Below are 72089 nucleotides of genomic sequence, written 5' to 3' on the forward strand. Positions count from 1 at the left end.
TGGGATTAAAGCCGTGTACCACTAACAGCTGAAATCATGGCTTCTTAAAAGCCACTTTTTTTTTTTTAAACCTTCTCTTTCTTCTTCTTAGTGCCTTCTCTCTTCGGTATCTTCTTCCAGGAACTTCTTCCAGTTTGTCCACATGAGGGGGCAACAGAGATGGCTGTGAAAGGAGATTTGCAGTAAACGCTGCTCTTACAACTGAAGCACATCTTACATTTGACTTGTGGCTTCTTACTCTGAAAAAAGCTAGGGCTCTCAGGATATTGTAAGGAAAAAAATGGAATTGGTAGATGACCTCCCACGGATCATATGAATGGTGTTTTCATCTGTGGAATGGCGGGATCAGATACCTCTGCTTTTGTTCTTCTGTATCAGGATGCCTATAATTCTTCTGTATCTCTGTCATCCCCACAGCTCAGCAGCTGTATTGTGAGCATGCAGCCTGCTTCATATTCAGCTCACTTTATATTTAAAGCCTGAAACATACTGAATATCTATCTAGTCAACATCCGCTCATCAGGAACCAAATAAAGTTCCATGCATATGCAGGCAGGCAAGGTCTCAGTTTTAGATAACTTTTCTCTTAATCCACTTAATAACTGAACTTTATCTCTGAACTGTCTCCCAGCTTTCAAATTCTATGATTCTTCTATAGTTTGGGAAGAGCATTTAGCTACCTGAGTTTAAAATAGATGCAGTGATGAATGGAAAAAAGAACTATATAGTCCTGTGAGTTTCAGTTTCTTTAAAAACCTAGTTATGTGAACATGTTTTTGTTTTCATCTCAGGTATGGGATATGGGGCTGCTTCAGTTTGTCCACAGCTATTAACTATGATTGTCTCCAGCACTAGCAGAGGCGTGATCTTTGCCAGATGCAGATAGTTTAATTCTGAGGACTCTGCTGGAGCCCAGAGAGAGACTGGGATGATCCAAAGAAGAAGGAGGAGGAAGAGGAGGAGGAGATTGGCCTTGCCCCCAAGGAACCTGATGACCCTAATCAACACAAAGTAGTCTAAAGAGAATTGTGGCCCCTTTCCCCTCTAACCTCGTCTCTCCTACCTAGTGTTTGAGGTTGGAAGGGAGGTAGATGTATAGGAACCCAAATAAAGTATATAGAACAAAACAAAAAACAAGCCACCAACAAGTGGGGCCCAGAAGTAGCGCAAGGCAAAATGGGAAACTTCGTTTCTTTTTTTGTTTGTTTTGGTTTTCAAGACAGTGTTTTTCTCTGTAGCCTTGGCTGTGCTGGAACTCACTCTGTAGATCAGGCTGGCCTCTAACTCACACAGATCCACCTGCCTCTGCCTCCTGCGTGCTGGGACTAAAAGCATGCGCCACCACTGGCCAGCTCATAGTTTTGCTCCTTACAGTATATTTGGAGGAAGATTTTTCTTTTCTATCCTTTCCTTATTAAATTTAACTCCCTATGTAGATGGCCTTAAACATTTGACTCTCCTATGTCCACCTTCCAAGTTCTGGGATTATAGAGCTCTATACGAAGCACAGCCTAACTTCAAAATCATGGCAATCCCCCAGCCTCACTCTACCCAGTAATGGGATATAAACCTGTGCCACCCAGGGCGGCTTGAAAGGCTCCTTTTCTAGGCTTCAGTTTCTGTATATGTAAAGCGTAATTCCTGAAACTATAGAGTTGGCAGAGTCAAGAAAACCTGAAAAGAACGAGGAATTGTGTCCATAATATTAAAAATGATCCTACATTTGTCTGAAATCAGACTTAACGGAGCACTACTGTTTTGTCCAGCAACACTGTACCCTAAAGGCAATACATGTAACAATATATGCGAAGTCCTTATCACTATCCAAAGCAATTCGTGGGGGCTCTGCAAATTGTTTTGCTTTTAATCAGTTGTTTTTAATCCGCGAGACAGCCTCCATACAGAGCGATATTTGGATCCAAAGTCCATCCCCCCGAAACAAAAACCCCCGCTGCAAGAATGCCCAGCGCACTTCAGTCAGACAAGGGTAGCGCTAGTTTCCACAAAGCTGTAAGGTCCCCACACCACTTCCAAAGCCTGACATCGGTGGAAAGCCTTAGGGGCTGCTCGGGCCGTCGCAGCAGCCCCAGCACACGCGTCGCGGGCTGCCACTCCCGCGCGTCCCGTGCCAGCCCGTCCACTCAGCAGCCGCGCCGCGCCTCTGCCGCCCTCCCATAGGTCCTTCCGGGGACAGGCGAGGTCTTTTCATTTTCCCGCCCGCTCTGTCCCTCGGCGTCCCCGCCCTGCCTTCCGAGCCCGGCCCGCCCTTCCGGACGCCAGCTTCCCCCACCCGCCTTCAGGGCGGCCCGGAGGGGCAGCCGCCGCCCTGGTAGGAGGCGGGAGGGCGGCTCGGGCGGGCCGGGGAGGCGGGACGGAAGGAGGGGCGGGCCAAGAGCCTTGGCGCCGCGTTGCCATGGCAGCGGGGCGGGGAGGAGGGGAGGAAGCGAGCGAGCGCCGGGAGGGGGATGTGGTGCTGCGGCGGCCGCCACCGCAGCTGCCGCTGCCTGCTCGCGGCTGGGTGTCCCGGAGGCGGCTGCTGGGGGCCGCGGGAGCAGCCGCGGTGCTCTGCCATATTGTGTGCGGCCCGGCCCTCGCCCTCCCTCAGCGGCGGTGGAGCTGACGGTGAGTCCCGGGGCCGGGCGGCGCGGAGGCAGCGCGTGCGGCCGGCGCTGGGCGTGGGGCGCGGAGGCGGCCGTCCCGTGACGCGCCGGGACATTTTTGTCCCGTGAAGAATTGGCGCCGGGCGCGCGGCCCGGGCGGAGCGTGGGCTCCCGGGGGTGTGGAACTGAGGCGAGCGCGGCCCCGGGAAGAGTTAGGAGTTTCTCCGGAGGTAATGACCGTCCGGAGGGGGCGTCGCGCGGCCCGAGCCACCGTGGGCAAGCCCACGGGACGGCCGGGCGGGCTCGGCGGAGAGCTGCGGCCGGGGAGTTGCTCCGAGCGCCCGGGGAGCCCGCGCCACGTCGCCGTCCCGGCTCGGCTCGGCGCGGGACGCGCGCGGCGTGGAGCCCCGGTCCGGCCCGGGCGGGATGGCCGAGCCCGGAGAAGTAGCGCCCAGGAGGCGCCGCGCGCGCCCCGCGTGAACTTCGGGCGCGGGGCCCGGATGTGCGGCGGCCGACCCGGCTCGCCCTCGCGGCTCCTCCGGCCGGCGCCCCCGAGGCCGGCCAGCTGGCTGCCCGGCTTGGGACCTGGACTGTTGGAGCGTTGCAATGTGGGCACTTCCTGTTCGCCATCTCCTCGGGGCTGAGGTCACCCCTGTCCCCCGGCCCTCGCCCCGTCGGGAGAGGGGCGCGCTGGCCGGCGGCCTTGGGCTCGGGAGCCGGCCAGCGCCGTGGCCCGCGGCCGGTGGAAGTACGGGGAGGTAGTCCATGTGCGAGGTGCTCGGGCTCACTCCAGACTCCGCCCCCGGTCGCCGTCTTGCAAAATGCCTCTGCTCCCACCGCAGCTCACGCGTGCTGGGGCAGCAATTTCCTCGGGAAACCGTAGTCCTGAGGTCTTCTGCACTTGGTTTCTGCTTTAAAGCCCTCCTTTTCAAACCTTACGGGTGGTGCGCGCGGCGTGTGTGTCTGTGTGGGGAAGCGTAAGAGCAGAGAGATGACAGAGTTGTTTTGTTTTTCTACTCGCAACTCTGATGTGAGCGGTTAATTTATTTCCAGGTTAGTTGGTGCTCTTTCTCCTGTCTTCTGATTGTGACAGCCACGTGGCCGGCTGGGTGCAATAGAGTGCTCTAGTGGCCAGAGAGCTTGAGGCTTCTCTCGGAGCAGGGGCTTTGTAATTGCATAGTCTTGGGTTCTGCTACAGACTTGTGCGCTGATATGGGGAAGTGGAAAAAGCTGAAGCGATCGTGTGTAGCTGTTTCGCCTTTCTCGTCTGATGGCTTTCCTTTGCATTTCTGGTAAGGTGTGTGTTGCCATGTTTGCCGTTCTCTGCAACTTTGATGATTCCTCTGAAAATTGCAGCAGTGTTAGGTGTCATCGAAGAGTGATCAGGATTCTGTAGAACGGTGTCTTAAAAAAATCGTTGAATTTCAAAACCATTAACGAGCGCTTCTGATGAATCTGAAATGATCACATTCTTCTGTTGTTTGGGGTTTATATAAAAATCATTTTTTCCCCTTTGCAGAAATTAGCAATGAAAATATTTTTTTTAGGGATAAATAGTATTCTGATTTGTATGCTGTCAAATTTGAATAGAATTAGTCTTAAGTGGACAATCACTATACTATATAAAAGTGAACGGGAAAATTATTAAAGTTAAAAAATAAACCTTTCAAGAGTAAAGTTTTAGAGTGTACGCTCCTAGATTACCAGTGTATCATTTTTTGATTGCTTTGTAAAATTTGATTTGTTTCTGTAGTATATTTTTGCTATCCATAGTTTTAGTTGGTTGGTAAGCCATAGGGAGGAAACACCCTGGGTTTGTAAAGAATTGTGGAGAGAAATCACTCCTGAACTCTGTTTACTAGAATTATGGTTATTCAGTTATGATTTCGAAGTGAAGTTAGTGAAGGTATTTTCTGTAGAAAGAGAATAGAATTGAAAACTGACTGTACTGACCACTGAGCAGTGCTTAGTTGAGAAAGAAAAGTAAATGAACTGGAGAAGAGAGGAGACATTATGTAAAGCCAGAACACTGAAGACAAAGCGTGATGAGATCTAATAGCAAAATGAAACTTAAAAGTGCTACTCAAACTGGAAGTGGTCCGGTGTCGGGGTGTGTGTGTGTGTGTGTGTGTGTGTGTGTGTGTGTGTTTTGAGAAGCCTCTCACTTATATAGTCCTGGCTGGTTTTGAAGGAGTGGCGGTCCTGAGACAAGATCTCACTATGTAGCCCTGGCTGGCGTGGAACTTGCTGTGTAGATCAGGCTGGAATTGTAGTGTGCACCACCATAGGTGGCTTGCAGGTGGTACTGCTTGGATTGTTGAAGACGGAATCTTATATAGCCAGTGCTAGCCTTGGGTGTAGATAAGGAAGACTTTAAATTCCTGATCCATCTCCTTCTGTCTCCCAAGAGGTGTATACCACCACAGTTTGGCTTGTTTATGTTTTGTTGCTGTTTGTTTCAACAACTCAAAAGAATGGTTATTTTTAAAATAGCATTTATTCTTTAAGAATTTTATACAGTGAATCCTCCAGATCCACCCACATCTCACTACCTGCCCACGTTCATGTCCTCTCTCATTCTCCTTTTTAAAACCAAGAATGGTATTTTTTTATTGTTTGTTTTTTGTTGTTCTTGATTTAGATTGTGTAATTTAATTTAATGACTGGGTTTTATGTAAATGCAAAATGGCCTTCCAAAAATAGATTTAAGGGCTCAGGGCTTTAGGTTGTGTTCAGGTTAAACACAAGTGAGGTATGTTAAACTGTGATGAAGGGAGGAGTTATGTGAGGGTGAATGGAAAGGGAAGCTGGAAGGCTGGGGAAGGTAGAAGAGGCGTCTTGGGAATAGATACTTATTGCTTTCTAAAGGAACATTCCATGCTTCTTCCACACTCTTCCTGTAGGTAATGTCACTCAAATGTGTCCCCTTTTGCTTTCTTCTTATTCTTTTTTGGTTTTGTTTTGTTTTATTTTTGAGACAGGGTCTCTGTATGTAGAACTGGCTGTCCTGGAACTCTCCCTGAAGACCAGGCTGGCCTCGCAGATCAGAGATCCACCTGACTCTGCCACCTGAGTGCTGGGATTAAAGGGATTAAAGTCATTTGTCACTACTGTCTGACCTATTTTTTTTTTAAATCAAGGAAACATGAGACTTTTTTCCTCCTTAACTTTCACACTTTGGTTCCAGTCTTCTTCTGTCTTAATCTTCCACTGTCCTACAGAAACTGTTAATTATTTACACTTCAGCAGGGTACTATAATTATATTTATGTTGACAATAATTGTTTATCTGTTGGAAATACATCTGGACACTCTAGCTTAAGACCTGGCTGAAATACTGATTGTTCTGTGTGCCTTGGAATCATAGACCCATCTTTACTTTCAAATCTTTTCCTTCTATAGCAGCATATAATTCTTTCAGGCTGTAGCATTCTCTATTGCCTTTTGGATTTAACACTAAATTAAAAAATACTGAATACTTACTTATGTGCTAAGCTATTATAAGAAAAGTGAATGGTGAACAAGAGGAATTCCTTCATATTTTATGATCTTTTAGGTTTTATGACCCTAATTAGAATTTATGTCTCTAACCCTTAGTAGAGCCTTATTTTATTTTGTCTTTTTTTTTTTTCCAAGAGCTGAGGACCGAACCCAGGGCCTTGCGCTTGCCTACCCCTAAGCTAAATCCCCAACCCCAAGCCTTATTTTAGATATATGCTCTCTGCCTAGTCTGAATAAAGAAAAAAGTAGGGTTTGTGGTATGAGGTATGAAGTTGAATAGAAGGATTTGTTTTTATAAGTAAAGGGGGGAAAAGAAGAACTACTTTCTGGATTTAAATATGGTCTCATTTCCTGCAGAATTGAGTTGGAGAATGATATGAAATCCTCTTTTGGGGAAGAGTCATTTGACTTCAGTGTGGTCCAGCACTCAGAGGAAATTCGAGGAACTGGAAAGAGCACTCTTGAAGAAAAAAAAAATGATGGAATGAAGTTAGGGAGGGTATTTATTGTCAGGAAGCTGGTCAAGTTAGTCAGCTGAATGTAGGTGAGTGGGTGATGTCAGGGTGTGCATGGCCTGTAGGAATGGCCCCTAGAGGTGGGGGTCGTGCAGAGGTGACAGTGGCATGAATTTTCATGAGGTTGAAGTGTTGAGAACTAAGAGTGTTGCTGGGGAAACTAGAATGCAGTGTCATTTGTTGGGTGACACGGAGGGGAGGGTTGTAATAAATACTGTAGACTTGTATCATGCCTTTGATACTACTTTACTGATACTTTTAGTTCTACTACAGCAGGATACTGTTTCTGACTTGCCACCGCTACCAAAGGAACATTTATGCTCTTTTAGTTTTTATTTACGCAAACTGTTTTAGAGTAGTTTTGCATTTGCAGAAAACATGCAAAACCTCTCCCAGTTTCTCTGATTAACTTCTTTCTTACTCTGGTACCTTTTCACAATTAAGAAAACAAGATTCCCATATTACTGTTAATTAGACATGTCATTCAGATTTCCCTGATTTTTCTCTAATGTCCCCTTTTATTCTGTAACTACAATGTTTCAGACTTCTCTTTGATGTGAGAGGTTTAAAACTTAATCAGAAATCGTATAGACTCCCTCATTTGAGACTTACAGAGACTTGGCTTGCAGATTTAGGGAGGAAGATAACGGTAAAGTACCTTCCTAGCATATTAAGGGTACCTGCCAGCATACCATATACCAGATAGCCATCTTTGGTCATGATCTTTGCTTGCCAGATTTTACATATCTTACCCACCTCTTCATACCAGATCTACTTTGGAAGCAAAGTACTAAGTATAGCCCATGCTCACAGGCTTTGACCCAATTTTGGTGTTTTTTTTTTTTTTTTTTTTTTTTTCCCTCAGCCTAATTTTCTGTTACATAAAACAACAAACAAACAAACCTGGACAAATACTTTTTTTTTTTTAATTTTATTTTTCTTTTTAGTGACAAATACTTTTGAGCAACTACTGTACTTAGCTGCTAAGACTTGAGTTGTTAGCAAGAGATATATTTTTATACCCTAGGCGGTATGCCTGCTTTAATCATAAAGTAGGATTTATTGCCTTAATGTGGGTTTTGATTTCATTAGCATTTATAACTACAAAGTTACCAAAGCCCTAAAAGTCTAAGTAAAGCTTTTTATTTGTAAGCTGCTGTCATACAAGTTTAGTGTATGTGCCAAACAAAACAAAACAAAAAAACTGTCCTTTTGCTATCAACATAGATTTTCGTTCTTCCCAGGGAGTTATATTCTGATAAGTTGCCAGAATAATTTAATTGTTGTTGTCAACTATCTTCATAGCTTAGTATGTATACGTCTGGGTGTCTGTGTGTATCTGTGTCTGTGATACACAGGCTTTTGTGTAGCTGAGGCTGGCTTTGAGCTCCTGATCCTCCTGCCTCTATATCCTGAGTCCTGGGATTACAGGTGTGTGCCACCATGCCAGATGAGAGTTTTCAGGTGTTAAGAAAACAAGAATTTTCTTTAAAATTTTTTTATATGTATGTGTGTGCCTGAATGTATGTATGCAGAACATGTGTGTCCAAATGTCTGAGGAGGCCAGAAGAGGGTGTTGGAACACCTGCAGCTGGAGTTCAAGGTACTTGTGAGCTGCTAAGTGGGGATTCTGAAAATTGACCCCTGTTCCTCTGCAGGATTAACAGTTGCTCTTAACCACTGAACCATCTCTCCAGTTCTTTGCCTTTCTGATAGTTATTTTCTGATAATGTCCATTTAGTTTATTTGGCACTTAGAAGCCTGTTTTATTTGTTTGAAATTGTTGTGTGAAAATATATGTGTAGTAAAACACATTAGGGAAAGAACAGGGGCACATGCACAGGTAAAGGTGAAGATGCCTTGTGGAAGTTGGTTTTCAAGAATCAGGAAATGGTAGGTGCTTTCCCTTGATGAGCCATCTTGATGGCCCTTTTATTGTTTTAGACAAGATCTTGCTGTATATCCAGATTGGCCTCATTTATATTTAGCCCAGACTGGTTATCAAATCACTGATTCTCCTGCTTCAGCCTTCTGAATCTTGGGATCCCAGGTATATAGCATCACATCCAGCATTGAAATTTTTTCTAAAGAATATAAATACTCTTTAAGTTGTGGATTCACTGAACAGAATTTAATAGTAGATTTTGCAGTGGTATGATGCTAATAGAGATTTTTGTTGTTTTGTTTTTGAGACCAAGAATCTTATTATGTAGCCCCAGCTACATGGAACTCACAGAGATCCATCTGCCTTTGCTCCTAAGTGCTAGGATTAAAGGTGTGTATTACCATGAGTGGCTAATATAGTTATTTTGAATTTTATACATAAACTTAGAGGTAAGCAACTTAGGAAACTGATAAAAACATACCTCTGTGATTTATCTTAAAAGAAGAATTACAAAGAAAAATAGGAAGAGATTTCTTTTAAATTAAGATTTTGCAATATTGTGGCTTTGCCCAACATCTTCATCTTTAAAAGTTAAACTAAATGATTAAGGCCTCTCCTCCTCCCCCATCAGAGTACAGATTCTCTGGATCTGGATTTACAAGGTGTCTCATAGCCACCTAACATGGGTGTTGGGAATTGAACATATTCTCTGGAAGAGTAATAAGAGCTTTTTACTGCTGAGCTATCTTTCCAGTATGAAATTCTCCTTTCTTTTGTGCTGATTGAACATTAATAGTCATATCAATAATTGCTACCTCTTATTTTCTATTGTGTCCTATCATGGTATTATGCTACTAGACACATGAGCATAATTCTCAGCAATGACCCTGCAGGGAATATTGTATTTTTGTATATATAAAAATAAATAATGAGAAATTAGGTAAATATAGTTCTGGCTGGGTATTTGAACACAAGTCTGTCATAGTTAAAAATCCATGTTCTCTGTATTACAGTCTAAATGAGTTGTTTGTATATTGATCTGTTTCAAGCAGGAGCAGTAAGGGATGCTTGATAGAGAAACTGTTATTCAGATGCCTACACTGGCAGAAATACTACTACTTCCTTTGTTACTGTGAGTTAAATAATGGGTGCTGTTGCCTGGGACCCGGGCAGGTTCAGTCATCTGTCAGACTGTGTAGGTGAGTTGGTGGCTGGTAGATTTGCTTGACTCCAAATCTTACTGTTATTTTGCCTGGCATGATATCCTGCTATAATTATTTTTTTAAATGTTTGTTCACTAAATACTGTGCTTTTTCTAGAACATAAAAATGAATACATTTTATCCTGGCTACAGTGATTTATATCCTAATGTTTGTCTGCTTACCCACACTTCTCCTTTCCGGACTCAGTATTTTTTGAGGCAGGGTGCCACATAGCTCAGACTGGCCATGCACTAGCTATTCGGGGAAGGATGACCTTAAAATTCTGTTCTTCAAGTGCTGTTATTACAGGTAGACATACCTGTAATAGATATGTGTGCGCGCTAGAATCAACGTACATAATTGTCTGCCATGTCTGTGATAGTGTTGGTGTCAGTGTAATAACTGACAAAAAGAAAGCAGCTGCTCTCATTTTAAACGGGCAAGCCCCATCTTTACTCACTTATTGCTTACTTGGCCATGGAGTCATTTCAGTAACCTTCTTGGCATTGTACTGTGGGGAATGTTGAGGTAAGCCTTTTGGAGGCCTATAGGGAATGGCGAGTGAGAAGCATCAGTGCCTCCTGAGACTTCTGGAAAGGTCCTGATCCACTGCTCACCGTGTTGATCTACTAGGAGCTCCGATCATGCCAGTGAAGTCTCAGATTGATCTGAGGCTGGGGCAGGCGGTGACTGCTTCCCCCTTCTTTATGAAAGTCTCCTAAGGTGACCTTGCTCCCCCCACATTTCCCACATTTCCTTATAGTTGCACCAACCTGATTGAGTGATACTATCGGGATAGTCTAATTGAGGCTATCAGGGGATGGTCTAATTGGCCTTTCAGTCATTTAAAGGCTGTTACACTGGAAAATAAAGTTAGATTTGGATCTTTGAGTCTGGTCTCTGGAGTCTGATTCCCTGGATTCTGTGTGGGCTCCATCGCCACTCACCCCTTTCCCCTCAGTTTCTGATCCCCACAATTTTACTTTTGTGAAGTGTGTTTAAAGTGGGCCCTGGGTCTTTCAAAGATGGTTTCTGTCAGTACTGGTGAGAATGGACTGGAGAAATCTGAGAAATGCTAATACAGTAGAGCAGGTGACTTACCCTTCTGAACCCATACTGCTTTGTGCCTTTCTCAGAGCACTCACTAAATATGTTGTTCTGTTACAGTGATCTGTGTGTTCCTTCAACTAAATTGAAGTATCTCAATGTAACAGTCACTTGGTATATGGTTGTTGAATTATTGGTTTTTGAGATTATACTGTTTATGTCTTAAAAATAAATGTACTTGCCAGTTCTAGAATATCTCTTAACTAAAAAGATACATTTTACATATTGTAAGTATTTGTACTTTGTCTAAGAATAAAGGTCAGATACTTTTAAAATGGGTTATATTTGGGGAACAACAGCAAGTCAATACTAAAGACTTAACTCATCACAGTGTATGCCAAACATGATTAAATACTGTGGGACAGTCAGTCTTTTTGTTTACCTTCTCATTTAGTTAAACTATTTGAAAGATTATTCAAAAGCATGTTGTTATTTGTATTGTAAAGTGAAACAATGAATTGTTTTAAGTCCAGCACCCATATAACCTCCTTCCAAGTAGGGACTAGAATTTGCCAGCAAGAAATCTTCCAGTCTTAGCCAATCAGTGTCCTTCTTTTTCAAGTGGCTGGGGATGTCGCTGGCCTAGCATGTACAAGGACCTAGATCCCATCTCTAGCACATCCTGGCTTTGGGGATTTTGCTTAAGTCAGAACCTGGCTATGTGGCTTAGTTTAGGTTTACACTTGGAACCCTTCTGTTTTGGCCTCCCTAGTTGCTGGGATTACATGTCTGTTTTAAAAAAAGAATCAGGTTTTGGAAAAGCTATATACATATGTATCCCTAGCAGCAGTTAAGCCTGATTTCTTTTTGGTGTCATCTGATCTTCCCCTTTTATCTTCCTCATTTTCCACCCCAACCTGGATTTTAACTTCCTTTTTTTAAGTGTCTCCTAAGGTTGTATCTAATGTGTCCATTTCTTTTCTTTATAATGTCTCAACATGAACTTTCAGTTTTTGAATTTTTTCCCCTTTTCCTTTTATTTAGTATTCTTGAACTCTATCACTTCATTTTTAAGCTCTTCTGGTCTCTCTGATTCCTTTCTTCTATTTTTCGTTTATGGCTTGTATGAATTTTTTTTTTTTAAAGCTAATTTTGAAATTGCTTATTTACTTGGTGTATATTGCCCCATGAAGCCAGAAGAGGGCATTGAGTCCCTGAGACTGGAGTTTCAGATGGTTAACCACCAATGGGTCCTGGGAATTGAACCCAGTTCTCTGTAGGAACAGCCAGCACTCTTAACTACCAAGCCTTCTCTCTGGTGTTTTTGTTTGTTTAAGAATTTATTTTCTTTTATGTGCATTGTTGTTTAGCCTGTATGTGTGTGTGTGTGAGGGTGTCAGCTTTTGGAGCTACAGACAGTTGTGACCTTCCATGTGGGTGCTGGGAATTGAACCTGGGTCCTCTGGAAGAGCAGTCAGTGCTCTTACCTACTGAGCCATCTCTCCAGCCCCCTCTTTGTGTTTTCCTAACCGGACTTCCCTCTTGCCATAGCTGCTGCAGAACTCTGAGCCAGCCTTCTGTCATTGCCTCCCTAGTACTGGGACTTAAGGGGTGCTGCACCACAGCAGCTTTCAGAGTGTTTTTTCAAGTATGTTTTATTATCTAAGAGGATATCATTTTACTCTTTTTAATTGTAAATGTATGTAGATTTATATCAATATTTTAGCCATTTTTTTTAATATGAAGCTTTTCTAAATTTCTAGGACGTTCCTTTACTTCGTTCATGGAGTTCTTCTCTGCTTTGTTTATGTATTATTGAAAGTTACATGTGTAGGCTTCTAAGATTTCCATGTACTTATTTTTTTTTTTAACAGGGTTTCACTGTGTAGCCCTGGCTGGCCTGAAAATCCCCAAGTAGACCAGGCTGTAATTAAACCCTCAGAGATCTGTCTGCCTCTGCCTCCCACATGCTGGCAACTCAGTCTTTTCTCTTCTTTTTTATATTTTAATATAGCATCTTGACTTTGTAGCCCATGCTAGCCTGGAACTCACAGTTTTTTTGCCTCTTTAGTGGTGGGATTATAGGTGTGTACCACCATGTGCAGCTTATTCCTGTCATTAATTACTCTCTGTACTATTTCTTTGCTTAACCTTCTGCTCAGCTTTATTTCCATTTCCAATACTATATACTAAGTATAGGCCCTGTCCTGGAAGAGCGCTCCAAGGATCGGTAAGAATCTGGCCCGTGGCAGCCTAGAGAAAGGCATCCAGGTGTCCACTTCACCCTGCTGGCCCAGGAAGGCCTGAAAACCCTCAAGCATTCAATAGGCAAATGTGTGATGGAGAGATGGGAAAGATGGAACATGCTTCTGGTGGGCTGACCAACTCAGCCAACCACCCAGGCCCAGATCCAGGCTGTGAGTTGGCCCACCCCAACGTCTACCCCATGTGAACTGATGGAGCTTGTGAAGTAGCAGGCCCTGTAGATCCAAAGCTGCAGGGCCTCCATGACACAGGGCAACAACAGGATATCTAAGACAAATCCCTGTGAGGACCCAGTATTAATAGTGTAGCAGAAGCCAGTGGCCTCGAACCAGACCAGTGACTCATTGCAGTGAATGTTTGCATATAAGGATGTCTGAACTAAAGGATACACTGTGGGACACGCCATGACACAATACATCCTCACAGCAGGACTTTCAGTCTTATATTCTTTTGGTGGGGGAGTTTCGAGGGCAGAAGGGTGGATATGAAAGAACGGGAAGATGAATGGCAACGGAGTGCATGATGTAAAAAATTCACAAAGGATCAATAAAAAATTAACACTAGAGCAACCCATAGTCCTTACTGTGGGTGTATGGCATTTATGTACTATTGGAGCCTTTTCAGCTTCTTTTAACAAATTGTTCCAAGGAACACCTGCTGGTTAGTCTGTTTCTGTTCACCGCCCCCTGGGTAACTTTGTTGTTTCTCTTACCCCTTCCTCACTTAGACGTGTGGAAAGTAAGGCTGTGGCCACTGTTTCTTGGATTTTGTTGAGTCTGTGAATGAGTTTGGTGGTCTGCTTTCTAGCTGCTTTTGTTGTATTTTTGTTGCTGAGTGTTGAAACAAGTGTATTGCACAGAGCCACACGACTAACCCTCAGTCTTAGTTGCTGTTTTTTTTTTTTTTTTATGATTATGAAGAATCAAGTTTGTTATACTGTGCTGCTATCTTACTATAATCCATTTTAATTATAATTATATCCAGGGCCATTTTAACTTTTAGAATGATCACATCATTTTGTTCTAAATTCTTGGTGAATCCTTTTTTTCCCCCTAAAGTTATTACCACTAATTTTTTTTTTACAGTAATTTATATATCAGAAAGCCTAAATGTGTTTTTCTGTTTCTTCTGAGTTAAGCTAGCATTTAAGGAAGGTTCTTTGGAAGCAAGAGGTGACCCTGGGATCATTTTTTGTTGGAGATATTTCCTTGATTACCCTAATTTTTATTACTACTGAATAGCTAGCCCTCATTGTGTAGAGTTAGGTGCATTCTAAACTTACAGAGAAATAATTGGATTTAAGTAGCTCAATGTTGTTGGGTTAGTATTTAGGGAACTTTTGGTTTATTTATTTAGAGATGATTTGATTTAGATGTTTGCACATACGCCTAGATATTTGAAATGCTGAGGCTACTTAAGGAAGACTACTTAAGTCTAAGAGTTGGAGGCCAGTCAGCTAGAACAATATAGTAAGATGCTCTCTTAAAGTAAATAACTGAGGGCTGAGAGATGGCTTGGTGATGAAGAAGACTTACTGCTCTTGACGAGAACCCAAATTTGATTCCCAGCACCTAGCTCAGGTGTACTTGCAACTTTTTTGAGCTACATACTGCCTATAACCTTTCATCCAGAGATCTGATGCCTATGACCTCTATTGACATCAGTATATATACTCACACACAGACATAATTAGAAATGAGATAAATCCTTAAGGATAAATAAAAGATAGTTTGGAAATTTAAATGATCAGAAAACCATGCCAGCATGGTGACACATGCCTGTAATCCCAGCACTTGGGGAGGCAGAGACAGGTGGATCTCTGTGAGTTTGAGGCCAGCATGGTTTACAAAATTGAGTCCAGGGCAGCCAAGGCTACACAGAAAAGCCCTGTCTCAAAAAACCAAGGGGTGGGAGGGAGATCAGAAAGCTAATGGAGAATTCTTTTGGTTTTGTTTTGTTGTTGTTTGTATTCGGGTTTTTTGTTTTTCATTGTTCTTTTTTCTTTGAGACAGGATTTCTCTGTGTAGTCCTGGCTATCCTAAAAGTATGTATACCAGGCTCTTTAAACTCAGAGATCTGCCTGTCACTGCTTTCTGAGTGATGGAATTAAAGGTACGTGCCACCACTGCCTGGCTTTAGAATTCTTCTAATTAAAAAATATATGTGTATGTATGTTTGTGCATGTGTATGTGTGTGCATGTCTGTGGGTTCCTGCAGAGGCTGGAAGAGGTAGGTCAAATGTCCTGGAGCTGGAGTCATGGGTATTTGTGAGCCACTTGACATGGGTTTGGGAACCAATGGGAAGAGCAGCATGTACTCTCAAGTACTTCGTTTTCAGTCCAATGGAGAGTTCTTTTTAAATTCAGAAGAACAAAGAGGTTAAATTGTATAAAGTGAAGATTACTTAACAAGTCAGATGATATACACACTCATATATTCCTTGTTTAATTGAAATAAAACTTAGAGTGACATAATTTGGGTATGCTTTTCCCTTTGTGCTTCTCATCTAGCTTGATAGCAAGTTAAAGGCAGGTTATACTTGAGGAATTATGCTTAGGGATGTAGAGTCTATTTTCAGTTTTCTTTCTCTGATTAGCAATTTGTTTGACTTTCTCTGAATTATGTGCCTTATGGGGTATAGAACTTTAATGTTTATAAAATAATCCAGTGTCTTTTTTAAAAACTACTTATACACTAACAACTACTAGAGAAATACATGAGGAGAGATTAAAAGTCTCTAATAGAAGTTGGGATAGGGGTCAGGCAGTGGTGGCGTACATCTTTAATCCCAGCATTTGGGAGGCAGATGCAGGCAGATCTCCGAGTTCGAGACAAGCCTGGTCTACAGAGGGAGTTCCAGGGCAGTCAGGACTACACAAAGAAAGCCTGTCTTGAAAAACAGAAAAAGAAGTTGGGGTAGGAATTAAAAGGAGGAGTTGTCATTGTTGGGCTTCTGTGATACATGAGCACAAGTGTAGTGGTCTCTACATGCCAAGAGAGAGTTCAGGTTATCTTGTACTGTCACTTTCTGCCTTACTAGGATGATTTTGAATCATGCTGGGACTAGGCTGGTAGCCTGAGAATCTTATTGATTCTCCTGCCCCACACAGTTATGAGGTTACAGTCATGTGTGGCCATACCAGTCTTTTTTTACATGAAAGCTAGAGATTTGAACTCAGGTCAGTGTGCTTGCAGTCATCACTCTTTCCTGCTGAGCCATCTCATCTGCACAGCACTGTTTCTCATGTAGCTCAGGCTGGCCTTTAACCACTATCTTGCCTCTACTTGAGTGCTGAAGGTATGTGCCACCATGGTCAACTATTAGGCTGGGGTTTGAAAGATGCCAAGTGTTTTAGTTAAGGTTTTACTGCTTTGAAAAGACACTTTGACCATGGCATACATTTAATCGGGGCTGGCTTACAGTAGCAGAGGTTTATTAGACCATTATCGTCATGGTGGGAAGCATGGTGCATACAGGCAGCCATGTTGCTGGAGAAGGAATTGAGAGTTCTACATCTTGATCTGAAGGCAGCAGATGAAATTTGTTTTATGCTGTTCACACTGGGAATAGCTTGAGCATTTAAAACTTCAAATCCCTGCTTCCACAGTGACACACTTCCTCGAAAACAAGGCCACACCCCCTAATAGTGCCCCTCCCTTTGGCCAAGCATTCAAATACATAAATGTATGGGGGTCAACCTATTTAAACCACCACATTCCACTCCCTGTCCCCCATAGGCTTGTAGCTATAACATAATGCAAAATGTATGTAATCCAACTTCAAAAGTCCCCATAGTCACAGTCAACAGTGCTTAGAAGTTCAAAGTCAAAATTAAAAAGCAGATCACACACTTCCAACATATCATGACATGGGTTATACTTTAGCGTTCCAGAATGAGGGGAGGGAGCACACTGAGGGACTGTTGGATGAAAGCAAGACTGAAAACCAGCTGGGCAAACTCCAAACTCTGCATCTCCATGTCTGATGTCAAAATACTCTTCAGATCTCCAACTCCTTTCAGCCGTATTGACTGAAACACACTTCTTTTGGGCTGGTTCCACTCCTTGTTAGTAGCTTTTCTTGGCAGGTATCCCACTGCTCTGGCATCTCTAACTTCTTGAGGTCTCCAAGGCAATCCAGGCTTCACCTTTACAGCTTCACACAATAGTCTCTCAGCCTCCATGCAGGGACACCCCAGGTAGATTCCTGTCCTCAGCTGCTTTCTTCAGTTGTGGAGGGAAATTCCATCCTTGATTCTAAAGCCAGAACCACATAGTTTGAGCGGGAATATGCCCCCTTGTTCCCTAACATCTTTACCAACTCTCTGTTTTCAGTGTTTTCCTTCATTGCCTAACCTTGGCTGTCCTGGAACTTGCTTTGTAGACCAGGCTGGCCTTGAACTCAGAGATCTGCATGATTCTGTCTCCTAAATGCTAGGATTAAAGGTGTATACCATCTTGCCTGGAGCATACTATAGAACTTTATTAGTGTGGCCACTTGCTTCAAGATCTGAATCGGGTGTGCTGCCATTTCTGGACTCTAGTTCATTCCAGATATAGTCAAGTTGACAACTGAGAATAGCCATCACAACCTACTCCTTGTCAACTTTGCAGTCATATCTCCATATGTCCAAATGAAAATAATAACTAGGTCATAATAGCACCTAACATGATGTAACTATCTGTCATAGAACTGCAAACACATTGTAAATTTAAAACAGGTGGCAGTGTCCCTTAGGGAACATCCTTTTCACAAGACAGAAGCTTAGCTGGGTGGGATCTTGTCCTTAGGTTACCATTCCCTTAATTCCACTTAATATCTTTAATCTGTTTATCTCTTGGAACACAGGATTTAGTTCCATTCTATTTTCTGGTGCCCCTTTAATCCTTGAACCATACATTTTGTATTTCACAAATACCAAAGTAATGCTATGTAATTTTGTCTTCAAATAATCCGTGGTTGGCTAAATAAAGTTGCCTGCACACCTAGGTTGGGCAGAAGTGAGGTAAGCAGAGTGAAGGTTCTTGGGCTTGGAGTCTAGAGGATCACTGGAGGAAGAGGAATAGGGAGAGGATTGGTGATGGAGGAAAGCAGCCCAGATGAGAAACATATACAAGTATTTATGGGATATTGTATGTGAAATAGCTGAGTTAGGAGTTATTAGAGCAGTTGGCATCAAATGTGGGGCTGGGAGGTAAAAGATAGCTTAGGGGTTAGTTTCTGCCCAGCCCTAGAGTTTAAGGCATACTACAAATCTAACAGGTATCTGTGTCTTTTTGTTTATATGAAAATGGGATAAATAATAACTGCTCCAATAATTATATGTATTAATAGTAGATATTAATAACCAGAGTTTCTACATGTCCCATAGTTCACCCTTAGCACCACTGTCTTCCATGTTTCTACTAGTATTGCCCATTAGACCCCACTTAAAGCATTCCACTGCTTTCCTAATCCAAAGTCTCAAAGTCATATTCCTCCAAACAAAAGCATGGTCTGACCTATCACAGTGTCATGGGCTCAGGAATAGCTGAAGATTGGCCACTCAGATACCAGACTCAGACTGATTAAAGTTTATTGAACACTGAACAAAAACTGACCAGTCAGGGCCATAATCTGGACTCGGGAGCCAGATTATGATACCCTAAGGCAAGGTTTTTTTGTTTTGTTTTGTTTTGTTTTGTGTTTTGTTTTATGTATAGAAAGCTGTAACCAACAACCAGGTAACCAGGTATAGGAAGCGAGACGGGGCAGCAATGCATCATTTTGACTAGCTGAACATAATCTGATTTTTTCATAAATGTATTGTATCTAGGTAGCATTTTAAGCTGATTGGCTGGGATTTAGGATAGGGAGGCTGTTGGACTTTCCAGCTTTCTGGGAATAAGGAACATAGCAGGATGCATGGAGGAACAAGCAGGACATGCATTTATCATCTGTTGTTTTATTCTAAACAGCAAGTATTGAACTGTTGAATTGTATCGTGGTCTCAGGCACATAGACATGACAACTTGAACTCAATTTCACCTTATGATCAAAATGGAGACTTGGAGGCAAAATGGCTTTCTGATATGCTACAGGCTACAGCGGGTGTTAACAGAGGAGCCACAGTTATGCTAAGAACTAAAGTAGAGGGTCTATAGAATTTAAGCAGGTTACAACTACAGCAATTTCCCAGTCCCTGGTACCAACATTCATCTTAGGGTTTCCATTGCTGTGAAGAGACATCATGACCATGGCAACTCTTATAAAGACAAACATTTAATTGGCCCTGGTTTACAGTTTCAGAGGTTTTTCATCCATTATCATCATGGCAGGAAATGTGGCAGCCTGTAGGCAAACATGGTGCTGGAGGAGCCAGGAGTTGATCTGGATGTATATGCTCAGCCTCTACAGTGATGACACTTCCTCCAACAAGCTCACACTTCCTAATGATGCCACTCCCTACGGCCAAGCATTCAAACACGAGTCTGGGGGTGGGGGTCATACCTACTCAAACCACCACAGAGAGAAAGACAGTCCAGATGTTAAGAGTTGTAGTAGCAAGTGTGCAGAGAAATGACCAATAAGTACTTGATCAGGATTAACAGTTTGAATTTACATCAGGTAGAGAGAGGAACATTATTTGGGTATATGGATGACATCAAGTACTTTTCCCAGCCTTTTGCACTGACAAAGTAGTGAAGGAAGGATGTGAAGAGACGAGGACAGGAGTGAGTGTGTGCTCTGCAGTGGCACTTGTAGTGAGTCACATGTCATGTAATCTCCCTGTTTGCATATATAAATTAGAATCCAGTGATAGTAACCATTGATAAGATTGTTACGAAGCTCATGAGTTTTAGTAAAGATTTTTATTATTATCTAAACATTGGGTTGTTTTATTCTCTGTAATATGTGCACACGTGTTCATTTATCACAGGAAAGCTAGTAATACTTGAATTTAAGTGGTGTGTGTTTAAAGACAACATCTTGCTCTGTTGTGTAGGTCTATCCTAAATTCTGCTTCGAGTTTCCTAAGTGCTGTGACAAAAGGAAGCATACACCACCTGAGTTTCTGTTTTGATTATTACTTAGACTAGTAAAATTGAATCATATCTTTTCACAGATACCAAAAGTAACACGTATTGCCAAAAAATACATGTGTTCTTTCAGTAGTTCCAAATTTTAAACTAAGTGTGAATTTAAATTTTAAACTTCAGTGTGAAAAGTTGAGTTCTTCAACAAAACTTAGCAGTTAAAGAAGAGATAAAAGCCTGTGATGCTGTGATGCACATACATAATTCAGCAGTTTGATGGATGTTATTGAGAAGAGTGACCAGCTGTGTAGACTTCAAGGTACTCATCAAAGGAAAAGACTTGCCGTATTCACATTTAGTCGTTGCACATTCCTGGGTCCTGAAGTATCCAGGCTGCTGTCTTTCTTTTTAGCAAGGATACTTTATCTAAAGTCCCACTTAGTGCCTTGACACAAGACCCAAAATGTTTTACACATTACGAAAGCTCAAAGTAGATGCTCATGAACATCAGGGAGTGATTCAACAGTACAGGTAGGCAGGAATACAGGAAGTTAGTCTGTCTGTCTCTCAGGTTTATGGTTTTTATACAGAAAATAACAAGTTGGCTTGCTGTTTACTTGTTAGAGGTGTTTCATGTTTTACCTTATCGAACATTGCATCATTTTAACTTCCCTAATAAACCAACGGTTGTCACATGTTTTTAGAGACATGCTGAAACAATGTATAGGAATGCCATCCTGTATACAAATTATTTACATAGATGGAGAATATAAACTCAAGGTTACAAACTGTATCTGGGTGAGTTAGGGAGAGAGAAAAGTAGATTTAGAGAAGTTGCCATACTACTTTTTCTAGTTTAATTTTAGTGGCTTTTGCTTTTAGCATTGTTGAAAAGTATTTTCCCCTTCACTCAGTTTTCTCTTACCCTCCTTTCAGAAGCAGTTTCCATGAGAACGCTGTTCATTTCTCAACTAGAAAATGCAGCTGCACCCATTTCGTTGTTGTTCAGAGACAATGGATCACATGCTGTGTCACCTAAATCTGACCAAGAGGCAGTATTATCCCTAAGAGACTGTAAATTCCTCAGTTGTCCTAGATACATCTTGTAGCATTATGGTCAAACAGACTTCTTGGGATTTAAAAATCTATTTCATTTATTCTATGTATTTATGTGTATAGCTGAGTATATATATTGTCCCACACAATTCAGATCCCAAGAAGATGAAAGGAGGACATTGGATCCCTTGTAACTGGAGGTACAGTTGGTTGTGAGGTGCCATGTGTGTACTGTGATCCAAACTCAGTCTACTCTAAGAGCAGTAAAAATAGTTCACCACTGAGCTATCTCTTCAACCCCTACATTTGGTATTTTAAATCTATCTTCTAATCTCAGAATTGGGTATTATGGAATGCATACTGTGGAGAACCTCAAATATGTTAAAACTCTAGGAAAAGCTGGGCAACTTATGGTCCCTGTCTCAGTCACTCTTCTATTACTATGAAGAGACACCAGGACCAAGGCAACTCTTCCAAGAGAATGTTGGGAGCTGTTTAAACAAAACAGTCATGTAAGGTCTGATTAATAGCTTGCCTGCTTGCAAGTATTTACATATGAAAAGATTTAATTGGGCCTGGCTTACACTTTCAGAGGTCCTTTGTGGAATCGTGGTGGTGCATATGGCAGCTTGCAGGCAAGATGTTGGAGAGCTGTATCATGATCTGGAGATTGGAAAGCGGTGGAGGGAGAGGGAGAGATCCTCCAGCCTCCGGCTCTGTGAGTGCTGGACATGGAGGTGTGTGTCATCATCCCCAGCCATAAGTGTCATGACGATAGGTGGACTTTGTAACCTGGTAAAAGTTCCGAAAAAGGACAGTAGATTCTAAGGAGTTGAATACGAAGGAATATAATCTACATTCTTTTAAAGCTGTTTTCATTATGCCATATATTGTATTTGATGTTTTGTCTTTTGTTACTGAGAATGGTATTCATAAGTATAAATTTATCCTTTCTTTCTAAATTTCCTAGGTTATCTTAAAGTTTATTATCTCCTGTGTGTTGGTGGTTTGCCTGCACGTGTGTCTGTGTGGCTACAGGTCCCTTGGAACTAGTTATAGACAGTGTGGTGCTGTGCTACCAAGGGGTGCTAGGAAGTGAACCTGGGTCCTCTGCCATCTCTCCAGCCCTAAACACTCGACTGCGTTACAGGTAGTTGTGAGCTCTTTCTACAGAATGTGGCTCTCTCTGCCGAATTCTTTTATGTCTGAAAATGTTGGCATTGGGCACAGCTGACAATAAGGAATTTTTACATTAATAACAATATAAAACGTTTTGAGATTTAAGTTATTTTAATTGCTTAAATCCCATGATAAGAAGGATTCTGTTAAGTGATACAGTTGATTGACAGAGTCCTGCCATAAATACAGTCCACAAAACGAGCAGAATAAGGAAATAAATGCTGCTTCATGAGGAAGATGGGGAAACAGTTATTGTAGTGCTCTTTTCGGAAGACCTCCATGCCCTCCATGCCCAGTTGGCGATATTGGTTATGAGGACAGGCATATTTAGGAGAAGAATCTCCATGACTTCAAAACAAAAAATATCTCTACTGATGAACTAATCCATGTGATAGATTAAGCTTTGCGATAGAATAGGCTATTCTAATCAAGTAAGTGGTGGCTTTTGTGTAGGCCTGGGGTTTTCTGATGTTCTGTGAGTTGTTGTGTGTGTGTTCAATAACTTCTACAAGCAAAATTAATCTAGCACAGCATTTTTCTCAAAAACCTTGAACGTACGTTTAAACTATAAAAATAAATATATTAAAAACTGAAAGACTAATAAAGGCCATTACCACCTCAGTAAATATATTTTAAAACATACTTTAAAATATACAGTAAATATACATTTAAACATACAGTAAATATACTTTTAAAATATACTTCCCTCTAGTTTTTACAAGTTCTTTTGTTTCAGTTATTTTTTATTTATTTATTTTTTTCAGAAAATCAACTTTAGTGGCTACTGAATAGTAGATTGAATAGGTAACTGCAATTTCTTTATTGCACAACATGCAAGTTAGAAATTTTCCAATTTTAATGATTCTTTGGATATTTGTGGGAGTGGAAGCCAAAGAGGGAAGGTTGTAGAGGGGTTATAGATATACATGACATAATTTCCTTTTAGTGTTTTTGGGTTTTTAAAATTTTATTTAATCTGATTTTATGATTATTGGTAGAGATACAGACAGCAGTGAGCTGCCATATGAGTGCTGGGGATTGAACCTGAGTCCTCCAGAAGAGCAGCCAGTGCTCTTAACCACTGAGCCATCCCTCCAGCACTGACATGTTAATTTTTATTGTCTGTGCTTGCTATACACCATAGACTGTGCCATATAATATTTAATATCACATTTATTTTATTTTTTGATTTTCTTGATTGCTAATGAAGTTCAATGTTTCCTCACATGTTTTTGCTATTGACATTTATTTCTCCTGTGGCAGACTTAGTGCTTGGGTAGAGTGTCAGTAAATTATCACTGTAGAATGATAATTAAAAATACAGTTCTTTGTTTCTTCTTGAAAACACTGCCAATCTTGAAATGACTCCCAATCTTGCTAAGAAAATGCCAGCCTTCAGTGTTACCCTTGAGTTTTCCACTTTGCTTGCTTTGCTTCCTGTAACATTAAAGCATATTTGCTGCCATTTATACTCCATTCCAAAATATTTGAACCTGTAGAAGAAAGAAAGCTTGGTGATAATCAGGTACTATAGCAGGGGAAAGGGCCAAAGGTACAAAGTTGCAGTTATACTGGGGGGTAAATTCTAGTTTTCCACCTTATAACCTTACCACAGAGAAAAATAAGCGTATGAGGGGACTTACTCCGTTGGCCTTTTTGGTGTGTGTTTTGCATCAGGGTTTCATTACATAGCCCTGGCTGATCTAGAACTTGCCATGTAGACTAGCTTGGCAAGTCTTGAACCTGGAGTTCTCATCTTACCCTACATTCTGAACGGGAGGTTATATAGCAATGCACAATCATGCGCTGCTAATTACCCTATTTTAATCATTCCACAGTGTATACATGTGCAACTTCATATAATTTTTCTGTCAAAAATAACTTGAAAAAAATGTTTCTTTTGGTAGGATACATAAAAACAAAACTGGTTTACTTTACTTTTTTAATTTTTATGTGTATGAATGCTTTGCTTACATGTATGTATGTGTACCATGTGCCTTGAACTCACAGAAGTTAGGAGAAAGCATTAGATCCTTTAGAACTGGAATTAGGGATGATTGTGAGTTGCCATGTGAGTGCTGAGAATTTAACCCAGGTCCTCTTCAAGAACAACAAGTGCTCTTATACTAAGCCATCTTTCCAAGCCAAGAAATGGTTTATTTTGTGTGTGTGTAGTAAATATTTAAGATTTGAAGATTTACTTGGAATTAGAATTATTGTTTAAATATTGTTTTAAATTTGAGTATTTTAAGGATTGAGCAGTATGTGTGATTATTACATTAAAATATAGATATTTAGGATAAATTATAAAGTCGTGATACCATCTGTTCCTTAAATTTATTTATGTATGGAAACAGCTACATACTGCGTGCCACCATGTACCTGTGGAGGTCAGAAGACAACTTAAAGGCATTTGTTTTCTTCTGCATGATGGGCTGTGGGAGTTGAACTCAAGTTGTCAGGCTGGGAGTGAATAATCTTTGTCCACTGAGCCATCCCACCAGTTCTCCTGTGTTGTCATAACTACTACTGGTTATTGTGGACTGGAAGCCTTACGATTTAAGCTATGTTATTTAATTTAGTTATTATCACCCATATATATGATGCAATAAAGTTATGTTTTGTTTACTGTTTATTATTTCAAATGACATAAAGCACTACTTTGTATACATTATAACTGTCAAAACTATATTGTATTTAAATATTATTTGGGGAGCTGCACAGCTGGTCTACATAGTGAGTTCCAGGACAGCCAAGACTACAAAGAGAGACCCTGTCTCAAAAGATGCCAAATATATTTGTTTGTTTAGTGGCATAATTGACTTCAGATTTTACTTGTTTTTGGATGTATATATGTAAGTGTTTATTTGCTTTTCCCAGAGTTTAAGGTTTATATTAATTGATAATTTGTTTTTATTACAGAATTGTATGAATAAATGGGTCCAGTAATTGGAATGACTCCAGATAAGAGAGCTGAGACCCCTGGAGCTGAGAAGGTTGCAGGACTGAGTCAGATTTACAAAATGGGAAGCTTGCCTGAAGCTGGCGATGCTGCTAGGCCAAAGGCCACGCTGGTGGGCAGTGACTCGGCAGATGATGAGCTAACAAACTTGAACTGGCTCCATGAGAGTAGTAATCTGCTTACAAACCTCAGGCTTGGGAGTGAAGGTCTTCCAATGGTTAGCCCATTGTATGACATAGAGGGAGATGATATGCCGTCCTTTGGACCATCATGCTACCAGAACCCAGAAAAAAAATCAGCAACTTCAAAGCCCCCCTACTCCTTTAGTCTTCTCATTTATATGGCGATTGAACACTCTCCAAATAAGTGTTTGCCTGTCAAAGAAATTTATAGCTGGATTCTGGATCGGTTCCCATACTTCGCCACCGCACCTACAGGCTGGAAGAATTCTGTTCGGCATAACCTATCCCTGAATAAATGTTTCCAGAAAGTGGAAAGAAGCCATGGCAAGGTCAGTGTTCATAAACATTGCTCTGTGTGGTGCAGGTCCCTTAAAATACCAGGAAACCAAGGGAAACAGAGCCAGGTCCAACTAGCTTGTGGTTAATATTTCTTCATTTGCTTTAATTTAGGATGCTTTAAAATTCCTTCCTGGTGAAATAAACTTACTAAAATTGCGTTCAGTCTACCTTCCGCAACTGGGTTATTCTTAATATTCTTCCCCACCCTGTCACCCACACCTACCCTTATCAAGATTTGAACCTAGGGCCTTGAGTCCTATGTTAGGCAGGCTGTCCTCCAACCATCTCCATCTAAGCTGCTACTTTTATTACGATGTGTGTGCCTCATTCTTAAGAGATTGATTGATTGATTGATTGATTGATTGATTGATTGATTTGGCTTTTTGGCTTTTTGAGACAGGGTTTTTCTGTGTGTAGCCTTGGCAGTTCTGGAACTCACTCTGAAGACCAGCTGGCCTTGAACTCAAAGAGATCCACCTGCCTCCCGCCTCCCAAGTACTGGGATTAAAGGCATGTACCACCACCACCAAATAAATAAAATTACTTATTCTAATTGTGTTGTGTGTTGGGCTTTGCACATTATTACAGTGTCTTCAGATGTCATAGTAGGATGTCAAATTCCCTGGAGCTAGAGTTGAAAAAAGGCGTTTGTGAACTGCCTTATATGGGTGCTAGGACCTGAACTGACTTATCTGGAAGGGGCAATTGGTGCTTTTAAGCACTGATCCATCTTTAGCCCCATTGAGGAAATTCCCCCACACCCTGCCCCACCCATTTCTCCCACCACACAGTATATATACCCTGTTTATTCAGTGTAACAGTCTACCTCATAATGAAACTGTAGCTCATTTACATTAAAGGAAATGATAGGATTTTTTAAATTTGTTTTTTCTCGTTCTATTTTTTTTAGATGTGTTACAAAAAAATAGAAGCAGTTTTCTGTAGTTATAGGAGGTATATAAAGCAGTGTTCTGTACACGTGAGAATTGCAGGCAGTACCTACAATGAAAGTTGTGAAGGCTGATGAATGTCCTAAGTAACTAAGGCTTCAGTTTTGAGGTAAAGGGTGTGATAAGGTTTTCCTTTATTTCATTTGTGAATGATAGTGCATTGTTGTTCTAAACATATCCTGGGTTCTCTATTAAAAGAGAATTATATTTAGTACCACACATGGATATGGTTTTAATAAAGATACAGGGTTTCAGCAGTTAATAAGTAATACTTGTCTCATGTCTAAGTCTGTTGACTTGTTTTGACATTGTATTACAAGGTAAGAATAGCTTTAGAAAGTAATTTTCCTTGATTTGCATAATATATAAAGCTATGTTCATACTTGCCTGGATTATTATTATTTTTTTAACTATTAACTTTTTTTTTTTTAAATGGTTTCTAAGACAGGGTTTCCCTGTGTACTTCTGGCTGTACTGGAACTAGGGCTGGCCTTGAACTCGCAGAGCTCCACCTGCTTCTGGCTCCCAGCCACTAGGATTAAAGGCATGCACCACCAATGCCCAGCCCCCGTAACTATTAACTTTTTAAACATTTTGTAACTTTTTTTTTTTCACTTTTGTCTTTTTAGTTTAGTATTTTATAGTGTTTGGATGCTAATGACTCTAAAGACTCTAAAGACCAGACCTGATTTCTAACTAATTGTTTAATCTAGAGCTTTTTAAACTGTAGTTTGTTCTAAGATCCCAGATTCTAAGCTTGGTTCTTGTTTCTCATGATGCCTGGTTACTTGGATATAAAGTTTGAAGTTTATACTTTATCCTGGTGAACTATTTTATTTCATAACCAGAAAATGAGACCCAGATAGGTAAAATCATTTGACCCTAGCCTGCAAAAACCAAGGTTAGAATCTAGGAAATAAAATACCTATACATTCTCAAGGATCCTAATTTATTCTTCATTTCTCATCAGGTTGAAGTATATAAAGAATAGCTTTAGAAATTCATTTTTCTGGGCTGGAAAGATGGCTCAATGGTTAAGAGTACTGTCTGATCTTCCAGAGGTCCTGAGTTCAATTCCCAGCAACCACATGGTGGCTCACAACCATCTATAATGAGATCTGGTGCCCTCTTCTGGCATGCAGGTGTACATGCAGGTAGAGCACTCATAAACTAACTAAATAAAACTTAAAAAGAAAAAGAAATTCATTTTTCCTTGATTTGCATAATACAACAGTTATCAAACTGTGGGTCAAGACCCCTTTAGGGATTGAACAACCCTTTCACAAGGGTAGCATATCAGACATCCTATATATTAGATATTTACATTATGATTCAAAACAGTAGCAAAATTGCAGTTATGAAGTAGCAATGAAATAATTTTATAAATGGGGGTCACCACAATATGAGGAATGTGCCACCATCACTTGGCAACCACTAAGGGTTACAGGAGCCAGGAGAGAAAGATATTACCCAAGAAAAACACTAAAAGAACAACAGTCGGGGAAGGGAGTTAAAAAAAAAAAAAAAAAGATAGGAGATGGAAGAAAGGATTCCATGGGTAAGCCGTGTTGTTTTTAACAAAATTTCAGTCATTCGAGTTTACCAATAAATACTCAGGAGCCAGACGCTGAGGTGAAATCCTGCTAGCTCAGAGAGGCGGAGAAAGCACCCAGCTAGCTGACTTCCCAAAAGGAGAAAGCCTCCTTCCCTATATAGTCTCAAAAATGCTCAAACTAAATGTCCCTCCCTTCTAGAAACGTCCTATTTCTCTCTATCCATCCTGACTTTCTCTTACTCTCTCTCTGTTTTTTTCTTATGTTCACTCCCTGTCAACTGGTTACTTGCTCTGCCTCTTGACCTAGGCTTAAATTTATTTAATTCAAGCAGAAAGCTCTTGGATTAAAGATACATGCTAGGGTTGAGCCACACCATAACTAGTGACCGGTTTTTCCAGTAAGCAACACAATCTTGGGGTTCACAGTGTGATTAAATATACTGCATCACAGTCCCCATCCTGGCATACTCCACCCTTCAGGAGAGCTGTGGGGCAGTGGAGTTGGTGTGGTGATTTGAATGAGGTGTTCCCTGTGAGTCTTAGCATTTGAATACTTGGTTCTCAGTTAGTGATTGCTTGCAGAGGATTAAGAGATGTGCCCTTGCTGTAGGAAGTGTGTTACTGGGAGTATGCTTTATGGTTTCAAAAAGACTCCTACAGTTTCAAGGGAGCTCTTTGCTTTCTGTGTGTGGATCTAGATGTGTTTCGGACTGGCCTAGATCTCACAGAGATCTATCTGCCTTTGCCTCACAAGTGATGGGATTAATGGTGTACACCACCATGCCCAACCTATTCCATTTTATTTTACGTGTATGGCAATAAATATATGTTTAAGCACTGTGTATATGCAGGAGTCTTGCAGAGAATCAAATACCCTGGAATTCGAGTTAAGGTGGTTGGTCGTAAGCAGATGCTAGGAAGTCATCCTAGGTCTTCTGCAAGAGTGTCTAGTGCACTGAACCATCTCTGCAGTCCCAGGCTTGAACTTTTGATCTTGATCTGCCTGCCTCTGTCTCTTTAAATGCTAGGATTTCAGGCCTGTGCTGCCACACCTGCCAATCTGAGCAATTGGAATGTTTACAGAAAGGAATAGGAGGTAAGAGCTAGAGAATGGATGGGAGAGGATATTGTCTCTAGTTTCGGTAGAGTTTGAGAAGGAAAAAAAGTCTGTCCATGAAAAGTAAGATATAAAAATAACTGGAGCAGAAATTGTCAAGACTTCACAAGTAAGGGTAGGAGAGAAGAAGCTGTAATTACAAACCCCAACTTAGTGAAACAGTGGGTTTTATTTGAATTACTTAAAGGAGGAGAAATTAGTCAAGGACAGTGCCGACACCAAAACATACCCCCGCATGGGTGACAGCTCACAGAAGCTGAGAATCAGGAGCACACTGCACAGCTTACAGGTAGATCAACAGGTCAGAGTGTGTCCTTTTTAGGTGACTCAGTTGGTCTTCAAGGCAGCTCGGCTGGTCTCTGTTGCTCTTAGACTCCAGGCTTTGCTACTTGTCTAGCCTGAGAGACTTCTGGAAGTCTTCATTGTTTACTGTTGGAGGGAGGGTCCTAGTGAATCTGTATGTTTCATGGACTTCCTGAAGCTATTTTTAGTTACAGTTGACTTTTGTCTTAGTCTACTTTCGTTTTAATTTACTTTTGTCTTAACAGGCTTCTCTGTAGAATGGAATGTTTCAACCCCAGAGGAAGCAGCTGATGTTGAAGATAGAGATTTAGGAGGGTTATTACATTCAGGGCCAAAGGGAAAATGCATATGGAATTTTTGTTTGGTTGGTTGTTTTTTTTTTTTTTTTTTTTTTGTTTTGTTTTGTTTTTTTGAGACGGGTCTTAATGTAACACGAACTGGTCTCCAATGGGATGTGATAGGTAGCTAAAAATGACCTTGAACTCCTAATGTTCATGCCAGCACCTATTCCACCACTACACCTCAGTGGGGTATTTTGTTTGTTTGTTTTGATTTTGAAGCTTTTATGAATCTGTATCTCAGAATGCGTTTTCCTTTGTAATTGTGGAAGACAAGTTATTCTTCCAGAAAATTGAAGTTGAATTTGGTACTTCTGACAGCCCTTTCTGAGTTGATGTTATCTAGAGATGTAATTCTCCCCACAAAAGGCAAGGTTTAGTTTTCTGTCCTGTATTATCCATATTACTTTACAAGGTGTCAAGGGTCAAATCTGTGTCTCCCCTTCACCTCCTCCAGGTCTGGCGATCAAACTTATAGCCAATGAACATGCTTCGGAAGTGTCTATAACTGAGTTACAATCCGAGCCAATATCCAAAGCTTATGTTTTCCTAAATTTTTATTAAATATAAGTGAACATTATGACTGGGATTTTTAGTCCATAAACATGGAATTAAATTTTCCCTAGTTTAGTACATTTTTAATTCGGTGGATTTATTGATACATTAGATTAGATACATTAGATTAGACAAGACAGACAACTCTTAAAATGTAGAAGGCTCCTAGCACTCAGGTAGGCAGAGGCTGATGGATCTTTGTGAATTCAAGGCCAGCCTGGCCTACAGAATGAGTACAGGACAACCAAGACTACACAAAACAAAACAAAAAAATGTAGAAGACGAACATAATAACATTTCAGAAATGGTAATGCTGTATCTTTTCTGAAGTTATTACTTAAAACTCCTATTAAGACCAATCTTTGTAACTTAGCCCTTAATATAGTCTGTTGTGGGTTATTAGTGGTTATTCCTAAACTAGCTGTATACCCAAATCACCACACAGAGATTAGCATTTACTCAGTTAACCTAGGGCACAGTGCTGGCAGTGAATGATTATTACTCCATCCTAAACCTCCAAGCCCGCATAGCTTCCTCCCATTCAGAATTTCCAACATCATACTTGCTTTTAGTCATATCTTAGGTCCGATTCATCTCTCCTTGTGGTTCCAAGTCCTGTCCTCCCCATCTCTGCTCTCCTACTCCTCCCACTCCCCTCTGCTTCCTTCTCCTCTCCAGACCATGATGTTTTACCCTCTTCTTTCCATTGCTCAGCATTGTGGCTGGTTGTTTTATTGAAAATACTGAGAAAAAATGGTGGCATGTTTACACAGACTTGAGACAGGTGATGCTTAGAATAAACATCACAATGCAGTGTCCAGATTGAAACCAGATAGTGGTATAGAGAAATCAGCATTTGAATGAACAAGAGTAAATTGTATACATTCCGCAAGAACATTATACCAACAATAGTCCTTTCTACAAAACCTTTAAAACTGTTCTTAGAATTTTAAAATTCAGGATAGTAAATGGGAAAATGCATATTTTTCTGTTTTCCAGTCAGTATTTAGGCACTTTATTTTAAAACAGTATTTCTAAAACTAACCATTTGTGTTTTATCATTTAAACAAAAACTATGTAAGAATTAGTTATTCTTACATAGAATTATTAAAAATTCTTAATAGACTCTAAAATGTAAGTGAGCAAATACATAGTTTTAGCTCTTGTTACTAATAGCTCATGAACAAGCCCAGTGAAAGAAAGTGCTGCCATGGCAACATAAGCCAGACTGTTACTTGAAACTGTACTCAGGATACTTAAATGCCCTAAACTATGAGTTCTCAGTTTTTACAATTTGCTGTTTCAAGGAAATAGCTTTTTCTACTTTGACCAGAAACTATTTTCAGTCTTCTTACTATAGAATTTCAAAACAAAACTTGGACCAAACATTTTGAAGGAGGTGTTCTAGAATACCAAGGTAGAATCTGGGTAGTTATTAATAGAAGTATGTTGGTCAGTGTATGAAAACTAGTGATGTACACAAAACAAAAGATACGTTGACATGTAGTTTTAGTGTCAAAACATGTCTGCCATTTTGTCTAAGTGATGTAACAGAACTAAGTTAGCTTTTATCACTTTATCTAAAAATACATTTGCAAATCTTAATGTTTCTTTGAAAAACTTGTTGGTTGCTTGTTTTGTTGTTGTTGTTGTTGTTGTTACTTTTGTTTGTCAGTTTCCGAGACAGGACACAGACACACACACATTTTATGTAGTGCTGATTGGGACAGAGCTCTGTATAGAACAAGCTGGCTTTGAACTTGAGACAGTCGTACTGCTCTGCCTCCCAAGTACTTCTGTTATGCCACACTTGGCCCTAATGCCTTTCTGTGGTACCTTGCCACTGAAGGCCCGAGATTCTCCCCTGGTAGCTCAGCCCAGTGCTCTCTATATGACTGTGCTACAGGATGTGTAAGTTCCCTTCCTTGCACCTCTCAGCTGCCATGTGTGTAATACTGTTCTGTTCTCAGGGACTACACTTGCCCGGAGGTGAGCAGCTCCCACCCCCTCCAGTCAGTTTCAGCCTTTACTGTTTCCACCTAACATTTTTTTAAGTTTAGTTTTGTTCTTATTGTTGATATCATTAATCCCCTTCTACCAACATTCAGTAAACAACCTATGCCAATTTGAAAATAACCAGTTAATGTTCATTTATTTTGAACTATGTCAATTGGCTATAAATTACTTTATTTGAATCTTATTACAACTCACTGAAATGACCTTGGATCTTTATTTTGTGGGTAAAATGTAAGAGGTTTGACTCTCAGATTTGTCCAATTTCACATGACCAGTCAGTAAGTAAGTAGTAATGAGTATCTTGGGTTTTTAAGAATTTTTTTAATTACATATTATGTGTGTATGCGTACCTGTGTACGAGTGCCAACTGAGGTCAAAGAGGATAAGAGATTTCCTGGAACTGGAGTTGAATGTGGCTGTGAGCCTCCTGATAACAAGTGCTGGGAACCAAACTTAGGTCTTCTACAAGTACAGTACACAGTGCTTTTAACTGTTGAACCATCCTGCCCCAGATCTTAGTTTTTAAAATTGTGGAACAATATTTTTTTATCATGTCATTATATAAAAATGAAAATGATTCAGAGATAAAAGATCTGAAAAGTTGCTTAATATTGTGCAAAGAATTTAGAAAATGGAAGCAATGTGGAGATAATTACATTAAACCTTAATGATACATGATTTTATACAAGGAAGGAGTAGGGGGAATTTGTTTTCCAAAGAACCATTAATGTAGTTGTGAAGTAAAACTTAAATTTTAAGATATTTGCAATGTAAAAAACATAGGGTCAGCGAGATGGCTCAAAAGGTAAAGGTACTTGCTGCCAAGTTTGAGGAACCTGACTTTGAGTTCTTAGATCCACACAGCAAAAGGAGAACAGTGGTTCCTGGAAGTTTTCCTCTGACCCTCCCCCCTCCACACACACACTCATGGCTGTCTGTGTCCTCATAGATAAGCAAATAAAGTTTAAGCCTGGGTATAAATAAGTTTGAACCTCTCTCATCTGTGGCTAGAGCAAGTTTTATGTAATTCATGGTAACTGCAATCAGTCGTGTCTAGAAGCTCAGTTCCACTTTTTAGGGGTGGAGGAAGCAGGAGTGAGTGTTGCAGCAGATGCTAGGCGAGCAGGGACCGCCCGGGCTGCAGCTTTGTCATGTACACAGCAGGTGGGAGGTTTTCTCTCTTGGACCACTTCTCAGGGCAGTGTGATACGTAAAAGTTCCAGGCTGCTAATTCTTACACACTTTTTTCTAGGTTAATGGAAAAGGCTCCTTATGGTGCGTTGATCCAGAATATAAGCCCAACCTCATGCAGGCCTTGAAGAAGCAACCTTTTTCCTCTCCACAAAGGTAAGGGCCCTCTGTGATTTAGATTTAGTATGTGAGCTAGAGAAAACAAAGTTGTAGCACCTTGTTTTATTTGTATGTTTATTTCATTGTATAGAGACGTATTTATGAATAGCATTAACCTAAGGTATTTTCCTCCTGGTTAATTCCTTTTTTTTTTTCCAGAAAGTAAAATGCTGGGTAGTTGAATATAAATTCTTAGAAATAAAGTCAGAAATAATAATAAATAACAATAAGAAAATAATAATAAAATAATAAGAATGAGGTTAGAAATAAAGTTGTGTGACCAGTTGCAAAAAGATTAACTCATTTTAATTGCATGCTCATAATGACACAGTAAATTAAATTTTAAAAGTTTTTAAATTTATTTAAATGTTATTTGTTTTTCTTTTATCTTTTATTTACTTATTATTTCTTTTTTTTTTTAATTTCTTTTTTTGGTTGTTTTGAAACAAGGTTTCTCTGTGTAGCCTTGGCTGTCCTGGACTCACTTTGTAGACCAGGTTGGCCTCGAACTCACAGCGACCCACTTTCCTCTGTCTCCCTGAGTGCTGGGATTACTGGCATGCACTACCTGTGCCTGGCTTAAAATTTTTTAATAAGATGATTCATAGTTTGTAATCATAACACTTTTGATACACCCTTTAGGTTTCTTTTTTATTTGTTTTGTTTTGCTTCATTTCATTTTATTTTGGTGAGATGTGTCTTATGCTATCTTAGTCATTGTTGTATTGCTGTGAAGAGATACCATACTGTGACCAAGGCAGCTCTTAGAAAAGAAAGCATTTAAATGGAGTCTGGCTTTCAAGCTCAAATGGTTAGTCTATCATCATGGCAGGGAACATGGCATGAGAGTAATAGCTGAGAACTTTACCTGGAATGGGCCTTTGAGACCTCAAAGCCCACTCCTAATGACACACCTACTCTAACAGGGACACACTTCCTTATCCTTTCCAAACAGTTATCGACTGGGGACAAAACATGCAAATATATGAGTCCACGGGGGCTGTTTTCATTCAAACCACCACTCAGCCCAGGCTGGCTTGAAGCTCCCTGTGTAACCCAAGCCAGCCTTGAGCTCATTTCAGTTGTTTCACCTACCCAAATTCAGGAATCTTTTGATTCCTGAACGACTGTGGTTGGCCTCCTTTATGTTTTAAGTTGATCCCTTTCAAGGCACTTTTAATATTTAAAAATTAAATTCAAACCAGGCAGTGGTGACACATGCCTTTAATTCCAACACTTGGGAGGCAGAGGCCAGTGGATTGCTTTGTATGTGAGGACATCTTGGTCTACAAAGAAAGCAAGGCCAGGACAGCCAGGGCTACACAGAGAAACTGGTTTCTCTCTCAAAAAACAAGCAAACAAAGGTTTTAATATTATTTTAAAAAATTATTCTTTACTATCACAAATATAACCTACCTCCCCCAAAAGTATAATTTCTATACTAAAAAAACCTGGGAACTTAACTCTGTGGCATTATTATATAGAATTTTTCTTAAACACTTGTTTTGATAAATTCTTAGTGTTAAACTAGAAACTGTTAGTATTATGTGAAACTTAAATATCCAATATAAAACCAAATTCTTATATATTTATTGTTCAAGGCATTTAAAGTACATTATTATGTAACTGGTACAAAAAAATCTTAACTGTTTCCGTCTTATTAATGAAGAAATTAAGAAATAAGATGGTAGTTTTTTTTTTTCTTCCTTTTGTGATTTTTCGAGACAAGGTACCTGTCCTTGGCTGTCCTTGAACTCTGTATAGACCAGGCTGGCCTTGAACTCATAGTGATCCACTTGCCTCTGCCTCCCAAAGTTCTGGAATTAAAGTCATGAGCTACCACTGCCCTGCTATAAAGTATTTTTCTTAACAATAACCAAATGTAATCTTTTAAAAATTTATTTATTTGTATTATGTAGATGAGTACTCTATCTGCACGTTCACCTACATGCCAGAAGAGGGCACCAGGTCTCTGTATAGGTGTTTGGGAGCCACCATGTGGTTTCTGGGAATTGAACTCAGGACCTCTGGAAGAGTAGATAGACAGTGCTGTTAACTGCTGAGCCATCTATCTCTCCAGCCCCCAAATGAGTATTTTAATTTTGACGTTTGTGCACTTTCTGCCTTAGAGCACTCTTTCTTAAGTGAGCAAGGTAAACAGGCTGACAATTATTTGTGGTTTTCATGTGCATATGAGATGCATTTGTGGCTAGGTTCTATAGAAAATGAAACAAGATTTATAAGCACACCTGTCTTTCCTCCCTATTTTTAGTGGCTCTTTATCACCTCACTACTGCAGCTCTGTTCTCAAGCAAAGTCAAGTGCAAACTCTTAAAGGTATGTATGAAAACCATCCTGTTGGATCATAAAGCATAGGTTAAAATTCAGGAGTTTTAATTTTTCTAATTGTAGAAGATTAAAGAATAAATTTCTAAAGACAAAGTAAAAGTCATTTTACCAACATTTGGTATAATGTATATGTACATCTTTTTCTCTAGTAACTCATAATGTACAGGTGTTTTGTACATTGTTTTTAAGCACATTTTTTTCTTGAAAGTGTCATTTCTTAGTTATATCATTGGAGTTACTTTTATGTGGCCCATGATAATGTGACATTTATGAAATGGTTGAAGAAAAATAAAACTAACAATAATATTTTGAGATATAGAATCTTATAGCAGAAGGATTAGCTGCAGCAGGGGCCTACATAGTACTCCTTTGATTTTGCCAACTGATCATAAAATACCTGTGACCCTTTCCTAAAGAATTTTGCCATCGCTTAGATTAAGATATAATTTAGATTATTCTTTATAGCTTAAGCCTGAAAGGCTTTAATCTGGGCTAGTAAATTGTCATCTTTTAAAGGAATTTGGGGGGTCCTGCCCTCCACTTTAATTTTTATGGCAGTTTTATATTTAGTGGATTTTGATTGATCTTCCCTTGCCGGCCTTTGTCTCCCAGCCTCACCTAACTCTTCCATCCCCAGTATTCCCCCTTTCTTTTATTTTTTGTTGTTGTTTAATTGTTTTTTGAAACAGTCTCTATGGCCTTGGTTGTCCTGAAACTCTTAGGTAGACCATACTAGCCCCAAATTCACAGGTTACCACCAGCCTCTGCCTGCCAATGCTGAGATTGAAGGCCGTGTAAGCACAGCCTGCTCATCACCCTTTATGCTGATGTCACATGTGTTTATTACCCTCTCGATCACTCTTCCTTAGAACTACTCTTGCCCTCCTCGTGGCACCCTTCCCAGTATCCCAGCATCTACCTGCCTCAGTTCTCACAAGATACACACACATAGGAAGATGAGAAGAAGCTAAGCTTCACTGGAAGTGAACATGCTCTTCTGTCTTTCTGAGCCAGGGTTACTACCTCACTTAAGAGAGTATTTTTCTACTTCCATCTGTTTTCCTCAAGGTGCGTCATTTTATTTTCCTTCGCTGCTGAGTAAAACTCTGTTGTATATGTGCCACATTTTCATTATCAACTCACCTGGTGGACATCTAGTTGATTCTATTTCTTTGCTACTGTGAATACAGCAGTAATGAACAAGTATCTCAGTAGGAAGATATCAAGTCCTTTGGGTATAAACCCTGAGGTGTTATAGCCAGGTTATACAAAATTTTGTCTTTAGTCTTTTGGGGAATTTCCATGGTGATTTTAATAATAGCTCTTAACCAAGAGAGTCCCAGGAAGCCCAGCTGACCTCTTAACTTGCCTTGTAGTTAAAGATGACCTTAAACTTGTGGTCCTTCTGCCTCCACCTCCAGAATATTGGGATAGCAGGAATGCACCATGAAGCTGGGGGCCTCATTCTTGGTAGGCAAAAACTGTACAAGACAGATTCCCAGCCTTCCTCGGCCTTTTTTCTTTTTCTTTTTAAATCTGATTGTTTGCTACTTTTTTTTTTCTTTTTGAAGTTATTTGGATATACTAGGAATGAATTCCTTTTATGTATATCTGGAAAATATCCTCTTTTATCCTGTCTCCACTCAGAATTAGTTGTTTCATCTGCTGTGCAGAAAGAAGTTGTTTGATTTCCTTAGTTCTCTTTTGTCTTATTGGTTTGTCTTTTTTCCTTTGTCACTGGAGTCCTTATCTATACCTGTAGCTTAAGGTGTTTGTCCCACTTTTTTCTCTAGCAGCCTCAGAATTTAGGGAATTATTTTATGTTGTAAAAACAAATCCAGTGGTTTGTTTCTTTCTGGAAGTGCTGAGGGTCAAAGCCTCCATACTTCTGAGCAGAACTCTCAGTACTAGAACTTTACGCCCTGCTCATGATTAAGGCTAGTTAGTACCTATTTTTTGCTGTTTTTGTTTTTGTAGTATAGAGTTTTTGTAGTGTTGCTATTTCAATTCTTAAACATTTCCATGGCTTTTACAAAGGAAAAAACCTCACAAAGAAGCCTTTCTATTGTCAGATATTTTGTCTTTAAAGCTTACAAAGCTGTATTTACCGATGTTGTGCTTCCTATAAGAATAATGGAGGGAGAAGCTTTATCGAGAACGTTGCAAAGTTATGTAGTGGGTGGGGGTGAGTTTCTGACAATTCTCTGCCTCCAATAAAGCAGGTGTCCACTCCTGTTTCATGCATGGATAGATGGGATTTCTCTTTACCTTTAGGCATTGCTGAGCCGCCGTTATCTCTGTATCCTGAGTACTTTCTGTATCTTACCATCAAGCTCAGTCATCTAGATTTTGAGACATACATTTTGTGAATTCTGAGAATTTCTTCTTGCTTTTGTTTCATTCCATTGAAATTTGGTTTCTTCCTGGAGACACTTCTAAGTTCCATACTGTTGTCCTACTGGAGCATAGGTGCGTTCCTTCTTGGATGGCTGGCATGTGTCCTACCTCGCCTCTGTTCTACCAGCAGCTTCTTCCTTTAATCACTTGCTCAGGAGTGTTAACCTACAGTGAGCTAGGTGAGGAATGTGCTGGTATTCCAGCCTAACACACCTCTAGGCCTGTTCTGGACCTGAACACAAAATTCTCCTGAATTTTAAGAGGGAAAACATAAGAACTTTTAAAAGTTTTAAGAAACTATATTTGAATTTGGTTAGCTAGAGCATATTTATAAACTGAGAAAATTTGTTCCCCCTTTTCCCCCTTTAAATTGTTTCTGGAGAGCTTCAGAAAAAAAAAAAAACACAAGAAATATTGAGTTACTACATCATGCTGGGGACTGTCTTAGGTGCTTTTGAGATTTGCAGGCCACCCTGCTCTCAGAAACATTTTTGCCAGAGGTATTGCTTAAAAAATAGAGTGTTTTCTTCCCATTGAAAGAACCCTGGGTTTGAACCCCAATAGCATGTTCCAAGGAAGGAAGGAAGGAAGGAAAGGAGGGAGGGAGGGAGGGAGGGAGGGAGGGAGGGAAGGAAGGAAGGAAGGAAGGAGAGAGAAAGAGAGAGAGAGAGAGAGAGAGAGAAAGAAAGAAAGAAAGAAAGAAAGAAAGAAAGAAAGAAAGAAAGAAAAAGAAAAATCTGCTGTTTGGCTGGTCAGTGGTGTTGAACATCTTTAATCCCAGCACTTGGGAGCAAGAGGCAGGCTCTGTGGGAGAGCAGAGTTTCAGGACAGCTAAGGCTACACAGAGAAAGCCTGTCTGGGGAAAAAAAACAAAACAAAACAAAAAAAAAAAAAAAAAAAAAAGGGAAAAAAGGAAGTTAATCTGGTCACTGCTGGGAAGTCTCCAAGCATATTTGCAGCCAAGGTGTGTAGGAAAGGACCATGCAGGTATGGCTGGTTGTCGTGTAGACAAGGCTCTTGTTTGCAGAGGCTTACAGTGTGCAGCGTAAGGAATATGAACTACTTCTTTTATGCAGTGATGGTGAGTGCAGTGCCTGCAGCAGCAGCTCATTCAGTCCTTTTGAGATGTTTTCACACTTAAAAAATAAAAAGCCATTCATAGTGGCATACACCTTTCATCCCAGCACTCAGGAGGCAGAGGCAGGGTGATCTCTGAATTGGAAGCTAGCCTGATCTACAAAGTGAGTCCAGGACAGCCAGGGCTACAGAGAGAAACCCTGTGTCAAAATTAAAAAAAATTAAAACAAGAAGAAAAGTAAACTTTAAAGTAGCTTTCTCAGGATCACACAACTGGCATAGAGGGATTTCGATCCAGGACTTAGAAGCCATGGCTTGTGCTTCTATAAGATTGGAGGCACTGAAGAGTCTTAAATAGTGGTGGGGAAATACTACTTTTGTTTTACAAGGATTGTTTATGCATCATGTTGGGCTGTAGAACTAAAACTCCCGAATTCATGTGTCCATCATAGACTCAATTTCCTGATGGTTACGTTAAACTGCCATTAGACATTAAGAGCAAAGAGCAGTTATAGGAACTTTAGAATGATACAATCATCAGAATGGGGAGGGCCTAGTGACAAGTATCAATGAACTCATCCCGGTTACCAACTGCCAGTGTTTGTCATACTGCAACACAGTACCGCACACAAATATATAATTCAGCAGTTGGTGGTGATGTTAAGGATTAGGTACACATCTGATTACAAACTTACAGCTGCAGATTAGGATATTTCTAAAAGTAAAATGAAAGTAAACCAGTGGACCACAGTATTGGGAGTTTTAATGAATTTGCTGCCTTACTTAAAGCAATTCTAAGAGACAGATTTTCCTTTTGAATAACTTGTAAATGTATGTGTTCATTTTTATAGAAGCAGTGAATTCTTTAGTAATTATTATTAAGCTTAGCCATTTAAATACAATTTTTATGATTCTCATATCATTCCGTAAGCATATGGACTGAGAATCAGATAATACAAACATGTTTGTTTTAACTCTTACTTTGATGGGATTAAAATTCTAGATTTTTCCCCCCTCAGTTGCCAATAATTCCCCAAGATCAGACTAAGGAAGCATAAATTAAGAGGTAAAAATTAACAGTGTGGCCAAACAGTGCCACACTTGTAATCTTCTCTGTTGGAAGGCTGAGGCAGGAGGATTGCTGAAAAATCGAAGTCGGCTTTGGCTGTAAAATAAGACTGTTTCAAAATAAAAACCATCAAGTGGAGGGAGTAGAGGAAGGGAGTGAATTGTTTTTATGGGTTGCTATTTGAACCAGTTATGAAGTCAGTGATTTGAACCTCAAACTGTGGTTTTCAAATGAACTAGAGATGCTCTGTATGACGCAGCTAATGGTGTTGCAGCTTTTCATAAACACCGCTTCATAAAAATACGGTACGATTCTGAATGTAAAAGTAATGTTCTGAAATATTTTTGATTGTGATCATAAGCAAAAAGTCCTATGTTCCGCTTCAATCTAACACCAAAACTGGTTATTTGTACCACCGATAAAAAGGTCTGCAGATGCTACCAAGAGATTTTTGTTGCTTTGATTTTTTGGGGTTTTTTCAAGACAAGGTTTCTCTGTATAACCATGGCTGTCCTCTAACTCACAGAGATCCGCCTGACTCTGCCTCCATGAGCACTGGGATCACAGATGTATACCACCATGCCTTCTTTTGTTTTTAAAAGTTTAAGACTACTTTTGGCAAATTCCTGTTAATTGTGTTTTTGAATTCTATAATAGTTTGGATTTTTATTATGTTTGTAATGTTGAAATAAAATTGTGTTTCATAGTTAATTGTCAAAATATGGCAGGGAACTTTTTAAGTGCACTTGCTGTTTTTTCCAGGGCCTAAGTTTAGTTCCTATACTGATATGAGATAGCTCACAGTCACCACACAGATCTAGGGGATCCAGAACCCTTTTCTGGCCACACATGTATACTAACTTTTTTTCTTTGTTATTTTCCAATAGTAATTTTTTAAAAAAATATTATTTATTACAATTTATTCACTTTGTATCCCAGCTGTGGTCCCCTCCCACGTCTCCTCCCAATCTCACCCTCCTTCTCTCCCTCTTCTCCCTATCCTAACCTACTTCCCTCTTCTCCTTCTATGCCCCTCCCCTAGTCCACTGATTGGGGGGGTCCTCCTCCCCTTCTATCTGACCTTAGCCTCTCAAGTCTCAACAGGACTGGTTGCATCATCTTCCTCTGTGGCCTAGCAAGGCTGTACCCCCAGGAGGAGGTGATTAGAGAGCTTGCCACTGAGTTCATGTCAGAAACAGCCCCTGCTCCCCTTACTAGGGAACCCACTTGGAGACTGAGTCTATGAACTACATCTGAACAGGGTTTTTAGGTCCTTTCCATGCATGGTCCTTGGTTGGGGTATCAGTGTCTGCAGGGCCCCCAGAGCTCAGTTGTGTGTGTGTGTGTGTGTGTGTGTGTGTGTGTGTGTGTGTGTGTGTGTTTTGGCTCTGTTGGTCTCCTTTTGGAGCTCCTATCCTCGCCAGGTCTTTCTAGCTCCCCTTTCTTTCATAAAATTCCATTCCCTCTGCCCAAACTTTGGCTAAGTCTCAGCCTCCACTTCAATACCTGGACCAGTAGACTCTTTCAGAGGCTGTCTGTGGTAGGTTCCTGTCCTGTTCCCTGACTTCTGCTTCCGATGTCTATTGCATTTGCCCTTCTGAATGAGGATTGAACATCTTCCCTGGGGTATTCCTTGTTTTTAAGCTTCTTTAGGAGTATAGATTTTAGTATGTTTATCCTACATTATATGGCTAATACCCACTTATGTCTTTCTGCTTGTGGGTTACTTCACTCAAGATGATCTTTTCTAGTTCCCACCATTTGCCTGCACATTTCATGATTTCTTTGTTTTTAATAGCTGAGTAGTATTCCATTGTGTAAATTGACCACAATTTCTGTATCCATTCCTCCGTTGAGGGACATCTGGGCTGTTTCCAGATTCTGGATATTATGAATACAGCTGCAACAAACATGATTGAGCAGCTGTCCTTACTGTATAGTTGAGCAAATTTTGGGTATATGCCTAGGAGTGGTATAGCTGAATCTTGAGGAAGCACTGTTCCCAGTTGTCTGAGAAAGCGCCAGATTGATTTCCAAAATGGTTGTACAAGTTTACATTCCCACCAGCAATGGGGCAGGTTTCCCCTTTCTCCACATCCTCTCCAGCATGTGTTGTCACTTGAGTTTTTGTTCTTAGCCATTCTGATGGGTACAAGGTGAAATCTCAGGGTTGTTTTGATTTGTGTTTCTCTAATGACTAAGGATGTTGAACATTTCTTTAAGTGTTTCTCTGCTATTCAGTTTTCCTCTCTTGAGATTCTCTGTTTAGTTCTGTACCCCAATTATTAATTGGATTACTTGATTTGTTGCTGTTTAACTTGTTGAGTTCTTTATATATTCTGGATATTAGTCCTCGTCAGATATAGGGTTGGTGAAGATCCTTTCCCAATCTGTAGGCTGTTGTTTTGTTGTGATGACAGTGTTCTTTGCTTTACAGAAACTTCTGTTTCATGAGGTCCCATTTATTGATTTGTTGATATGCTCTTGTTCCAATGAGTTCAAGGCTCTTTGCCACTTTTTCTTCTAACAGATTTAGCATGTCTGGTTTTATGTTGAGGTCTTTGATCCACTTGGACTGTAGTTTTGTGCAGGGTGATAAGTGTGGATCTATTTGCATTTTTCTACAAGTAGACATCCAGTTACACCAGCACCATTTGTTGAAGATGCTATCTTTTTTTCCATGTATGGTTTTGGCATCTTTGTCAGAAATCAAGTATCTGTAGGTGTATGGGTTTATTTCAGGGTCTTCTATTCGATTCCATTGATCCATCATTCTGTTTCTGTGCCAGTACCATGCAGTTTTTATTACTGTTGCTCTATAATACAAAAGTTGAGATCAAAGTTGGAGATACCTCCAGACAATCTGTTATTGTACAGCATTGTTTTACTCATTCTAGGTTTTTTTTGTCTTTAGATATGAAGTTAAGAATTGTTCTTTCAAGTTGTGTAAAGAATTGTGTTGGTATTTTGATGTGAACTGAATTGAATCTGTAGATTGCTTTTGGATGGCTGTTTTCACTATGTTAATCCTACTGATCCATGAGCATGGGAGATCTTTCCATCTTCCGATATATTCTTCAATTTCTTTCTTCAGAGACTTGAAGTATTTTTCATACAAGTCTTTCACTTACTTGGTTAAAGTCACACCAAGATACTTTTTGTTATTTGTAGCTATTGTAAAGGGTGTTGTTTCCCTAATTTCTTTTTCAGCCCCTTTGTCTTTTGTATACAGGCAGGCTTTTTTTTTTTTTTTTTTTTTAAGTTAATTTTGTATCTAGCCACTTTGCTGAAGGCATTTATCAGTTTAAGGAGTTCCCTGGTAGAACGTTTGGGGTCACTCATGTGTACTATCATATCATCTGCAAATAGTGATACTTTGACTTCTTCCTTTCCAATTTGTATTCCCTTGATCTCTTTTAGTTGTTTTATTCCTCTAGCTAGGACTAGGACTTCGAATACAATGTTGAAGAGATAGAGAGAGAGTAGGAAGCCTTGCCTTGTTCCTGATGTTGGCTATAGGCTTGCTGTATATTGCCTTTACTATGTTTAGGTATGTGCCTTGTATCCCTGATTTCTCTAAAACTTTAAACATGAATGGGTGCTAGATTTTGTCAAATGCTTTTCAGCATCTAAGGAGATGACCATGTGGGGTTTTTTCCTTTCCTTTGTTTATGTGGTGGATTACGTTGATAGATTTCCATACATTGAACCACCCCTGCATTCCTAGGATGAAGCCTACTTGGTCATGGTAGATGATGTCTTTTATGTGTTCTTGGATTTGGTTTGTGAGTTGTTTGTTTGTTTGGTTGGTTTTTGTTTGTTTGTTTTTTGTTTGTTTGTGTTTTTTTGCGTATTTTTGCATCAATGTTTGTAAGAAAGATAGATCTGAATTTCCCCTTTTTTTGTTGGGTCTTTGTGTGGTTTAGGTATCAAGGTGACTGTGGTCTCATAGAATGAGTTTGGTAATGTTCCTTCTGTTTCTATTTTGTGGAATAGTTTGAAGAGTATTGGTGTTAGCTCTTCTTTGAAGGTCTGGTAGAATTCTGTTCTGAAACCATCAGGCCCCAAGGGTGTTTTGGCAGGGAGCCTTCTATTTCCTCAGGGAATATAGTACTTGTTTAATCTGTTTACCTGATTTTGGTTTAGCTTTGGTAAATGGAATCTGTCAAGAAAATTGTCCATTTCATTTAGATTTTTAAAACTTGTGGCATATAGCCTTTTGAAGTAAGACCTAATGATTCTTTGAATTTCCTCAGTGTCTGTCATTATGTCCCCCTTTTCATTTCAGATTTTATTTATTTGGATAGTGTCTCTCTGCCTTTTAGTTAGTTTGGATAAGGGTTTGTCCATCTTGTTGATTTTCTCAAAGAACCAGCTTTTGGTTTCATTGATCCTTTGAATTGTTTTATTTGTTTCTAATTTATTGATTTCAGCCCTGAGTTTGATTATTTCCAATCATCTACTCCTCTTGGGTGTGTCTGCTTTTTTTTCTAGGACTTTCAGATGGGCTATTATATTGCTTGTATGAGATGTCTCAAACTTCTTAAGGCACTTAGTGCTATGAACTTTCCTCTTAGCACTACTTCATTGGGTCCCATAAGTTTGGGTATGTTGTGCCTTCATTTTCATTGAATTCTAGGAAGCCTCTAATTTCTTTTTTTATTTCTTCACTATCATTGAGTAGAGAGTTGTTTAGTTTCCATGCATGTGTAGACTTTTTGTTATTTGTGTTATTGTAGAGGTCTAGTTTTACACCATGGTGGTCTGATAGGATACAAGGGATTATTGCAGTCTTTTTGTATCTGTTGAGGCTTGTTTTGTGCCTACTGTATGGTCAGTTTTGGAGAAGGTTGATGATGTGCTGAGAAGAAGGTATATTCTTTTGAGTTTGGGTGAAAAGTTCTGTAGATATTTATTAAGTCCATTTGATTTACGACCTCTCTAAGTGTCATTATTTCCCTATTTAGCTTCTGTCTAGATGATCTGTCTCTAGGTGAGAGTAGAGTGTTGAAGTCTCCCACTATTAAGGTGTTGGGATCAATGGTGATTTAAGCTTTAATAATGTTTCATTTAAAAATGTAGGTGTGCTTGTGTTTGTGGCATAGATGTTCAGGATTGTGATGTCCTCCTGGTGGATTTTTCCTTTGAGGAGGATAAAGTGTCCCTTCTCATCTGTTTTGGTTAATTTTGGTAGAAAGTCTATCTTATTAGATAGCTACTCCAGCTTGTTTTCTGGGTCCGTTTTCTTGAAAACCCTTTTTCCAGTCCTTTATTCTGAGGTAGTGTCTGTCTTTGTTGCAGAGGTGTGTTTCTTGGGTGCAGCAGAATGTTGGGTCTTGTTTTGCAACCATCTGTTAGTCTGTGTCTTTTTATTGGAGAGTTGTGTCCATTGATGTTGGTAGATAATAGTGACCAATGAATGTTAGTTCCTTTTATTGTGGAGTTGATGGTGATAGTGTGTTTGTGTCCTTGTTTTCTTTTGATTTTTGTTATTGTGAAGTTATCTATATCCTGTGTTTTCTTGGGTGTAGTTGATTTCATTGGATTGGATTTTTCCTTCTAGTATCTTCTGTAGGGCTGGGTTGATGTGTAGATATTGTTTAAGTTTAGTTTTGTCTTAGAATATTTTATTTTCTCCATCTGTGTTGATTGAAATTGCTGGGTATAGTAGTCTAGGTTGGCATTTGTGGGTTCTTAGTGTCTGCATAACATCTGCCCAGGCCCTTCTGGCTTTCATAGTTTCTGTTGGGAAATCTGGTGTGATTCTGATAGGTCTGCCTTTGCATGTTATTTGGCCTTTTCCCTTGCTGCTTTTAATATTTTTTTTTCTTTGTTCTGTAGATTTAGTTTTTTTACTATTATGTAATGTGAGGAGTTTCTTTTTGGTCTAGTCATATTTGGTGTTCTATAAGCCTCTTGTATGTTTAGGGACATCTCTTTAAGTTGGGAAAATTTTCTTCTATGATTTCTTGAAAATATTTTCTGGACTGTGGAGCCTGGAATCTTCTTTTTCATCTAGTCCTATTCTTAGATTTTGTCTTTTCATGGCGTCCTTGATTTCTTGGAGGTTTTGTGTTTGTAATTTTTCCGATTTTGTTTTTTCTTTGAGAGATATATCAATTTCTGCAATTTTATCTTCATCACCGGAGATTCTCTCTTCCATCTTTTGTATTCTATTCATTATGCTAACCTTTGTGGTTCCTGATCTCTTTTCTAAGTTCTCCAGCTCCAGGGTTTTCTCTTTCTGTGTTTTATTTATTGATTCTAATTCTGTTTTCATGTCTTGTACCATTTCCTTCATCTGTTTGAATGTGAATTCCTGTCTTTCCATGATGGCATCTATTTGTTGTTGTTGTTGTTCATTTCCTCTTTGTGTGCCTCTATTTGTGTGGCTATATTTGCCTGTATTTCTTTGAGAGTTTTTTTTTTTTTCATTTCCTCATTATGTGCCTTCAATAACTAGATAAGGATAGATTTAAAATCATTTTCCTGTGTGTCTGGTGAATTAAAATATCCATTGATTTGGGGGGTTGCTGGTGAAACCATGATGTCCTGATTTTTGTTGGATTTGTGCCTCTAGCCATTTGATGGTCAGTAGCCTTTGCTGTTTGTGTCTGGACCCTGTACTGTAGACTGGCTCCATATGTCTCTGGAATCTGGAGTATTCTTCAGGAAGATGAGAGAGCTCCACCAATTTGAGAGTAGTGTTGGTGTTTCAGGTGCAGCTAAGCAAGGAAAGAAGGAGTGTGTGTGGACGTGTGCCTGCCTGGAAGGGTGGCTGTAAGGGCAGAGCATCAGCACAGGTTGTGGAATAGGTACTGTTCACAGGCGCAGTGCAGGTGGGAATGGCACAGTGGCCCACAGGCCTGTCTTGGTATTGTGCTCCAAGTGCTCATCAAATCTTTCTGGGCTGCACTGTCTGGGGCCAGGAATTGTTTGGCTGGACTCCACTGGGAGACCCATAGAACAGGGGCTTCAGTGTTGAGAATGCTATCCCAAGGATCCCTGTGTTGTCTATGGTGGCAGTGGGGGTGGGAGGGATTCCATGTCTGGCAGTTAGCTTAGAGGGACCCCAGATCTGGGGCTCTGTATGTACTCTCACAGAAGCTCCCATTCCCTGGCATGTGTTTTGGAAAGAGTACCTACGAGCACTCACTCTCAGGTGTATGTGGACTCTCAGATTTGGGTTCCCTGTTTAGCCTTTAAAGTAAGGAGGCCCCGTAACTGGGGTTATGCACTCCATGCTACAGCTGTAGCCTCCTCCAGAGTTCTGGAGCAAGCAAAGGTACCGCCTAAAGTGCAGGGGGGTGAGTGTTTGCCACTCTCAGACCCTGGAGAGGAGTTCACAGAGGCCCCAGATCCAATCTGTCCCAGTTCACAGGTTGTCCCCTCTAGCCCTGGAATCCTTAAAGTCGATACTCTGACTTCAGCTGCCTATCCACTCACCAGTTTTGGAGTTTCGGATCCTTTGCCCTTCAGAAACAGTGCACACTGGTCGCTGTCATCTTGGAGTCGTACACTAACTTTTTAAGTGAGAAGCATTCTAGTTTACTCATAGATGCTAAATTCCTATAATTTTCCATGTTAGATTCTCTCTACTCTTCCTCCCCCCTCCCATTATATAAAATTGAAAACAAGATTAGATCCTCTGTTACAGAGAGAAAATATTATTTATGGAACAGTCCTGCTAAGTGACTTGTGTCAGGATACTTGGCTGGGCCATGAGTTGGGTTTGAAACCCAGCCTGGCCACTCTTCTTCTAGCTGTTTTCCACAAGTAGTGACGCTTGGAAAACTGCTTGTCCTTTTTCTGGTTCATCGTATGATAATAGGTAGTAGCTGCATTTTTTTTTTTTTTTTCAAAAGCATGATGAACTCTACCAAATTGTCTTGGGTCTCAAGAGTCAGGAATTGGAGACCCGGTTTGCCTAGCCTCTCTGTTGTGACAAGTCACCTATTAATTCACATCTTATGCCTTTTTTTGATGTTCTCTGACTTCCCTGAGCTCTCGATCCAACCATTACCTTTTCTACTTTTGCTCCCTCATACTTGTCACTGTCATAATGTTTTAATTGTTTCTTTATTTTCTGAGCGATAAGAGTTTATTTTGTTTTCTGCTGTATTTTTAGTCTGTAATAATGTTAGGCTCACAGGGCATTCAGCTTATTGGACGAGTTGACAGAATGTAGACTCTATATTGTTTCCTGGTTGCTTTTGCAGTTCCCGCTATAGTCCTGGGTGTTTACTGAATATCAAGGAGGAGCACTAACCCTGTTCAACCCTTGCATTCCACAGCCCATCACTGAAGCACAAATCCCACATGATTTTTAGAGGGCTCCTCTGTTTATCTTTTTTTAATATAATTTTTTATTTATTATAATTTATTCACTTTGTAGCCCAGCTGTAGCCCCTCCCGGGTGCCCTCCCAGTCCCGCCTGCCCTCCCTCATCTCCTCCCATGCCCCTTCCCCAGTCCACTGATAAGGAAGATCCTCCTCCTCCCCTTCCCCTAGCCAATCAGGTCTCATCAGGACTGGCTGCATTGTCTGGTAAGGCTCTTCCCCCATTAGGGGGAGGTGATCAAAGAGCCTGCCACTGAGTTCATGTCAGAGACAGTTCCTGTTCCCAATGCTAGGGAACCCACTTGGAGACTGCGCTGCCATGGGCTACATCTGTGCAGGGTTTCTATGTTATCTTCATGTATGGTCTTTCGTTGGAGTATCAGTCTCAGAAAAAAACCCCTGAGTCCAGATTTTTTGGTTCTGTTCCTCTCCTTGTGGAGCTCTGTCCCCTCCAGCTCTATCTCCCCTTTCTTTCATAAGATTCCCTATACTCTGCCCAAAACTTGGCTATGAGTCTCAGCATCTGCTTTAATACCCTGGTGGGTCTTTCAGAGGCCCTCTGTGGAAGGCTCCTGTCCTGTTCCTTGTTTTCTCCCTCTTCGGATGTCTGTCCCATTTGCCTTTCTTAGTGAGGATTGATCATCTCACCCAGGGTCCTCCTCTTTGTTTAGCTTCTTTAGGTGTATAGATTTTAGTATGATTATCCCATACTATATGTTTATTTCTTTGAGATAAGGTCTGTGTGCAGCCAGGCTGACCTAGAATTCATCTTCCCTGTTTTTGGAATGCTAGAATTACAGCCAACTGCTGTAGTGTCTGACATGTGCAGTAAGTATACTTGAAGTTATTGTTAAAACGCAAGGGGCCAGTGTGGTCGCTGTGGTGGGTCACATCTTTAATTTCCAGGCCTCAGGAGCTAGAGGCTAGAAGAGCACTAGTTCAAGACCAGCCAGGGATACGTAGTGTTTTGTTCCCAAAAACAAGTAACAAAACCCCAGTAATATTGCCTACCCTAAGAGAATTTGCATTCATGTTGGCGAGTAAGCAAGTCAATATCTTCAAGGTTCATTTTTTTGTAGTAACATAAAATAAATAAAAGCAAGTAACTTAGAAAACTTTGTAGTGTAAACATTTCCATTTTTTTAATTTTTATTAATTACAATTTATTCACTAACATTTACATTTTTAAGATATAATGGATGGAAATTTCATATCTAGATCCTGTTTTAAGTTTATCTTTTAAGCTAAAGTTTACAATCATTGCTTACACTATTTTATTTGTTTCTTCAAGGAGTTATTATTCAAACTAGTATCACCAAGAGGAAGAATAACTTAACAAGTGTGGCTCTGCTAGCCTGGTGGCTTTATCTGAAGCAGAATCTTTTATCATATTGATTTGTATGTGTATATGCCTGGGAACGGTCAGAAGGCAGCTTATTTTACCTTACCATGTGGGGTCCTGTGATCTGATTCAGACAGGCTTGGCAGCAAGTGCCTTCGCCTTCTGAGGGGTCACAGAGCATTTCTTACTAATGCATTTTTGAGACACAATTTTTCATTGTATCTCAGGCTAGTCTGCAATTCATGATTCTTGTGCCCCTGTTGGAATATGCAGCTTGAGGTCGTGCTGTAATCCCTCTGTGGTGGCATACACCTCAATTCTAAAATCCAAAGGCAGGATCAGGGCTCTTAGGCTAGCCTGGGTGACATAGTAAGGCCTGCTTCCAGTCATAGAAAACGCAAGCCGATAAACAGAATGTATAGTAACGGATCTTGGGGAGAGCAGAGGGAGCTCAGTCAGTAAGGCATTCCCTATGAGGACCTGGTACTGAGTCCCAGAACCCATGTAAAATGCCAGTGCCTGTAATTCCAGGGGTAGGGAGATGGAGACAGGATTACCAGGCCTGGCTTTCCTGCTGGGCTAGCCTACCAGTGAGATTCTCTGTCTCAAGAAATTCCCCAAAACAAAAACCAGGGATCCTCTGCAGTCATCAGACATACAAGTGTACACAGACATACATAGAGGCAAAATGCCTGTACACATAAAATCTTCTCTTTAAAAATTAGCAATAATTTTAACACTTTTGTACTTGGAGTGAAAAAATAAAATCTTATTGGGGCTTTAACACTTCAAAGAAAATCAGATACTGAAAAATTAGGTGCAGTCACTCTAATGAATCTTTATGAAGTAAGGTTCAGTGCGTCTTAAATTCTTTGTATTAATGTGTAAATTTGAGTTAGGATATCTAGTCTTTCCTGAAAAATCTATTGACAATGAGTTTTGAAAGTGACAGACACGTTATTTCAGTATCTTTTAATAAAATTAACAGGTTTATTATTTCTAAATAATAACTGATTTATGTATTAAATTTTTATCGTGTCAAAACTGATTCTAAAATTAATGTACTGATAAATATAAAGTAGCTTTTACATACAAACATGTCAAGATGATTGTATTTGTATTTTGATGACCATCCTAAACTTTGATGTTCCATAACAAAGCTACCCAGTGATATATCAGCAACAACAAAGGTGACCTGGCTTCTACCCAGGTGTGTGTGTGCTCTCCAGCACAGACTTGAGCATGTATGGATGAGTGCACACATAAAATCCTGTAGTGTTCATCGGCTTGTGTATTAAGTACGATGAAACATTATCACGACTTTTGATACTGCAGTAACTTTAGCATCTGTAAGTTCAGCTAGTGGAGTGACCACCTAATCCTGGCAACTGTTGCATAATGAATGTATTTTACAATTGTAAGGCTGTTATCCAAGGTAAAATGCTAAAAGCAGCATTATGACGAATTCTAGCTAATTTAGTTTAAAGGTAGCCCTCGACACAGTTCGGTGTTCACATTCATTATGAATGAAGAAAGGCACTCTTGCTTTTCTTGCATTGACAGAATACCCTTGATAAACTGTTTGTAATCTTAAAGATTGCAGACTAATATGACTAGTATGGGCTTGAATGTAGCTCAGTCTTAGAATGCTTTTCTAGTGCGTGGGAATTCTATCCCTGAACCACATAAACTGGGAATAGAAGTGCACACCTGGAATCCCAGTACTTCAGAAGCTAAAGCTGGAGGGGCCAAGGTTCATTGTCATTTCAGCTATAACAGACTCTGTTTCAAAATAGGTGTGTGCATATATTGTTTTATTTTGTTCTGAGACAGTCTTGGTAAGTAGCTGTGGCTGTCCTGGAGTTTGCTGTGTAGAACAGGTTGGTTTTATCTTTTTAGTTGTGAGCCTAGCCAATAAAAGCTCAGTCATCTGTGGAGCTGAATGGTTTTGAACTCGGAAATCTGCCTGTGCTTCCTGAGTGCTGGGATTAAAGATGTGTATGTCAAGATTCTGGGCCACCAAAGTGCTAATGCTTATCATTTTTGAATGTGTACAGTGCTCACGAAAGCCTCTCATGAGGAATATTAATGCTACTACTATTTTTTTCCATTTTCAGAATCTGATATTGACGCTGCCACCGCAATGATACTTTTAAATACTTCAATAGAACAAGAGATTTTAGAATGTAAGCAACCATCCTTTTCTTTTTAAAATAAATTTTATAAGTGCCTTTTCAAACTAATGATTTAAAATATAAGATGACTAAATGTCATAACAGAATTACTTCTTTCTCACTAAAATGTGTTTTAATCTGAATGACTCAGTTTCTATTTCTATGAAAATTTGAAAAAAATGAAGTTAATGCTATGAGAAATTTTTGTGTTGCTCAAGAAATGTAGGTAGGGAAGTCCTTTTCAGAAGTAAGCTTGAAGAGCTAAAAAATAAAGATGGAAGCTGCAAATAAACATTGGAAAAGATATTTATCGTTGGACTGGTGAGATGGCTCAGTGGGCAGAGGTGCTCACCACTCAGCCTGGTCTGTAGTGGAGCCTGGGGCCTGTGTGGTCGGAGGGAGGACTGAGGTCAGGGCTTGTCCTCTGACTTCTATACAACACACACATACGAAGTAATTTTTAAAGGTTATTTAAAATTTGGAATAAGAGTGTTTTAGATACAAACTGCAAAGTCCATAATGAAAAGATGGTCAGATTTAATTGAAGTTCTGACAACAAAGAGTATCTTTGAGAAAAATAAACCACCACAGTCGAGGTGTGGCAACGAGCGCCTGTAGCACTTGGGAAGTAGGTAAGAAGATCAGGAGTTCAGGAGCATCCTTGCTGGATGACAAGTTTGAGACCAGCCTGGGAGATGAGACGATGTCTCAAAACAAGGGAGAGGCTGGGGCTTCAACACGTTAGAAGGCTTGTTTGACATGTGCAAGGTGCTCGGCATGTTTGACCCCCAGAGCCACAAAAGGTAAAGTAAGAGAATTAATGCCTAAACTGGGAGAATTCTTTATACCTGCTCATAATAGACAGAGATTACTCTCATGTTTGTGTGTAAAAGGGTCCAACAAGTAAGAAATGAGCAGACAGGATCCACAACTGCCACATTAGTTTGGAACTCATGCTCAGGGTCTGTGGGAAGAGAAGGCAGAAAGACTGAGCCAGAGGTGGTGGAAACCCAGTGTATCTGAGGCACAACAGTACTATAAGACTACAGGTTCAAAACAGACAAACCCTGCACACTGTAAGAAGAGGAAGTGGGCACAGAGCCCCACCCCTAGCTAAGACGATATCCCATGTCCAGGAAGAGTATTTCGCTTTTATTTTTTTATTTTAATTTTTTTGTTTGTTTTTCTTACTGTGTTTGTTTGGTTTAGTTTATTTTGATTTTCAGTTTTTGTATTTTGTTTTCATTCTCAGAGAGAGAAAGAATATAAGGTTGTATGGATGGGTAGGGAGAAATTAAGAGAGGAGAAAGAACATGATGTTTAAAGAAAAAAATTAAGAACAGAAGAAAAATTAGCCAGATATATGAAAGTGACTCTCAAAAGAAGAAATACGGAGAGATGCAAAATAATTTTAAGATACTCTCTTCAAAATGTAAATGATTGCTAGTGTAATATAAAAGAAGTTTTTTTTTTTTTTTCATATGCTGTTGGTTCATCCCACGGGTAATTTGAGCCTACTTGAATTTAAAACACATTTACCTTTTTACTCAGAACTTGCTATCCCTCCTAGAAAATGTGTGTATGCATGTGCATGCATGCAAAGGGTACCCAACAAATTTCATTGCTGCAGGGATCTTTGTACTAGTGCAAACAAGGAAATTGTTACACAGTGATATAGTCATTCTAAGGCAGTCTTTGCAGATAGTTCAAAGTAACCTTATGTTCCACGAAAAGGTCAGGGTATCTTTCAAATGGTTTTTAAATATTTCAGATTTGTGGCTATAGATAGAATAATATGTGGAGAATAATATGTGGAGATTCTGCAAAAGACTGATTCCAAGCTCTTACTGCTCTCAAGTGGGAGTTTCCAGGGCTCTTTTTGCAGTCAGGTAGCTGTGACTTGTTGATCAAGCTCTGTTCCCACAGGTGAGAAGCCTCTGTCTCTTAAGACATCCCTGCAGAAGAAGAGGAGTTACGGCAGTGCTTTCAGTGACCCCAGTGCTGTGCGATTGCAGGAGAGCTGTTCCCCAGCCTCCAGTGTTGATCCAAAAGCAGACCACAACTACAGTGCCAGCAGCATGGCGGCCCAGCGCTGTGCATCCAGGGCTAGCGTGTCTTCCCTGTCTTCTGTGGATGAAGTGTATGAGTTCATCCCAAAGAGTAGCCACTCGGGGAGTGACGGCAGTGAGGGCTTCCACAGCGAGGAAGACACAGACGCCGAAGACGAGGAGGACCCTCTGGGAGACAGTGGCTATGCACCACAAGCTCACGGTGACAGCACTCGCAGAGGACAGCCAGGAAAGAAGAGTCGGAAACAGCCGTGTCAGGAAATTGATGACGAGCTCAAAGAAGCAGCTGGTTCGCTGCTCCACCTCGCTGGAATCCGTACCTGCCTTGGCTCCCTAATAAGTACTGCAAAGGCACAAAGTCAAAAACACCGAAAAAAGTAGAAACCCTTATTAATGTCAAGTTATTTAAAGTGTGGCAATACTCTTCTACTTAGCTCTTTACAAGGGATGTCAGAGCCATAACAGACCTCTTTAGCTTGAGGGTGGGGGAGGGGTGCCACTTGTTTCTTTCCAAATATTTCTTGGTTGCTTTTCTTGTATTTGTTTAATTAAACAGTTATTCTTAGTATCATGCCTACTTGTAAATCTGACATAAAGGCCCCCACAACATAATTTCTGTGAATAAGTGTCTCCCAGATTTGGAAATTTTTGTATAGGAAAATTCTCAGCCTCTCTTAAACTTGTAGGGGGGGGGGGGAAACAAAAACAGAAAACTTTTGTTAATCAGTAAAAAAATTGGTAACTCAGTATCTTCAATTTTCTTCCCACCCTGTAGTTAACTGTAGTTACTCATGTGGCTAAGCATATGCTGGCATCTTTCCCATGGGCTTCTCTCCTGACACAATCCAGAAGGGTGAAATGGGTTCTTTTGTCTTATACTTGTTTTAGGTTATTCTTTGTTGCAGCATGAGCATGGCCCTATATAAATTGCCTAGAAGGTTCTCTGCTTTGTAGAGAATGTAACACTTCTAAGGTTTTGGAAAGGTCGTCTGGGCATGTGGCACATCTCAAGATTCCAGTTCCTACTGCAATAGTATCTTTGAAATGTTTTTACCTCACAGTTAATGCATAGCATCACTGTGGCCTTTACCCTTTCCCAGAGTACTTGCAAGTTTTTTTAAGTTTTAGCTGCTAGCTGTCTTTGTTAAGTAAAAATTGTCTGGAGAGAGGATACAGCCAGAGTGTGCCATGGAATAACATTCACCTTGACACACTTGTACAGAAAGAGAATCTTGCATTTGTTTTCTAAACATGCTTTAATGAAGACATATTATGACATCGTAAATAAAGGTAAAGGTAGGCCACTGAGGGCAAAACTTTCCAAGCTTTGTATAAATTAAAATTATATGTGTAATGAATTAGATTTAAAACATTTAATAGGAAACTGTAGAGATAGATATCTTCAGGGATTTCAAAATACATATAAAATTAGATCTTACACAAAACTTGTGAGAAGGCTGTGTAATACCTATATGTGCCATTAACTCATGCTAAAGGATTTTATATTACTATTTCACAAGTGCATTGGCTGTGATATTTTAAGTATTTGAATAAAACTGCTTATATGAGACAGTTTTCGTATCACTTACAGTTTGACTATAGTGTTCAGAACAGGGATACTAATACTATAACTCATATATATATTTTTACAGTGGTGGGAGAAACCTTGGGAAAGTTTAGTCTTAATTCATGATCCATCCTGTATCCTAGACCTTCACGTTTTTCTCATTTATATGCATATGTACACTTCCGTATGCACACAAACACAGGCTCAGGTTAGTTTCCTGCTTTCAGATGTTTTCATGACAATAAAAGCATTTTCTTGGATTTTTTTTTTTTTAAAGAGAGAAATGTTTTTATTTTTACTTTTTATTTGGGCAAAACTGTCAGAGGAGGAGAAAGACGAGCATTTTTAATTGGCAACACTTTAAGCTATAACAGCATTGATACACTCTTGTTTCCTTCCATGTCAGTTGTAATTGAATCTGGATAGCCACATTAATGGAATTGGTGCTACTAAAATATAGACCTTTTTCTTTTATTGACAATGCAGGGTGAGGAATTTAGAATTTTTATAATTCATAAATGTTATCTCTCTAGAAAACAATTAAATGAAGTTAGTCTTTTACTGCAGACTGAATAAAACACCAAACAAAAGTATGGTTTTAGCATGGTGTAGATTGTAAAGATGCAGAGTCCGGTTAAATGGCACTGTATTTTAAAGCTAACCACATGGTCCTCGGCACGGGCCTTGTGGTGTCCAGGGATCAGGTCCATCGCACTCTGTTCTGAAGCTCTGCCACACAGGCCTCTGTGAGTCCCTGTGCAGTGGGCAGCCTGGCCTGCAAGTGGAGGAAAGTGATCTGAAGTAGGAGGAAAGAGTTGTTCTCAGCTCCAGGAGAAAGACCTCTCAGAGTGCCTCTTAGGCAGTTACTGAAATTCCTTTCTCTTCCTCTTCAGTGGACTCTTACTTTCAAGCTGCAGCCCTTAGCAAGGAAGCTTGTGCAGGAAGACTAATAGTAAGTTCCCCAACAGTGTGCACTTAGTTCTCTTCCAAGAGTTCTGTGTCTCGATTGTCATTTGCTGCTGTGTCCAGGTGTCTGTCTCAAGGGGAGAATCTCTGTGATTTCATCCCTTACGATGTTCTTGGAGATTATGCTGTCCCTGGTGTGCCCAGATAGAAGTATAGCTTGGAACCATCCAGTTATGGAAGTCATCCTGAATCTCATGGGCTGGAAACGCTCAATAAATAAAAAGCTTTGTGTAATAAGCAGGGCTTGGAAATGCAGGAACAACATGCATGTTTCAATATATTAAAGCTGGTTTAGCTAAGGAATACTTTGCCTTACATCAAAGTAAGAATTTTGTTGCCAATTCCATTTTTAATGGATTCCTAGTAAAAGTTGTTTCTTAGCACTAATATATTTTCCACACCGCCAAGAGATAGGTATTTCTTGAATACATTTTTAAAATTTGTTTGTGCAATATATTACTAAATCAATTGATCTTTTGCTTTCAAATTCAGAACGAAATCATTGCCTAGATCAGTAGAAGAGGAAGGGGTGAGTCCCCCCTGTTGCACCCTGGAGCCTTTTTAGTTCTCACGGCCAGTACAGCTTCTCTTGGCCCAGATTCCTTTATAGAATGTAAAGGTTAGCATATGCTTGCCTTCAGTGTTCTCTGAGGTGTTCTGTAGGGGTTCATACTAGATGGGCAGTTAAGTGCACGTTCTTAGCACAGTTCAAAGCTAGAGCAAATGTTAAGGGAATGCTGTGTCTCGTAGACTGGGAGGCCTTTCACAGCAGCTGAGGCTGCAGGTGGCTGAGCTTCACAGAGCCTGAAGACTGTTGTCTCAGAGTGGACAACAGCTTAACACCCTCTGAATATTATTTAAACAATTTTGAGGCTTTCTGGTTTACATATATGTCATAGTGTTCTCTTTTTTCTTATTTTGAAAAGTTTTGATTAAAGTTTACTCCAGTGTGTTAATGATGTAGACAAATGTTTATTGAAAGGCAAAATAGAATATTTTAATGTTGTACCTGCCATTTTCAAGAACATTCTTCACATCTGACTGCCAGTGCCATTGTCAAACTTGTTTTCAAACTTGTCCTTTTTTAATTAAGCAAAGTGCTTAATTTTAAAGTATTATGTTGCCATCATATAGTGTATAAAATGTATAATTGCCAATTCATTATAACTTATTTATTTTTAAACAAAAGTATAAAGATACATTTTGATTAAAGAAATTTGTTATTAGATTGTTTTCTCTTTTCTGATGTAGCATAAAAACCTTCGGCGGTTAACTGCCAGTAGGTGGCCAGCCACAAGGGAAGTACTTCTCAGTTGCCAGTCTTCACTCACAGTAGAAACAACTTACAAACGTTTTCATTTTTTAATCTAATCTCTGACTATTAAAATGTTTATAAAGTTTATTTTTACCAAAGAGATGCAATTCATTATGATAAAGTTGCAGAATAAATGTCATTTTATAACATTTTGTGCTTTCTCTGTTCTTTAATGTGAGTTTTCAAATGTTTTAAAAAATATTTTAACTTTTAAATAATTTTTAGTGTGTGAGAGATTGATTACTGGCACTTCTGTGAGGATGTGGGGAAACAGGTGGTCGTGAATAATTACAAATGGTTATAGCCACTTTGAAAAGCTATATGGGCATTTCTCAAAAAGTTAAAAATGAGGTTTTATTGTATGATCATGTTTGCCCCTCTTGGTACACGTTCAAAAAAATATGTTTGGAAGGAGTTTCTCAGGATGTTTGTTCGACCATGATGGAGGTACCCACCACTAGCCTGACCACCTCCATTTACCTTATCGATGATTCTTAGTTTTACTCCCTCTTCCCCAGTTGGCTCTTAAGTCTACTATCTTCATGGTCAGGGACTAAAGTCACCAAGCCTAACAATACAGATCACTCCCAAATGGGAGCAATAACTGCGTGGTGATGCAAGGGTGATTATCTCATGGGAACCAGATTGTTGCCCTTGGTGATGACAGTACTACCAGCTTTGGCAGATCCCCTTGCAGAACCAGACCCCAGATGAGGAGTCGGGCCACACACACACACACACACACACACACACCCATTGTTTCTCTTTCCTGTGAAATCTCATGGGTTCTGTTAGCAATTTGAGAACAGCCTTGGGAGGGATGTCACTAACCCCCTTCTCATTTTCCCAATCTGATCACATTGTGCACTTCCTGGCTACTCCTCTGTGAGGTATACTGGGACAAGTGGCTAGGACTTACCAGTTGAGACTGGCAGAACCAGGGCTTCTGCCCTAAGACACTGGTAACATTGGCAGCAACATTATTTACCAGAGCCAAAGCCAGCTAGCATCACATTGTCCATCAGCAGATGAGGAGATAGTGAAAATGGGAAACATCACTCTTTAAAGGTAGGAAGTGTGACACGTTAGAACTGGGAAGTCATACTAAATTGAGGAAGGCAGCTACAATGAAAAATACTGAATAGTTCTACCTAGATGGTGTACCCATAGTAATAAAATTGACAGGGACAGAATGTAGGAGCTTGGAGAGAGTAGAGGGGCAGAGTTTAATATGCTTGGAGCACATGTTTTGCAAAGTGAGAATAGTTTTGGAGATTGGCTACACAACACTGGATGTTCCTAATGCTACTGAATAATACTACTTAAAATTAGTAAAAATGGTAAATTTTACATACATTTTACCATAATTTTTTTAATGCAATAGTAAGCCATGGAAAGACAGGAAAAATCAATGCATCCTACTAAAAAGAAACCAATCTGGAAATATTAGTCCTGTGATTGCAACAGTATAACATTCTGGGAAATGCAAAACTAAGGTAAGATGGTAAGATCAGTGGCTGAGGGAGGGAAAGGACTGAAAATAAGTGTCCCTGAGTTGATGGGATATAAACTATTGAGGATCAAAGGCAGATCTATTCCCAAGACTTCTAACTGGACTGTGGAAGCAGAGCTTCCGGTTTTCTAAGTGGGCTGTGCCCAGTCACTTTCTTCCTAAGGGACTGGGCCTGGGAGGGAGCATCTTTACAGTGTGGAAGTCCAACAGGCTTTGCTTCAGACAGGTCATCTAGACAGACTTCAGCAGTCATAACCACATTCTTAGCACTGACTGTTGATGTGAATAGACACGGACTCCACGTCTGCTCTCTTCCTTCACAAGGCCATAATCTAATGAGAAACAGCTATGCTTGGTGAAACAAACAGGCCTGTAAGCCTCGCTTGGGAGGCTAATGCAGGAGGGTGATAAGTTCAGGTTACAGGGTGGGTTCAAAGCAGTGACTATCTCAAAGACAGTAGAGCTTAGTGCTGGAGTGCCTGCACAGCATGGGCCTCTGGTTCAAGCCCAGTATGAAAGAACGGAAAGGGAAAGAGGGATGAAGGAGTAGAGAAAAAGGGAAACCTGGCATTTATAAGGGTGCTGAAGCCATTCACAAAAGAACACACATGTGATCCCACTTGCTTGGTGTCTTACTCTAAATTACCATGATGAGACACCATGTGTGTTTTTAGTTAGGGTTTTGTTGCTGTGAAGAGACACCATGACCACAGCAACTCTTACAAAGGAAAACATTTAATTGGGGCTGCCTTATGGCTTCAGACGTTAGTCCATTATTATGGCAAGAAGCATGGCACATGCAGGCAGACATGGTGCTAGAGAAGGAGCTATGGGTTCTACCTCTTGATCCACAGGCAGCAGCAGGAGACTGAGCATGGCTTGAGCATAAATGAGACTTCAGAGCTCACATTTCCTCCGACAAGGCCACACCTCCTAATTGTGCCACTCCCTATGGGCCTATGGGGGCCAATTACATTCAAACTACCAGAAGAAAGAATTTATTTGGGACTTCACAGTCAGGGGCTAGAGTCCATGCTGGTGGACACAGGCAGAGTGGCTGGAACAACCGAGAGCTCACAGCTTGCAATGCAATAGAGGGCAGAGCACAGTTGGAATGGCTCAGGTTTTTGAAAACCTGCCCTCAGTCACATACCTCTTCAGCGTGGCCACACCTCCTAAGCTTTCACAGTCATGGCCACCAACTGGGGACCACGTATTCAAACATGAGTCTGTGGGGGTCATTCTTACTCAGCACCACACATGATTTTTTTTTTTTTTTAAGAGACAAATCTAGTCCTTTGTAACATAATAGAAACCAGAGGGCAATTGTCTAGGGCCAGGGCCTGAGGGGTACATGAGGGTAAAAGGGCGCAGTGTACAGAAGGAAGCAAGCTTTCTGGGATTCTGCTCTGTTTACTCATTTTCAATTTTCTAAGATTTTTTTAATATGGGTTGCGTGCGTGTATGTCTGCGCACCACATGCATGCATGCCCCAGGAGGCCAGAAGATGGCTCCGGAATCCCCGCCACTGAAGTTGTACATGGTTGTTGTGAGTGGCCATGTGGCTGTAAGAACAGAACACGAGTCCTGTAGAAGAGCGCACGCACTCAACTGCTGAGCCAGCTCTCCAGCCCTTCTTCCCTCTTTTTTTTTTTTTTTTTTTTTTTAGATTCATTTTATTTTATGTGTGTGGGTGTTTTTCTGCATGCATGAATGTACACCACATGCATGCCTAGTGCCCACAGGGATTAGAAGAGCGAGTCATGCCCTGGAACGGGAGTTAAGGACGGTTGTGAGCCACTTTTCTGTTTCTGAGAACTGAACCCTGGTTCTCTGGAGAACAGACAGCAGGTGTAAACTTCTGTGGCTTCTCTCCAAGGCCTCCCTTTTTTAAAGATTTATTTATCTGTGTGTGTGTGTGCACGCTTTTATACACAAATGTGTTTGGAGTGCTCACTGCAGGTTAGAAGAGGATGTTGGATCTCTTAGGATGATTTACAGGTGTTTTGGGAGCTGGGACCTGTGTAGGTGCTGGGAACTGAACCAGGGTCCTTCCTAGAGCAGTAAGCACTCTTAATCACTGAGGCATCTCTGCATCAACCAGTCTGAATTCTTTCTGGGGGAAGGGTGTTTTGTTTGATTGTATGGTTGCTTTTTGGGGGGTTGTTTGCTTTGAGGTTTTTTTTTGTTTGTTTTTTGGTTTTTCAAGATATGGTTTCTCTGTGTATCCCTGGCTCTGCTAGAACTCACTCTAGATCAGGCTAGCCTCAAACTCACAAAGATCTGCCTGCCTCTGCCTCCAGAGTGCTGGGATTAAAGGTGTGTGCCCCCACCACCCAACCCAATCTGAATTGTTTACTTCCCCCCCCCTCCCTTGGTTTTTCAGGAGAGGGTTTCTCTGTGTAACCTTAGCTGTCCTGGACTCACTTTGTAGACCAGGCTGACCTCAAACTCACATCTGCTTGTCTTTGCCTTCCTGAATGCTGGGATTACAGGCATGAACAACAGATCCAGGCTCCAATATGAATTCTTAAAGGAAATGTATGATTTTTTTTTTTCTGAAAGTGCTTGATAATTCAGAGTATAGGTGTATTCCTATGACTTGGTTTCTGTGTAAATAGTCTTTCTTTTTAGATGAATGCCCTCAGGAAGTGCATGACCAGCTTTAATTCACATTAAGAACAAGCTGGTTATTCAAGCAAGAAATAACAATGTTCAGACACTTGCCGTGAGCTTTGGGGAGAGGTAGCTTGTCCTCTCAGGTTTCAGCTGACACACACACTTCATTATTAGTGGATGTTATAATCAGGAAATGTATAAAATACATTTCCCCACTCTCCCTCCTCCCCCAACCCATTTCTAGTGCTCATTGCTTTCCAGCAGGATCACAAAAAGGAATCACTCTCTTCAGTTTCCCATGAGGGTCTGGCCTTTGTTACAGCTCAACTAAACTTCCTATGGTGTTGCAGCATTTGAAATAGAACATTAATTGGAAGCAATTATCCAATTGTAGCAGTAGTAATGATGCTGTATACTAAATATTTACCAAGAAAAGAGAGCATTTAATGCCGAGGATTTAATTCGGCAGCCAAGCACAATGAGGCTGCAAGCAGCCCTGCAATGGCACAGAGGGTGTCTTCAATGGCCGAGGTACTTGGTGTAAGTTGCAGAATAAAATAAGGCTTGGTTCTCAAAGCAGCTCCAAAAGGTGCGAAGTCAGTTGTGGAAGTAATCAAAGAGGTGTATTTATTATCTGAACTGTGAGATTCCTCCAACTGCCTGATTTTAAAAGGAGATAGACTTTTGACTCTAATCGCTATTTTCTGTTTCTCCTTTGAAGCCTCCTGCGTGTGCCCTGAGCCGTGTTCTGAAGCCATCCTTGAGATGGCTGCTTTGGAAGCACTGTGAGAACTTCAGAGATAAGCACCTCAGGATTCAGTGCTTCAGCTGGGATGTGATAATGAGCTGCGGGCACTCATTTGCCTGTGATCAGCAGCTTCCCGGTACTGGCCAAGCCCTTGGCAGGGAAGGTTTTGGCTGGGCCACTAGCATCGATCAGATGAGTGTGAAGAAAATCCACACGCTATCAAGGAATATTTTTACGGGCACAAATCTGTCAGCAACACCTGCAATACTGGTACTCCAAGAAATGGAGGAGAATGTCCACCGAATTTGTCAGCTCGGTGTGAAAGGCACTAAAACAAAGCAGACAGCACGTTGCCACCAACTCTTGGGTCATCTTATTGGTGCTGTCTTGACAAAGCAATGTAATACCTTCTCCTGCTATGACATCACCTTGGTCCAATCATAACCTTCTTTAGGAGAGTAGAGGCTAACCCTGGAGACCAGGTGAGTGACAGCAGAAAGCCACGCAAGCAGTCACTAGGCAACAAGAGCCAGCCTTCAGTGGGACTCTCAGGCGGTTAACCCTTGCGTAGGCTGCCGTCTTGATGCTGAACCGGTGGGGATGTCAGGACAAACACCTGAGATGATCACTGCTTGTTTCCACAGCTCAGCTCCTCCATGCAACATGGGGAAATGCCCTTCTGAGCTGGACATGATGGGTGGAAGTAGAAATTTCTCAAACCGTTTCTTTCTTTTTTACAGGAGTGGAAGTGTAAACCGGCTAGGACCTCCTTGGTCTTTTCTGGTGGTCCTCCAGTTGTTCTGCACAAGCAGGCTGCACAAAAGGAAGTGTCACTGAGATCATCCCACACTCCATCAGGACGATACGGTGTGGTTAGGAGAAGGGTGTCTGTCCAACACCTTCGTGGGATACCCTGAGCAGTTTGTCTGCCCAGAGCATAGGTAATTTTTCTTCACTTGCACAGAGGTGGTATATGGGCTGGTGGGTTGTGGCCCCATAAGAAAGTTCATCTCTCTTTCCAAACCAAATAAAAGTTCTAAAAAATTACCTACCCTCCCTCCTCTGCTGTTGAATTTATCACACGTCTAGACAGGCCCAGAGTGAACTAATGATTTTGTTTCCAAACTGGGATTCCAGATTCATCCTATTCAGATGATTTGGGTTAGGGTTCAAAATTTCAGGGAGTTGGGGTTCTCTTTAAACTAGAATCTTTTGTTGTTGTTGAAAACCCTAGTTGTTTATTTTCTTTTTTAAATTTTCTTTATTTTCATCCCATTAGCAGTTATATAATATAATGATTTCCTTAAGGGAACTTCTTTCTGGGTTCCTTCAGATCATAAACTGACCAGCAGTGATGCTGTGAGGTAGACTCCTGGAGTGGGCTCATCTTGTTTTCTGTAACAGTGCCTGGCAATCAGTAAATGCATAGGCCTATGTGTATGAATTGGTCTATCCATTTGATTAGCTAATATAATTAATGGTGTTCTTCTGGAGTCCATGGGCAGAGTAGAACCGTTCCTGAGTAGAGAGTGAGGGTTAAAAGAAAACACACACACACACACACACACACAGAACTACACAAGGGATCAGTTTGAGAGGGCTGCCAGTAGAAACTGTCCCACCTGGTTTATTCCACAATACCTTTTCTTTAGTCAGAGCAAAGCACCTCAATACAATGAAGGGGTTCATGGAGAAGTCAAACTTGTTTACCTCGACCACCTGTCTGTGTGATCCTCACACAAACAAAAGGAAGAGAACTCTGCAAAACATCCTGCTTATCTCTGTCTCCAGGTGAAGGCCAGGGTGAAAACATGTTTCTCGCTGAAAACTCAATAACAAAGCAGCCTGACAAACAAGCAGCTCTTCACAGTGTTCTATTAAGGTAGCGCTAATAAGAGACAGAAAAGTGTTGGAATTCAGATCTGGGACAAGTGGCTGAGGTGCCTATTTAACCACAGTGGACCTGGCCTCCAGGTTCTCCCAGCATCTCTCAATCCCTATCTGTTACAGAGTATGGCTGGCATATCCCGCCCTCTACTCTGAACTTTCCAGTCCAGGTTCAGGGCTTCCTCTCCACCAGAGACTCTTCATTATAGAATATGGAGCTTTTTGTTCCCTCATCTTTCTCTGTGCACACACTATCTCTCTGAGCATATGCCCCCCCTTTCTGTTTCCCTCTGCATGGCTACTTTTCTAACCTCCTGTGAGATCAGTGAACCCTCCTGAGAGCTTCCCCCAATAAACCTGTCTTTATATACTCTAATTTGGCTTGAATTGGTTCATTTTGTTGTCAGAGAGAATAGCTACCAATACCTACCAATCTTAAAATTGTTAGAAGCCTAGCCAGGAGTGATGGTTCATGCCCACAGTTCAAGCACTTGGATAGAGGAGGCAGGAGCATTGTCATGAGTTTGAGGCCAACCTGAGCTGTGAGGTGAGATGCTGTCTCAAAAAAACAAAACAATAACAGCAACAAAACAAACAAAATCTTTGCCAGGAACCTTTCAGGTTGTCTAGTACACCACTGATTTTGCAGCGAGGAAACTGAGACCTGAGTAAGTCTCCAATTCATTAAAGGTATAGGCAGGTTTCTCTGTAATCAGCCAGTGTGGAGGTTGATTTAGATGACAATCATATGGAGTTCAAAGATCATTTCTTTTAACTTTGCTCCAGGCCTCATCTAGGGTCATTAAATTTGTCATAACATACTTGAAAACTAAAACTCATAACCAGGTCATAAATACACAGGCACTATGATTGGCTCAGCAGAGCCACATAGATTCTGGAAAATAAAAACCTCAAAAAGATTCAGGTAGGTAGGTAGGTGGGTAGGTAGGTAGGTGGAGGTAGGTGGATAGATGGGTAGGTAAGGAACAAAATGAATGAATACCTAGATAGGTAACCAAAGCTACACAAGTTTTCTTGTCCTTAGCTTTTATTCATTCCTACCACTATCTTCAAGCCAATGGTACAGGCTTTCTTGCTCCTTCCTTGGCTCTTTCCTAGGGACACAAGGAGGAAGAGGAAAGAGCTTATTTGATGTCCCATTTCTAGCCATGGCCCTCAGAGATATTTATGGATTTCTTTCTTCTCTGCTGACTTTTGTTTAATCTAATTAAAATAGATTCTATTTCTTATAACAAAACCTTGGGAAATCTAGGGAGTTATTAATATCTACAACAAAAATAGTAGGTTACAAACTTGGCTTATTTGCAGATATTGTAAAGATTTTATTATCTTTAAAGAATAACATTATCTCAGTCAACAACTGAACGAACATTGATTGTTCTGTTTAATTTGGGATTTTCTAGACTAAAAGTTGTGTTTAAAGATTGGAAAGATCTGTTTGCCTGCCCAGGCTACCAGTAGTGAGATACCGATAAGTAGTCTATCCATTGAATTAATGAAAATACTTACTCAAATTTATATCCACATTCTTTCTGTTGAGGGAATTCCACAGCTGGTTTTTCCTAGATATAGTCAAAAGAGCTGGGCTGGTGATTCAGAGACATATTGAGGATGTCAGCAAACAGCTGTACCAAGCAACGTAAAGCCCCTCAAGGTGGCTGTGTTCCAGTGCCTGGAACATGTGAGTTTATTACCATTAATGGCAAAGGAAGTCAAGATACCAAATGGAAGTAAGTTTTCTAGACCATCTACCTCAGAGGGATTGTAGATGATCTGGGTGGGCAGAATATAATCACCTACTCCCCCCCCCCCCCCGACAGGTCTTTGCTGTATGGCCTTAGCTGTCCTGAACTCACTTTGTAGACCAGGCTGGCCTTTAACTCACAGAAATCTGCCTGCCTCTGCCTCTGCCTCTACCTCTGCCTCCCCAAGTGCTGTAATTACAGGAATCACCATGTTCTTAAGTGTGGACAAGGGTTAGGAAAGAGAACATTGGAGTAACAATATAAAAGACTCACTCTGCCAATGCTGTTTTAAAGACTCAAGGGTCATGAGCCAAGGAATATGGCAGCCTATAGAAGCTATAGAAGCTGTAGCCTATAGAAGCTAAGAGGGACAAGAAATGGATTCTCCCTTAGAGCCTCCACACATAACCCTGCCGGCATCTTGGTTTAAGTACACTGTGCCTTTTCTAGACTTCCGACTATAACTGAAGGGTCCATCTGTTATGATCTATAAGGATGATGTAGCAGCGGCGTTGGGGTGGCACCAAGGCAGGCCCATGCCAGGGTGTACCTCCCTGAAGAATTATGTGTCACTGCAACAGGTCTGGTATAAGGAAGTTTATTTTGGAAGGAGGAGGACCTGGGGAAAGGGTAGAGACAGTGAGTGAGCCATGAGGGCATAGAGAGGGTGCAGAGAGGGAGAGAAAAATAACAGGGAGATCTGCCTTGCAGACTATCAAAAAGGCTGAGACATTATGACCAACTGTTGGGCAGAGTGCATGAAATCTTATGTAAGAAGTGGAAAAAAAATAGGTTATGGAGAGGACAGGAACCCCACAAGGAGAGCAACAGAACTAGAAGATTTGAACACAGGGGTCTTCCCAGAGACCCATACTCCAACCAAGGACTATTCATGGAGATAACCTAGAACCCCTGTGCAGATGTAATCCATGGCAATTTAGTGTCTAAGTGGGTTACATAGTAATGGGAAGAGGGACTGCCTCTGACACAGTCTGATAGGCCTGCTCATTGATCACCTCCCCCTGAGGGGAGAGCAGTCTTACCAGGCCACAGAAGATGACAATGCAGCCACTCCTGATGTGATCTGATAGACTAAGATCAGAAGGAAGGAGAGGAGGACCTCCCCTATCAGTGGACTTGGGGAGGGGCATGCATGAAGAAGGGGTAGGGAGGGTGGGACCGGGAGGGGAGGAGGGAGGGGCTTATGGGGGATACAAAGTGAATAAAGTGTAAAATAATAATAATAATAATAATGAAAAAAAAGACAAAAAAATAACAGGGAGAGAGAGAAACTGTAAGAGAGAAAGACAAAGACAAAGAGAGAGAGTGAGTGAGAGAGAGAGAGGAGGTCTGGGATAGTGGGAGTTGCAAGGGTGGTTGGGGATGGGAGTGGGGCATGGAGGGTTGTCCTTATATCCTGCACACACCTAGCACACCTAGCAGGCAGGCGGCAGGTGATGATGTAAGCAATTGCTAGGACCCTGAAGGCAGGTTAGCTATACATTAACAATGTTTCCTTTGCATACTATGTAGAGACGACTGTGAGATTTAGAAACAGGTTCTGCAGGTGTTAAGCCTTCATTCTTCTAGGTTACAACCAGTGAGGGCTGAAGAACTAGTAAACTCAGAGAGAGCCTGGTCTGTGGCTAGGTTGCACCTTCTTGCTGAGGGAACAGGTTGGGCAGGCTCACTTCCATGCCAGTTAGGCATTTAGGGGGAATTCCAAAGATGGCCCCCAGAGACTAGAGTTTCAGGAGTGAGCTCTGCTTTTGACCAAGAGAAGCCTGTGAGTGAAGACTGGATAGGACTATGTTACATCACAGAAGGGAAAAAAAAAAAAAAAGGAGAAAGAGGAGGAGGAGAAAGAAAAGGAGGAGGCAGACAAAGATGTGTTTTCCTAGGGCCAGATGGAATCAGGGAGGCAGCCAGGTTGAGTTGTTGTACCAGGACTATACAAGAGGACTTCTGAGTGGGCAAGAAGAGGCCTTAAAATAACAAGGAAGGGAGTAGAGGGAAGGGAGGAAAGGAAGGGATGAGAGGGGAGGGAAGGAAAGGAAAGGATGAGAGAGAAGGAGAGGAAAGAAAGGGATGAGAGGGTGTTATGCCCAGTTCGTGAGACCCCCAAAGACCACCAAGAATCAGTCTGCTGCAAAACACATGAAGGTTTATTTAATACTGAAGGTTTATTTAATACAAGCTCGAGCCTGGGTTGAAAAACTTCCCGTGGAAACAGAAGAGGAATGTGGCAGGGCAGTCTAGGGGAACAAAGTTTTTGTTTTGTTCTTTATAATATTTATTTATGTATGTATGTATGTCTATATGTACGTATTTATTTATTTATTTATTTATTTATTTATTTATTTGATATAGCCTATTTGTGTGTGTGTTTGCATACCAGAAGAGAGCACCAAACCTTATTATAGATGATTATGCACCACCATGTGGTTGCTGGGAATTGAACTCAAGACCTTTGGAAGAACAGCTAGTGCTCTTAACCTCAGAGCCATCTCTCCAGCCCAGGGGAAGTTTTTAAAGGGAAAAAGGAGGGAGTTACATGCCATAGCATTACATGATAGGGTAAGGGAAATTGACTTTTGAAATGATTGGTTTACTTTAGGCACCAAGTCCACAAACGGTTCTGGCTTGGCCACCTGGGCCAGTTTCTTAGCAACTATATCTCTAGTGGGCAGGAGAATTCAGTAAGGCTAGTTCCTCTTAGCAGGTGGCTGGACATGTTTCCACCTGGCTGGCCTTTGTTCAGGCTTGTGCTTTGAACTTTAAACCAATACCTCCAAACACTAAGTTTTAATTCTTTAGTCTCTCATTTCCCCCCCTTCCCATGACCATGTGAAGACCCAATCTTGGGTCTTCCAGATATGACCCCTGGTGTCCTCCATACCTTTCTATAGCTCCATTACCTTTCCATAATGGGATCTGAGTACCAATACTGTATTGCTCCCAAGCATTTCTTCATGAAAGCTATCAAGCAATTTAAAATACAAGGCCCAAAGATAAACATCAAAATGAGTAAGGGTCCCTTCAAGGTAGATGTAAGAGTAGTAAGCCAAGGAGAACTGTTAAACCAGGATTTAAATCATCCTCTGGAATCTTTCCTCTCTAGTGTCTCTCCAGGCTTTTTGTCCAGTTGCTTCTCCAGCGAAACAGGTCCCCAAGATAATAGCTAATGTCAGGGAGTCCCTTTTGACTTAGCATTTCAGCCTGCCAGGTAGGATTGGGACCAAAGGTCTCATCTTCAGTGCTGACAGTAGGACCATTAGCATCAGGGGCTAGGAAGGCTGAAATATTAGTCAAAAGCTAGGCAATGGGGCACTATCTAATTATCAATCCAGTTGAAGAGACCTAAAGCCATCTCATCAACTGGACTGGTTTACTTCAGCTTCCAGCAAGTCCAGATTTCAGCTTGCAGTCCATAGCTGAACCTTGAATAGAGTCAACCAGGTGAAAATCTGCTAAGACAAATTCAGACTAGAGACAGAAGTTAAAATTTGTCTATTAAATGAGGAAAGTGAGGAACCCAAGACCAAGGAAAAAACTCATCTGGGGTCTATTTGAGATATGCCAGATCCATGTCTCATGACTTTTTGATTTCCTGAAACTCATATGAATTTTATTTTACAAAAGGAAGTTTATTAATATCACCATTGTATTGAGATCCATTCTTTAGAAAAAGCAGTTAACAGGTGTCTACGAGACAACAAGAGTAGACTCATGCTATTAAGACCTGGTAAAAGCTATGGCATTTGGGTAAGATATACACATTAGACAGATGTTTTTAGCATGATGAGAAGCACCTTTAAGTTTATCTCCAGAAGACAACCAAAAGGAAATTAAAATCTCAAGCTTGTGACTGAATAATAAGCAGTCAGTGCTTCATCAGCTTATCAGAACTCTGTTGATCAATGTCTGAAACCTTATAACAACATAAGCACAACAATAGCAGAGAAGGAGAAATATGAAATATCTTCCATTTTCAATATGCCTTAAATTTTTTTCTTATATCATTACAACTTACATTCACATACCTTAAAACACCTACTTAGACCCTCCAATCTTCCTTGCAGTTACCAACTTTGAAACAGTTTCCTAGACCCTTAAATAATACTTTTTAGATTTTTATAACTTAAACTTTCATATCCTCAGAACTTACATAAACTTTATATCTTTTTATTCAGTTATTCACCATAAAACACAGGCAACTAACATGAAGCCTGTGAGCAAGGCAAACTTGTTTGCCTTTCTAAATAAGCGATCTAGTACTTAGTAGTTCTAAATAGCTAATGAGTTGAACAATGAACTAACAGTGGATCTAATTGCTCTTTAGCTGCAAAGTTGCCATTAGCTTAGCTTAGCTGTCAATGTGATCAGAAACCTGAGAAGGATAAGTTATAAGCCAAATTAATGAACCAATCCATGTATCAATCAAAATAACAGAGATGACTAGTCATTCCATCACCTAGGCAGTTGTCCCTGGCTTCTGTGGGCTCATGGCATCATGAGCAGGCACAGAAGATGAGAGACTGTTTCTGTGGAAAAAGTACATGAGAGATGAACCTCACCTTGTCTTCAGCAATGTGAAACAATGACTCTGCAGGTGTCCACAGCTTTGTCCACAGTTTAGGCTGGGCTCTAGTGGTGGGCCAGTTGGGGCTGTCTTGCCCAGTGGTTAGCATACCACAATCCAGAGTTGCGTTGTACTCGGAGACCTTGGGGGAGCTACTGCCAGGATTTTGGGACTCTCTGTCATAATAAGCTTCCACGTGTTAAAATGCAATGTTCATCAGATCTCCGTAAGCTTGAGGACCAGCATATCTGAGTTACTCTGTCTATCTTTAGTTAAATTACATTGTATAAAATGTAATTCTATAAAATGTACTCTAAATTACATTCTATAAAACGGAATGCTGTGATCTCTAATTCTGGCATATTCCTTAGATGAC

At 40.6% G+C, this 72089-nt stretch overlaps 1 protein-coding gene across 2 annotated transcripts; it reads left to right on the top strand.

Annotated features, from left to right (window-relative positions):
• The first annotated feature begins 2492 nt into the window (after window positions 1–2492).
• Window positions 2493–58747, top strand: Foxn2 (forkhead box N2). 2 transcript variants are annotated; one of them, XM_055619566.1, is made up of 7 exons: window positions 2493–2622; window positions 21680–21824; window positions 25189–25739; window positions 33836–33930; window positions 36206–36270; window positions 52625–52693; window positions 54608–58747. In XM_055619566.1, exons 3-7 carry the CDS (start codon window positions 25203–25205, stop codon window positions 55129–55131), a joined length of 1290 nt encoding a protein of 429 aa, XP_055475541.1. In that variant the 5' UTR covers window positions 2493–2622; window positions 21680–21824; window positions 25189–25202; the 3' UTR covers window positions 55132–58747. The 2 variants fall into 2 exon arrangements, with proteins under 2 accessions (XP_055475541.1, XP_055475536.1); XM_055619561.1 differs by lacking the exon at window positions 21680–21824.
• Window positions 58748–72089: the final 13342 nt, after the last annotated feature.

Source organism: Psammomys obesus, unplaced genomic scaffold (assembly GCF_907164565.1).
Source record: "Psammomys obesus unplaced genomic scaffold, mPsaObe1.curated_primary_1811, whole genome shotgun sequence".
Classification (NCBI taxonomy): Eukaryota; Metazoa; Chordata; class Mammalia; order Rodentia; family Muridae; genus Psammomys; species Psammomys obesus.

Excerpts from the sequence above, each read along its gene's own strand:
- Foxn2 (XM_055619566.1), top strand. The coding sequence starts at position 25,203 with ATGGGTCCAGTAATTGGAATGACTCCAGATAAGAGAGCTGAGACCCCT. Across the intron at positions 25,740-33,835 it reads TGGAAAGAAGCCATGGCAAG|GTTAATGGAAAAGGCTCCTT; the intron begins GTCAGTGTTCAT and ends ACTTTTTTCTAG. Across the intron at positions 52,694-54,607 it reads AGAACAAGAGATTTTAGAAT|GTGAGAAGCCTCTGTCTCTT; the intron begins GTAAGCAACCAT and ends CTGTTCCCACAG.